This window comes from Vigna unguiculata, chromosome 3 (genome assembly GCF_037176805.1).
Source record: "Vigna unguiculata cultivar grain cowpea cultivar isolate G323 ecotype 2 chromosome 3, ASM3717680v1, whole genome shotgun sequence".
NCBI classification, from domain to species: domain Eukaryota; kingdom Viridiplantae; phylum Streptophyta; class Magnoliopsida; order Fabales; family Fabaceae; genus Vigna; species Vigna unguiculata.
In genome coordinates this window covers 47,915,255-47,987,343 of record NC_140794.1, presented here as the reverse complement: position 1 = coordinate 47,987,343, position 72,089 = coordinate 47,915,255, and the positions used below count along the sequence as shown (strand labels likewise).

At 30.0% G+C, this 72,089-nt stretch overlaps 6 protein-coding genes and 1 non-coding gene across 9 annotated transcripts; 5 read left to right on the top strand and 2 right to left on the bottom strand.

Moving 5' to 3' along the window:
- Positions 1-2,617: 2,617 nt before the first annotated feature.
- Positions 2,618-4,846, bottom strand: LOC114175473 (putative FCP1 homology domain-containing protein C1271.03c). Its single transcript, XM_028060225.2, has 6 exons — positions 4,648-4,846; positions 4,474-4,555; positions 3,855-3,921; positions 3,560-3,730; positions 3,428-3,488; positions 2,618-2,929 (listed from the first exon to the last, which is right to left on the bottom strand). Exons 1-6 carry the CDS (start codon positions 4,838-4,840, stop codon positions 2,763-2,765), a joined length of 741 nt encoding a protein of 246 aa, XP_027916026.2. The 5' UTR covers positions 4,841-4,846; the 3' UTR covers positions 2,618-2,762.
- Positions 4,847-10,705: 5,859 nt separating this feature from the next.
- On the bottom strand, positions 10,706-10,777 carry TRNAE-UUC (transfer RNA glutamic acid (anticodon UUC)). The gene has a single exon. It is a non-coding gene; the product is annotated as a tRNA-Glu (tRNA).
- Positions 10,778-27,624: 16,847 nt separating this feature from the next.
- LOC114178064 (uncharacterized) lies at positions 27,625-34,046 on the top strand. Its single transcript, XM_028063753.2, has 8 exons — positions 27,625-28,193; positions 28,764-32,208; positions 32,290-32,365; positions 32,471-32,565; positions 32,650-32,715; positions 32,804-32,893; positions 33,101-33,277; positions 33,703-34,046. Exons 1-8 carry the CDS (start codon positions 27,784-27,786, stop codon positions 33,736-33,738), a joined length of 4,395 nt encoding a protein of 1,464 aa, XP_027919554.2. The 5' UTR covers positions 27,625-27,783; the 3' UTR covers positions 33,739-34,046.
- A 3,633-nt stretch (positions 34,047-37,679) lies between these two features.
- LOC114179284 (uncharacterized) lies at positions 37,680-38,322 on the top strand. Its single transcript, XM_028065559.2, has one exon. The coding sequence runs from the start codon at positions 37,793-37,795 to the stop codon at positions 38,153-38,155; it is 363 nt and encodes a 120-aa protein (XP_027921360.1). The 5' UTR covers positions 37,680-37,792; the 3' UTR covers positions 38,156-38,322.
- Positions 38,323-45,849: 7,527 nt separating this feature from the next.
- On the top strand, positions 45,850-46,393 carry LOC114177290 (uncharacterized). The gene has a single exon (XM_028062569.2). The coding sequence runs from the start codon at positions 45,881-45,883 to the stop codon at positions 46,241-46,243; it is 363 nt and encodes a 120-aa protein (XP_027918370.1). The 5' UTR covers positions 45,850-45,880; the 3' UTR covers positions 46,244-46,393.
- A 4,118-nt stretch (positions 46,394-50,511) lies between these two features.
- LOC114178464 (bacteriophage N4 adsorption B protein) lies at positions 50,512-54,304 on the top strand. 2 transcript variants are annotated; one of them, XM_028064383.2, is made up of 5 exons: positions 50,537-50,772; positions 50,891-50,934; positions 51,323-52,012; positions 52,391-52,819; positions 53,686-54,304. In XM_028064383.2, exons 3-5 carry the CDS (start codon positions 51,325-51,327, stop codon positions 53,862-53,864), a joined length of 1,296 nt encoding a protein of 431 aa, XP_027920184.1. In that variant the 5' UTR covers positions 50,537-50,772; positions 50,891-50,934; positions 51,323-51,324; the 3' UTR covers positions 53,865-54,304. The 2 variants fall into 2 exon arrangements, with proteins under 2 accessions (XP_027920186.1, XP_027920184.1); XM_028064385.2 differs by lacking the exon at positions 50,891-50,934 and having other exon boundaries at positions 50,512-50,772.
- Positions 54,305-56,948: 2,644 nt separating this feature from the next.
- Positions 56,949-61,658, top strand: LOC114175895 (GTP-binding protein Era-like protein). 2 transcript variants are annotated; one of them, XM_028060744.2, is made up of 10 exons: positions 56,949-57,361; positions 57,680-57,825; positions 58,816-58,956; positions 59,032-59,145; positions 59,257-59,382; positions 60,427-60,525; positions 60,627-60,728; positions 61,109-61,189; positions 61,353-61,487; positions 61,571-61,658. In XM_028060744.2, the coding sequence occupies exons 1-9, from the start codon at positions 56,986-56,988 to the stop codon at positions 61,437-61,439; spliced, it is 1,272 nt and encodes a 423-aa protein (XP_027916545.1). In that variant the 5' UTR covers positions 56,949-56,985; the 3' UTR covers positions 61,440-61,487; positions 61,571-61,658. The 2 variants fall into 2 exon arrangements, with proteins under 2 accessions (XP_027916545.1, XP_027916544.1); XM_028060743.2 differs by having other exon boundaries at positions 61,353-61,658.
- The last annotated feature ends 10,431 nt before the right edge of the window (positions 61,659-72,089 follow it).

The window sequence follows — 72,089 nt, the reverse complement described above, 5'->3', positions numbered from 1 at the left end:
CATATTTCATGCTTTAAAAGAGTAAACAAATCAATTATGGGAGCATACAAGCATTTAACAATTGTCAATCTCGCTCAAGCTAAGGAGCTCTCGCTCAGGCAACAAGGTCTCTCACTCAAGCGAAAAAACTTTCGCTTAAGCGAGATTGAAAACAGAGAGTACTTCGAGTTCTCGCTCAAGCTAGCTCATCTCGCTCAAGCGAGAGGCCTTCGCTCAGGCGAGCACTCGAAAATAAAAGGGTGAGAGTTACTGTCATTCTCGCTTAGGCAAGAGCTCCTCGCTTAGGCGAGAGCTTCCCGTTTGGGCGAGAAACAACTCGCTTAGGCGAGCATAACAGATCTCACCTGCTCTCACGCATGCAAAGCCAAAAATCCATCCAGAAACAATACACCGATTATTTTCACACCATCAAAAGCACATCAAATTATCAAGAGCACCCAACAGAAACAAAAAGACACATTATTTATAAAAGCATGAAAAATCCTAGCTTCCCTCACCTGGATAGATGCTAGTGGAAAGCACAGGCACCTACGACAACGAACCCAACAACTTTAGGAGCATACTCAAGAGGTGGAGCAGAGAATGAGGTTGAGCTTACTTGAATCTGAATGAGCTTCGAGCCCTAGCAGAGCACTGTTTGAGGGGAAAAGAGGAGTAAGATGACTGATTTTTGCAAAATGGGCAGAACATGAGAGGGTTAGGCTGGTTTAGGGGTTTTGGGATGCCTTATGGGCCAGCCTTAGGCCCAACTGACTAAGAGAGGCCCTTAAATTTTAGGACAAAATTAAAGTGGGTCTTACATAAGAGATACTTTTATAGTGATTTTTTTTTTGTTTGAATGACTTAAGATTTTCACTGTTATATTGAAGGGTTTTTTATGTTAAAAATATTTTTTTTTGTTTGTGTCCCAACCATACCCAAAGTACACGGCCTCGGCCTCTAAGTCTACGCGTCGTTTCTCTCCTTAAGACTGGGAGGCTGATGTCCCAACCATACCCAAAGTACACGGCCTCGGCACCTCTAAGCATACAACCCCAACAAACCCAACCACCACACACCCTGCGCCGGCTACCTCCTCTTCAGCATGCAGCCCTCAACAAACATTTGGGCCGCACACCCCCCGCTAGACCTCCCCTATAGTACACAGCCACCAAACGCACCCCGGGCCGCAAACCTTGTACTGAGGAATGCCCCTCCCTCCCCAGGCGGCCACCAACGATCCTTTGAGGTCGCGTCCTTTTCCAGACGTCTCCAATCACAAACAAATAGGTTTGCGGCAATAATTCCCTAAGCCGACTATCCCGCATTACGAGTATCCCTCCCCAAAACAATCTAGATCCTCATGACTGAGTACCGAATACTGCCTACCCCTAAAGGATCTCTTGGTAATTTCCCCTCTCAACACTGGATCCAAGAATAGCCAAAAAGGGAATGTTGGGCCAAAAGCCCATCCCAGGTAGGACCCACAGATAAAAAAGGTATAAATAGCACACTATTCCATGCATTGATTACGCATTAAATATTCTCTGTAACCACTGACATCACTGAGCACTGACTTTGGCATCGAAGTATCTTTTGCAGGCACACCTGCGCCGTGACCACAGCCCCTCGAAGCCAGAAGATTTACTCGGCATCCCAGCATCGAGACAGTTTGCGAGACTTGTGAAGTACAACTTGGTCCCATAAGAACAGTTTGGTTTTTAGAGCTTTTGTCTTTTTCGAATTTTTGTTTTTACAACTTCACGAATAAAGTAGAAGAATTATAAGGAACATGATGAGAGAAAATATTCTTGCTCATAAAGATACATTTTATATTTTATTTCTTAAACTTGTAATCCTTGTAAATCTGAGAATTTATCTCTCTTTCTCAGTGGTTCACAAAAGTTAGATTTCATGTCTAATGAAAAATGAAATTTGAACAACAATGAGGAGCACCCAAGATGAAGTGTTAATATTATCCTTCTCTTTCTTCTTTAGAAAAAGAATGCATCTTTGACATAAATAATATTGTCTTTATAGGTTTTGTAGTGAAGTCTAGAAAGGTGAAGTTGATAAACAAAGCTATACGAAACTGGCCAACCCAACAAGTGTAAGTTAGGTAACATCTTTCCATGGGTTAAGAACTTTCTATACAATATTTTGAGAGACTTCAACACTATAACCTCACATTTGAATGAAATAATCGAGAAAAATGTTATTTTTCGTTGGGGTGAAACTTAAGAGGTTGTTTTTAAAAAAATGAAAGGAATATTTTATCAATGCACCTATCTTTGCTCTTCCAATTTCTCAATTTTATTTTTGAAATAGAGTGAGGTATACTTTGGACATGTTGAAGTTGAAAATATATTTATTACTTGAATGATGTTTAAATAATGATCATCATTGTATAGATAAACCATTGTCACTCAATAACCCACTAATTGATCCAAAAATGATGAATCAATCCTCTTTCCTTTAGATATTGTAAGGATAAAAATATTTGTTTACAAATATTGAAACCCTAAATATATAAATGTTCCATTTTTTATGAAATACATCCACACATACAACCAAAGACAGTAACAGTAGATAGAAAAAAATAATTTAGTACTAAACTACAACAACACATATAAGCTTTTTGTAAATACTGAAAACAACATCAATGTTCTTTGAAATCAATCAAAAGAAAAGTAAACCACTGTTTAGTGCATGCTATCATATTTTATAAATATTTAAGCAGTTCAATAACTTGAATCCAGAAGAGAAAGGTTAAACATTGTTGTTCAGTTTTCCTTCTTGTGAAGATTTTCTCTCAGTTGGGAGTAAAAAGTCCAATGAGGATGAGAGGAAGTGATTGCAGGTTGACCAAATGGATGATCCTTCACATATGACTCAACATCACTCCCCTCAGCAACACCTTCCAAGTACAAACAAAGCTCACCATTTGGATCTACACAAATAAAAACTTTCAACACCTTAAGAAAAAAATTTAAAATTAACAGTATTGGGGAAGAATCATACATCCACCTTTAAAACACAAGAAATTAAACTGAAAAGTTTTAAAGATAATAAATTAAAGATAAAAAAACTGTTAGGAATAGTCTAACTGTGAATCAAAAGTTTCACATTGAATAAAATAAATAAAGTTAAACACTATATAAGAATAAAGACTCATAACACTATTATCTTAAGATTTTTGGATAAAAGTAGTGTCAAATGTCTTATATGTGTAAGACTAATGTCATATAAATAGAACTATAACTCATATGAAAAAAAATATATATATATTCTAACACTGTATAAGAATAAAGACGTATAAAACCAATGTCATTTAAATAGAATCACAATCTCGATGACTACAACCCTCATATAATCAAATATATAACCCAACAAAAATAAGTTTTACACAATCAGAAAATGAAACAAGCAATAAAAACATAGAACTAACCCAAAGTGTTGTCAGCTTCATCCTCAGGCTTATATGGCTCTGGGAATATTGATGTATTATCCTGCAATTTAGACTAATGAAGTAAATTCGAAGTAAAATCTTAAAAAGAATAAAGAGATGTATTTTAATTACAGGGTTGAGAAGGGCCTTGTATGGCTTGTCATCAATGAGCAAAGTATTTGAAGCAGAATATGGGCCTCCTATCTTCACATTATCCCATACTTTTATCATTTCCTTGAAAAAAAGAGGTTTGTATTTGTTCTCCAAGGACCTAAACCCAGAATTAGTACATTGATCCTGACCCTGAACAAATTTATGAGCCATCAATAAAAAAAAAAAAAAAGCAAGAACAAAATAACAAAATACCATACTTAGCACATGAACCATCTATCTATTTATTCAAAAGCAAGCTGATTGATAAATGTACCCAAACAAATAGCAGTTTGTTCTTCAATGTCCCAATTGCACAATTTAAGGCTGCATGGATGTTATGCCTGTTTCAGTGATAAAATAATTGTGTTAAATATAAAATACACTCAATTCACTTGCTTGAACAAAATTATCTTAAATTAAAAAGTTAATTATGTTTTTAGCTTTTAAACTTTCAACTGAAATTACATTTTTGTTTCTGTGATCATTAAATTTGTACCAATTTGATCTTCATATTTTATAAATAAATGTGTGATATACTCGACAATCAATTCAATGACGTTAAACACTATGTGACAAACAATGTTGTATAATGGATTATGTTCTGTTATGCTCAATAAATCTCACATTGTTCAAGAGTTAAGGTCAAATGTAATTTAAATATTTTTTATTCTTTTCATTTTCATTTTCCGAGATATCTTTTAAAAACAACACTATGACGAAACTCTACGATTTCAGATAGATTATGTTCGATTAAGTTCACTTTTATAAAATAATAATTATATTTTGAAAAATATTAAAATACTGTTTAACAACCCTACTTTAAATCACGAAACACCCGATAAAATCATTAATCTAAAAGAATGATATAATGAGAATGGTTGGTGGTAACTAACTCCTTTGTGGAAGACCATATCCCCACTTCAAATCTTTCCATGCAGAATTTCATAAATTCTTCACAAAAGGGCCTCTTGAACCCTGCACAACACCAATAACAAAACCAAAAATAGTTTTCAAAAAATGCATTAAAATATATGATGTTTCCAATTAGCACTGTGTGTGTAACATACCAAGATAATTTCTACTTTTCCAATCAGCAGGTCGAGAAGTTATAATTTGTTCCTTGCTACCACGATTAGTTCTGTGAAGTAGTAACCCATTAAGATTCATCACCACCAACTTTTTTCTAGCTCCAAGATTCAGCTTCTCCAAACCAACATCAAATTCTTCCTCATTCTCTTCACCCTTCTTCTTCTCTGCCATTCCTCTTTCTCAAGTACAATTTTAAGTGATGCTTCTTAATGTTCTTAATTTATGTGCAAGGTTGAAAACATGGCTACTTTTTATATATTTCAAGATCAATCAAACCCTTATTCACATTAGAGACCTTTTTTTTTTGTTAGAGATGGAAATAGTTTAATGAACCTATTAAATTTGTACAACTTTTGAAACCATCATGCAATCAATTCAAAGTTGACCTAATTTTTATACTTCATATGACCCCTATATAGAACTAGGGGGTCTCAACCCTTAAGATTAGTTAATTCATTAAATATTTATCTTACTCTCTTGTTATCCTCAAAAGCTTGCATTAGAGTTCAACAAGCACTTGTAGATTGCTTTTCTCTAAATCATAAGGACCACCTTCACTCATGTAGTTATTCAATAATCTTCAAGTTAAATAACTTCAAATAGTTAAACCGAGTAATTTTGTTTAGGTAAACAATTAAATTGAAAAATCTCTTATAATCTCTTCCTACTATTTCTGTTTTCTGAATATGATATACTAAATATTGATTATCTATGTTTCTAAAACATTGAATTTATTCATTTTTATTCATAAATTATCTTCTAAGAGAATATGATATTTTGAGTAAATTACTACCATCCCATAAGTGATGCGAACAGGACATTATTCTCTGCTTTGTGTTAAAATAAATTATTCATATTGATTATCAGTTCTATTTAATGTGTGTGTATATGCATTATTGAAGAAATATTTATTTAAAATTATTATTTTTCATAAATTATATATATATATATATATATATATATATATATATATATATATATATATATATATAATTGATTATTTTAAATATAGTTTATGAAAATGATAATTTAAAATTAATATTCCTTGAAATAATAAGTTTTATCATAATTTGTGTTAATTTATTTGAAATAACTATTAACATTATATGTTAAGAGATAGTTTTTTAGTGCGTATGTTATTATAATCATAGAGTAAGATATAATGTGTTTGTATTGCTTGAGATTAACGTATGATTAAAATAATAGATGTCGTGTACAATTGTTAAAAACAAAATGTTTAGATGTTGGAATGTACATTCTAATAACATTTTAAAATAAAAACTAAATAAAATATAAAATATAGTTAAACTTGGCCCAATTGGATTGAGCCGAATAAAATCATTGTATAAATTAGTTAAGCAAGAAAAGAAATAAAATGTGTACCTATACATGAAAAGTTTTTTTTTTTTTTGTTCACATCTTGTTTTCCAATTTTGTACTTTGAATAATTTTTTTTTAAATTAAAATAATTATTTTATCAACATTTGATCTTTTAAGTATTTCTTTTTTTAAAATTTAACCAATTTGTTCGATTTGATACTTTTTAATTATTTTATTATTTTTTATTGTCATAAACATCCATATCATAACAGACGTGTTTTCTTCGTTAGTAATATCTAAAAAACTTATTTAACAAAATATATCTAAAAAATTGTGTATCAAGAATACATATAATAACAATAGTTTATCTCATGATATCTTATTTATATTAATTATTTAATAATTTTATCTATTTTGAACTTTACTATCTATTTAAATAATTTTTTAGTGAGTGAAGAATAACCTGCTAAATTAAAATTATTTGGTATTTGGTATATATATATTAACAATATTTTTTTAACTGTGTTATTGAATAAATAAACTAAACTATGCATTAAATTTTAGAGGTGTAAAATAATGCAAATATATTTGTATCGTTTATCTTCAAGATGATGTTAGTCATTATTTTGTACCCACGGGCATAGTTAACACTTCAGCATGACTAATATTATACAATTAATTACTTAATAAGGTATTAAGTATTGAGGTTATTGGACTGAATTAATCAAGCTAAAAAAAATATTAAATTTGTTATAAATATGTTGAGATTTATTAGGTGTGTCCTCTTTATTTGTTGAACACTTGTTACATTATCAATATGTTTTGTTGATTTAAGCATCCAATTGTCTTTGAAATGACTTCATCTCTCGATCAAAAAAGCATGCAGAAGACATTAGGATGTATTTGACGAACCTACAAGTACAAAGGAGCAAGTTAAAGAGATGTATTAATTTTATTGTTACAAGAAAATATTTAAATAACAATCAATTTTAAAGACAAAAAATAAGTAGTCACTCTAGTAACTAGGGATGATAAATAAAACCTATCCCTGTTTTGACTAGGAATTCTCGTATCGACTGAGTATGAGTTGGATATCAGAAATACTCGACTTTTTCAATTGGATATGACGATAAGATGAAGATGTACATATTTGTCTCGTCCTTATACTCACAATAATACCCGTCTTCGCCATATCCTCATCCTCATTTCAATTATTAAAACACTCATAGTCTATTAAGTAATCTTTTATATATATATATATATATATATATATATATATATATATATATATATATATATATATATATATATATATATATATATATATATATATATATATATACACACACACACACACACACACACACATACATACTAAAAACATTACACACATTCTATTTTTTATTTCTTTTAATTGTTTGGCTTGCCATGAAATTTATATACATCTCTAAAGTTGATATTTGAAAAGTTTTAAGACACATGTTTGATAATTTTTTTAATAATTTTATTTGTTATTTATTTTTATCATGTAAAATATTATTTTGATATTTTTATATAATTATTTTTATTTTCTAACTTATTATCATATGTGTAAATTTATCACTATAATTGTATAAATAAATTTTATCGACTATAATATAATAAATTAATGAAATTGTCATGAATTTTTTTTATCATCATCCAACATGTATTGAAGTTCAAAAGATGAAATATCTATGTTAAAGTTCTATTATTATTAGAATCTTTGTTATTTGTGTGATTTTGATCAAGTGATGTATTATAACTTCTATTAGTGTAAAAAAAAATTTATTAGAATTTGAAAAATTTACGTAAACAAACATTTAAATATTTTTTAATTTGAATATTTGTTTTCTTTTTATATTTTTTTAAATATGTTTAAATTTTATCAACTAGGTTTCATTAATGGTGCAAAATTTATAAATATTTTGCCTCTCATGAAATTTTATTTGATATTCTAATTTGGAATGTATACAATTATAATTTATTTCTAAATATTTCAAAATGAAGAAACAACTCTCATTTTAATATCGAATATTTGATAATATTATATTTTATTTACCGTAATTTAGTATTTCTTTATAAAAAATAATTAATATTAAAATAGTAAGAAAACGGATATAGGTATGAATACAAGTATATGCCCGTTACCGGTGAGGATGAGGATGAGACAAAAATTTGATACTGATCATTAGGTTTAGGAATGGGTATGGGGATGAATGTTTTCTTTGGGATGGTGAAATTCGTTCCCGCCCTGTCTCGTTGTTATCCCTAATAGTGACTAATTTAGATACTAATTTATAAACTAAAAAGTATTACTCTCTTAAATAATCACTATTATGGATCAAAATTTATAATTAATAACCAATTATACTTAAATTGGTCACTAACATGTCAGGTGGGTCACCAATTTATTGGGTCCACACTGATTTAATTAAAAAAATAAAAGGAGGTATTTTTTATGGGCTCCCGGCTCCCATTATGCAATTTAAATATGGAATCCTTGCATCAGGTTTGAAATGAGAGAAAAATAGAGTGAGACAGAGAGAATGAAGTTGTGAGTACCTCTAGTGAGAAGCCATTAGAAAGAGAGTGAAGAAGAAGAAGAAAAGAGCAACCAGTGTATCCTGTGCAAGTCTGTGCAGAGAAGCTACCTTGGAGAAAATGTTTTATTCCCTTTCTCATATATTGAGGTTCACTCTATTGTTTATTTAAAGTACTTATTAGGGTTTGTTATCCACCTTGTTGGTGAAGAGAATAGTGTTTTATTGATTCTTGGAATCTCCAAAAGAACTTGTGGTGTACCCATCAATTTTTATTAGTGAAAGTTTTTACAGGACAAGGAACCATGAATTTTTCTTCCATATTGAGGTTTTCCCACATTAAATGTTTGTTGGTTCCTCCCTTTTCTATTTTATGCATTTTATTATTTTATGCATTTTACATGTTTATCGATAGATTATTTTAACACCTTGGTAACAAGGTCCAATAATTGGCTTGTGACCATTCATCCACATTATTTGATGTTAATTGTTGCGATCAAACTCAAATAGCATAAAAGAGAATTGTTGTAGTCATTTATATAGCATTTCAGTAAAGTGAATCTAAACATATGAAATTTGAATCTTGAGGTAGCTTTACACCACTTGATCACTGCTCTAAGACTTGGTCCCTTCACTGATAGTCATGCAAGAAGTCCACAATTGACTTAAATGAATTGAGATGCAGGACAAGTTTTTCTAGTTGGAAAGAACTCAAAGACTTTCTATAATAAGGTTTGAGCCAAGACAACCTCATAAAAAGAGGTAGTATGCAAAGGAATGTCCCTAATGACAACACATTGTATGAATCAAGGAACCAAAAGCATCAAATTTTGTACACTACACTCTCTTGAATGCTAAAAGGGGGTGCACATATGAGAAAAGACAATCAACATTGACCTCATACTAACATTGAGGAAGGTATTAACACCCGAAACGTCGATACCACAAGTTGATATTATTGAAAATACAAACACTCATCATATGAGTGTTTTATAGTAAAAGACAAGATTGAGTGATACATGCAATTCATCTCATATGCAAATATTTGTTCAAAGGAATAAAAGTTATCAATTAAAAGACTTTGCATCGAGAAGATAACACAATTATCAATGACCTCCAAGAATAGTACCATTGAAAATACCATGCTCAGTGGTGAGAAATTATCCTAGTGAAAGAACATAAGGTTTTAAAGACTCTATTATTATGAACCATAAATATCATTGGTGGCAGTTTAGATAAAGATATGTCCCCTAACATTAATAATGATCAAACAACCGTATGGCGTAGAAGTGGATTAATGCAATTTCATTCACTCTAAAAACAAAAATATTTTAATAACATTCACTCATACATGATTTAAATCCATAAATCCGCTACAAAAATAATTATGTACCATCACATCTTAGTGTAGAAAGCTTATTCCTAATGAAAACATCATTGCATCTTAAAAACTTTATAAACATAATCTAACAAGAACAAAATTCAAAAAACTGAAATTATCTATGAGAAACCATACAACTTTTTTTAATTAAAAAAGTATAAATAAAAGAAATGATAGATAATTTAATAAAAAAGGGCACGATAATGTGGTTTTATAACATTCACTTATACATTATTTAAATCCATAAATCTGCTACAAAAATAATTATATAGCATCACATTTTAGTGTAGAAAGCTTATTCCTAATGAAAACATCATTGCATCTTAAAAACTTTATAAACATAATCTAACAAGAACAAAGTTCAAAAAACTGAAATTATCTATGAGAAACCATACAACTTTTTTTAATTAAAAAAAGTATAAATAAAAGAAATGATAGATAATTTAATAAAAAAGGGCAAGATAATGTGGTTTTATAATTTTAATATATATATATATATATATATATATATATATATATATATATATAAACTCTAGATATATTTGAAATTTATTTTTAAGAAAATCTTACAAAATTAAATCTTTTCGGAAAATTTAGAATCAAGATTTTAGATTTATGTTAATTTGAGTTTACTCATCAGTTATCTTGGATGTGTATTTCATTCATCAGTTGTTTTGGATGTGTATTTCATTGTTGTGTTTTGGCCCACAATAAACTATCATTGTTACAATAGAAAATATAAGAGTATAAAGAAAACTTAAAAAAAATAAAATTTTCCATTGCCAGGAATCGAACCCGGGTCTCCTGGGTGAAAGCCAGATATCCTAACCGCTGGACGACAATGGAAATTTTGTTAAAACTTTGATCCGTAAACTATTAATATAAATACTGAAATACTGCAAATAATTATAAAATGTCTTACTTGTTTGGAGACTGAGAGAAAGTGCTACCCCACTAGAGCACCACCATAGTTGACCACGGGGTTTCATTATTCATGCTATAATATAGATTTTAATTTTAAATGTCCCCGATATTTAATCATTTTATTTATACATGCTATATTATTGGAAAGAAGCTATTTTGAAGTCATAATGGTGTGTCTCTGTTAATGATGTCTTCAAAGTGTGGCAAACAGAGTTGTCGTTGTTTCTGTTTCATCAAAGTTAATAAATAAATATTTCTTACACATATTACACCATTTGGTTCCCATAGTAGCAAAATTTTGAGGCCAAGATCTTAATTAAATTGTTGAAATGATATTCTTAAAATAGAATTGAGTTGATATGTGTATGAAACAAAGAAATTGAGTAGTGTGAGGTGGAAGCATAATGAGTGTAAAGTAAAAGACACAATGACCCACGAAGCCACTAACCCTTCTTCTTTTTTCTTTGGATTTGGGTAATTGGTCTCATCCTTGAAGTGGACCCTATATTATGTTCTATCATTTCTTCAATTCAAATCTTCTTAAACAGTGATACTACTGCAAAAGAGAATAATCATTTGACTTAAATGACGGAACAAACCACAAGGACACAAACCCCCATGGAATGTGATTGCTCAACGATGCAAAAGCAATCAAAAGGTTTCATTACATTTGAATCTCACTTTTCTTTTATTTATTTCCCTTTTCTTTTTCTAACACAAACTCAACAATCTCTTTACTCACTACAAACATCAACTATTTCAATCTTAAAGCGCAACAAACAATTAAGAATACGTGCTTAAAGTTGCTTATTTAATATATTTAAGAACTTTATAGTTATTATATTTGCTGTTAGTAGAAGTTTCCTAGACAAGTCGCTGATAAGTACCATTGATTATGTTAAAAGAAAAACATGTACGATTTTGAATGGAGCAATTTGTATAATATATTGCCTATGAATGTTCGAAAGTGAGTGTTTTATTATGTGCTGCTTGATTTGATGCCTTGACCGGTTATTAGGAGGCAATCAACAAAGTGACGATAAGATAGAAAAGAAAAAACCTCGATTCGAAACAAAAAAAGTAATTAACTAAATTATACTCAGAAATTCAGATTCCCAAGACTGGGTTCGTTTCATTGTCTATTCCAAGCAAATGTAAACACTAAAATTGAAAAACATATTGTGCAACACAATATTGTAGGTACTTGTACTTAATTATATGTTGAAAAAGTCTTGAGCAACCGACAACGTTTGACTGTTCCATGATAAAAACTTAGTATGATTGATAATCGAAATATAATATGTATAATGTTAGGCAGAAGGCAGGAAGGAAAAGGGCATCATGGTTGGTCTCAGAATTATTAAATATTCCTCTGAGCAAGAAACCATGGCAATGTAAATGTTTTTGTTTTGAACTCATGCATTGAAGTAATGATGGAGATTTTGTAAGCAAATTTTAAATTAGGATAAGCAAGCATGATGGGAAATGAAAGTGGTTAATTCAATTTGAGAATTTAAGTGAGTTTAAGTCTTACATTAAATAAAAATGGGAAAATTGAATATCATATAAAGATAAAGACTCATAAACTTATAGTCTTAAGATTTTGAATTAAGAATGATATAAATTTCTTATGTGTGGTCAAGTAATATGTTAATATGTTTTTGAAAGGTATCACACTATTTAAAATAGATCGAAAATTAAATATTAGTAATTATATAATAAATTTTAAATTTATGATATTTTTTTCCCATTTAAAGTAATTCTAAATTTATATTTGTTTTTTTTAATTTTTAATTTTTATATTTTTGTAATAAAATATCCTGAGATTTAAGTTAAATTATATTTTAAAAGAGTATAAATGTACTTAAAGTTAAAAGACATAAAAAAAATATGTTATACAAATTTTTATATAATATTATTCACTAATTAATTTTAGACCAGCACCGTAATTTTTTTCCGATTTTTTAATTCCACATTATATATATTTGTAATCTATGTGTTACCTCATTCATCCGAAAGTCCATAGTTGAAATGAACGTTGATATGAAAGGTAGTGGGGTCCTGATTCTCATAGAACCTGGCAATGGCTGCAATTTCGACATGTAGCGAATGCAATTTGCATTGATGTTTTAATGGTGGAATCAGCTATCACTGTCAGAAGCTTCTCAAGATGATGTACCCAGACATAATATGGATAATATATATATATATATAAAGAATATCACCGGTCCTATTAAATTGATATAGAAGTGATGGACTAACTTGTATACGAGATAGGCAAACACATCCATTATTTTATTAAATATATGAATAAAAAATTCTTTTACCATTTTAATATTATATATTTATCCCATCTAATATATTGTCCTTATTTTATTAAAATTATTACTAAATATATAAACAAAAAATTATTTTATCCTCTTAATTTTATATATTTATCCTTCTTAGCATATTGTTTTCACTGGGTTTGGGTTTTAAATCCGACACGAAGTAGGTTAAAGTTATTTTTTCTATTAACTATTAATTAATTGAAGTTTTATCAGCTAAATTATTTAATTGTTTACGGACTATTTCTATATAGATATTTTAATTCATGGTAATAAAACTAATTTTACCCTTAGATAAGCTTTTAGTGTGTGTTCGATTGGAGATAGATTTGGAGGAGAGTGTGAAAATGGATTTGAGTGGATGAATTTGTATGTTTTTTGGAGTGAATTTAGAGAGTAAAGTGAGTTGATTTGGAGATAAGTTTTATCAAAGTTAATGAGATATTTGATTGATGTGATAGATAAAATAAATTGTAAAAATAGATAGAATTAGAAAGTTATCAAAATACCTTTGATGCAAAAAGAGAATAATTTTGTAATTTGATGTTATAAAAATAATTACAAATAATTAATACGAATTAAAAAATATTAAAATTATATGAAATTTTAAAATAAAAAAATTTAAATTTTTATGAATGTAATAAAAGTTATACAATTAAAATTAAAAAAATTGTACAATTAAATTTTAAACAAATTTATACAAAAAATTAAAAAAAAATAACACACACGATCAGTGTCACTCTCTCTTTTGCACAGACATCGATTACATAATCGATGTCACACACACACAATGCACCGCACTGGTGCGCATCCCCTTCAATCAGCCCCCTCCACCACCATGTTCCTCCATCACATCTATGATCTTCCTCCCCCACCATAGCCCACCACGTCTACCATCTTCCTCCTCCACCACTCACCACAGCCATGTGTCTGCACTCATAAGCTCACACTACACACCAACACCGGTGCATTCAATTCACACACACACAACTTTAGTTCTTACAGTGAACTAACATCACCACTCTCCTTCAAACAAATGACAGAAAGGAACTTGGGAAAGGAGCAATTGCTTCACTGTTTCATGTGTTTATAATAAGGGTAATTTTGTAATGTTACACAAAAATACATTGAAATTACCTCACTTTTGAGTGGATGGAATAAATCCTTCATCCTACAAATCTGCACTCGCAATTCACTACATATCCCATGAAAAAACATAGATGAAAGACAAAATTCGTCCTTGCAATTCGCACCCACAATTCGCTACATATCACTTAATTAATATTATTAGTACCATGTATATCCAATGTTGATTGAAACTATTTGATCAATATTTTTTTGATATTTTTTTCAATTAAAGTTTATATTAATTATTTTTCATCTGGGATTTTTTTTAATAAATATATCTATTTATTTAGTCGTAACTAAAACATTATACTAAATAAAAAATATTAATATTTTACAAATTTGAGTTATTTTACCTAAACAAATTTAACAAATTCAAATAATTCAAATTAAACAGCGAACTGACCTGACTTACCCATTTTTATAACTTCTTATAAATCTGTCTCTTTTGGTAATTTGAAAAAGAAAATTGCACCAATTTAAATCCATTTACAATATCTTTAAAAAAAGTACTTGAGAACTATTCATCCACATATTACCAAAATTCAAGTGGTAACGCAAATGATTCAATTGATAATTCAATAATTTAGTATCTTTCTCAAATGAATCATTAATTTGTTTTTTAAAATACTACACTCAAAAATTGGAACGTATTTATTTCTTTAATTAATGACACAAAGATGAACAGTAAAACATAATAATCATAGAAAAAATATTTGTTACGGTATTTGTAAATCCAAGTTACTACTCCTTGTATAGAAAAATTAATAAAAAAACACACAATTACATTATAAAAAACAAATGAATATAAAAGCAATGGTCAATAATGTATCTTGATTGCAAATGGGATCATTTGTAACCTTTAAAAGGTAATAATGAAGAAAAAAATGGGTAAAAATAAATTAAATTTAAATAGTTTATATAGTAAAAAGAGAAAAAAAATGTAATTGTGTTCAAAATAATACTATAGAATAGGAAAATTGAGTATTTATTTAAAATAAAAAAATATCATCTTCACTCTGGATAAAAGAAGAGTACACATAATATTTAATATAAAAAAGGTTAAATATATTTTTGTCTCTTTATTTTTAATGAAAATTAAAATTAGTTTCTTTTCAAAACTTTAGTCTAATTTAGTCTTCCAATTTTAGAGATATGTAAATTTAATCATTTTAACATAATTTTATTAAGTTTATTTAATGTTTTAATCGTCTCTCATGATAACATCTGAGTTTGTTTATACTGGTTGACACATTTTTAATTCAATATTAGTTAAGAAATTCTCTTGAAACGCATTTAAAACGTCAAATAAACTTAATAAAATTTGGTTAAGAGAATTAAATACACATATATCTACAAGACTACGTTGAGTAAGAGTTTTGAAGATAAAATATTTCAATTTTAAATGAAATTTAAAAGAATTAAAAAATATATTTAATCCTAAAAAAAATAACAATGAAATGTTGTTATTTTCAAAGATTTTTGGAATTTTATTAAATTATAGACGATATTAAAACTTATATTTTAATATTATTGTTGGGAATATTAAAATTTCTGGGTATTGAAATTGAATTAAACACTATTAGATTATGATCATATTGAATAAATTTGGTATCTTTTGTGCTCTATCACTAATTGTGCATAGTTGAAATCTGAAATTGAGAGTAGCAAGGAAATGATCATAATCATTATCTTTTTAGAGGATGTAATAAACACAATCTTTGTTCTACGATGATGGCGCAAGGCGGTTGTGGATATTAGATGTACATAGAACATTTTGCATAATTATTAAACTTGTTTCTCAAGTATTCATTGAATATACTTCTATTCTAGACTTTTTAGGATACTTCTTCTCGCTCACATTTTCATGTTTTATATTGTTGGGCGTGACTTGGGGAAGATTATTAACTACAATTTTATTTTTTAAATTGCCATTTTGGATAATGATTGGCAGAAAATGTGGGTTTATGATTATATCTGTATGCACTTGGGTTTATTATGTGGATGATAACGGTTTTAACGAGAGTGTGAATTAAAAGCTTTATTGAATATGATTAGTGTCATTTCAGTAACTACTTTTCCTCTTCTAAACTTGCTGAAAACAAGATGATGAACATTCTTAGATCCATTTGATGTGTGCTGATGTCATTGTCATTACAAATATAAATACATATATTTAAAAATCATCCAATAAAAAAATAATACGGAAATATACTCATAAATAAGAAAAACAATTAATGAAAAATTGTGTGTGTGTGTGTGTGATTTATTCAAATAATGTTTTTAAAACGAAAAAAGATACAAACATTATTTTATTAAAAATTCAGTAAAAGATTAATGTCACTCAACATAAATCAAATGGAAGAAGATGAAATTTTTATAACATTTGAGACGAATAATAATTTTTTTAAGAAAATTTGCTCCGTATTTTAACCCTAACTTGATAAAGAAATCGTTAAAATAAGATATTTTAAATATATAAAAAATTAATTGAAATCAATGTTCGAGTTAAGTGTGTATTTATGTGTATTTATTAAAAGTTAAGATAAATTTTATATATAATTAGGAATAAAAACAAAATATATCATGTATGTTCAAATAAATAGAATTAAAAAATCAGATCAAACAAAACAAAATTAAATATTTTGAAATATCTATTTGTGACAAAGATAAACTAATGATGTTTAAATACTTTTTGGCTTAGTTGATTCCAGAAAGTGTATACAAAGTGATTATAGGTTCTGTAATGAGTTCAATTCCATTGAATATAAAATTTTGTTTTCTAATTTTTTTATACAATCAAATTGAATTCCTTTTATATGACAACTCAACTTATTCTCTCCTACTATTCGTAAGCTAATGACTAGTAGGTTAAAATAGATCAGACTAAATCATGTTCCTCCTCCTATATTTTCCTGGTATCTAGTTATAATAATAATAATGAAAATTTATATATATAAAATGATAATAACAACTTAGAGAATGTTTTTATCATGTTTAGTGACTTTGATCAAAAATTTTAAAAAATCAAAATAATATATTTAATCGTTATCATTGATGCAACAAAAGTATATATAATTTAATATTGAAATCTTCTTGTATGTTTTTTTTTTTTGGAAAAATGATAGTTTTGAAGTTGTATTTAATATGAAATCCATTTTATATAAGTTTTTCTAATTTCATCTCTTCCACTTTTAGGTACTCCCATACTTGAAAACGTTTCCTTAGAATAAGTTATAAATAATTAATATGAAACTTCCCTATGTACCTCTTTGAGTATTAAGAAAGGGTTCCTCTAATTGAACAATTGTATCTTCATTATCATGTTTCTGAAAAATATGTGAAGAGGTAGATTTGTATTGTTTTCATTTTCATGAGTATCTTTCCTCTTATCACTTAAAAGAAATTAATATATTATTTTAGTCTTCATCAATATGGCTATTTAAAAACAATTAAGACTAAAAATTAATTTATCAAAATCTAATCGAGAATTGAGAGAGTAATTACTAAAAATAATTATGATAATCAAGTGATCACAAATTAAAGAATGATTATTAAAAAACATATAATACATAATTTTACCTTCTACATTCATAACAAAATAAATATACAAAAAACTCATGAGATGAAAAAAATACTAAATATCAGAGGCGGACCTCTTTGGGGGCAGGGAGGGGCCCTGGCCCCCCTAAGATTTTGATTTTTTTTGAGTTATATATATATATATATATATATATATATATATAGTTATATATATATATATATAATTTATTAAATTTTTTAAATTGTAGGCAATATATATTAAAAATTAATAAAAATTATATTTCTTATTTCTTATTTTTTTTATTTAAACATAATATTTATTGTAAATACATAATAAAACATAAAATTAAATATAATAAAAAATAAAAATATTCAGGTTTAATTTTTCTTTTGGTTCCTGTTTTTATTTAAAAATTGACATTGGGATTAGGTTAATTACATCAACAAAGTAAATCATTCATATTAAGAGTCTCAATTTTAATGAAAAGATCATTGATCTGTTTCAAGAAATTTAACGAAATTGATAGTAAAAGATTGAATTACATTAGTTTTTCAAAAATCAAGACCAAATTGAGATTAAAAAAAATATTGGAGGACCAAATTAAAATTTTTAAAGGAAAGCATGAATCAAAAAAGTAATTAAACTAAATATTTATTAACATAATTTTTATTTTCCTTTTCATTGTCTTTTTAGTTTTTCACAAATTGTAATAATCTCTCACTCTCATATGTCTTCTTTTTATTTTTAAAGAAAAAAAAAAGTTAGACATAAACTCATTATATTTCTCATTTATCTTCTTCCTTTCCTGTCTCTTGTCTTGGTTGATAATGAAAACATTATTTTTTTTTTATCTCATGAGCTTTTTGTATATTCTCTTTTTTATGAATATAGAAAAAAAATAATAATGTATTATGTATTAATAATAATGAATATATTTTTTTTAATAATACATGTCTTAATTTTTTATTAGATTATGATCAATTATTTTTTAGTATTATTTACAAAAAAGGTATATTGATAAAGAATGGAAGAATAAATTAATCGTTTAAGAGTGATGAAAAGGAAATTATTGACTAAAACAAGATAAATTCTACCTCTTCACATATTTTGAAACATTATACTAATGATAAAAAATGTTCAGTTAGAGAAGTTAGTTTTTAAAGCATTATACTAATGATGGAATCTAATTATATCAAAATTATATTACTTTGGCATCTCCGACATTTTTGGTCAAGATCCGCCACTGCTAAATATTAAACTAATATTTTACTATCAAAATTTAAGAGAGTATTACTTCTTTATCTTAAAATATGGAAGATAATTGATGAGAATTGAGAGCAGAAATATTAAATTTATGCCTAACTTTTTAATTTTTTTTTCAAAAATAAATAAGATATACAATAGTGGAAGATGAAGTGAGAAACATAAAAGACAATAAGAGAGACCAAAGAAAATATCTCAATAATTTTTTTCATTATATTTTCTTTTATATTTTATTATTTATTAAGATTAAATATTATATTTCATACAAAAATTAAAAATTTATCTACTTTAATTTTCATTAATATAATATATACTATATTTAAAAATAAATAAAAAATTCAGTGAGGCCATGGTCCCCTACAACATTACTAACATCCATCACTAACCACACTCAATAATCTCATATCGCTTATGAGTGGAGGTTTAGGACGATTTAAATACTCATTCCACCTTTGGAGGTATCTTTTAAGGACAAAACTGTGACGAAGCACAAGCTCCATAGCAGACAATATCTTAGATGCATGGTGATTGACACTAACGATGACACTCCACTGACTTGAGATCGGAACATAAATGATATTCAACTTATATGCACCAATAAATTGAACTATTTTAGAGAATTGTACTACCCAAAACCATTTCAAGCGGATATGAATGTCTGGTTGCACATCCTCTAAGTTTGTAATGACTGATCATATGGACAACATCACAATATGATAGCAAGGATCAATGATTAGTAGAGGTTAAGAGTTAAAAAACATATTAGCTAGATCATTAAGCAAATTAATTAAGATAATTATCTATGAAGTTCAAGCATATATGAATTTCATACCTAACCAGGTAAAAGCTCATAAACTTAGTATAAATAGCATTATAAATGGTTTTGTTCACGAAGTAATCATGTTACAAGTTCATTATTACAACATTTATTACCATCCAACGATGTTCACTTATGACTTGAGTGTCAAAGTGTCTTTTGGAGGCACATCCACTCTCCAACTAAGACGTTAACTACTGAACTTGAGAGCATATCATATTATAGACTAAAGAGTGAAAATAAGAGTGACTATTCAATGTATATGTTTAAAAAACACATTAATAGTAATATTAAGCATTGTTAAATAATTGAATCAGTTACATGTGAGCTGATGTAAAAGAAGTGGTTGCAAAATCAATTAATTTTTAATAAAAAACTAGTCATAGATCAATTAGTAGATTTTTTTTACCAATACTATAATTATGAAAAAAATATTCATGTAACATGAAATATTCATCAACGTTGTATGTGAAAGTTCAATTATATTGAGTAAGACCAACTCAAAAATGTTTTAACATTCTAAGACTTATTAAGAAAATTATTAAATATGTTTTTAGTCTATAAATTTTGATAAAAATTGAAATTTGTAGTTGTTTGAAACTTTGATATGTTTTTGTCCAATACTAAAGGGCTTAAGGGACTTATGGTTCGGTATAAAACCTTGTTATCGGTTCCACAGTAGGCTTTAATGTTTCGATTTTAAGTCTGATGATAGAATCATTGTCAATCACCATGCATTCGAGGTATTGTACATTTTAGAGTGTGTGCTCTACCACAGTTTTGTTTTTAAAAGACACATCAAAGAGTGAAAGAAGAAAAATATTTAAACTGTTTTAAGTCTCGACTCTTAAGTGATTTGAAACTATTTAACATGGTAGGAACATTTCTATAATTAAATTAAAAGTAATGTGTATCATTATACTAAAACAAAAAAATATGCAATTTAGAAAAATTAACTCGACAAATCAATCCTCTAATTTTAATAAAATTGAAGAGATAGGTTAATTAATCTCAACTTACCACCCCCACTTAATCTTATTTTAACTTCTGAGGTCTTGAGAGGACAAAAACATGCTAACGTATCATTTTACACTCTATTTTTAATTCTTTTAGTCAATCCAACAATTTACCTTTGAATCAGAAGAGTTATGTATTTTCAAAACATTTGTATTGACGGAAGAAATGGCCCATACTATTTTACTCTCCTCACATCTTTGTAAAATGTTCATTCAAACAAAAGAAAACATTAATATATATATATATATATATATATATATATATTTTGCTATTGATTCAAAATATTTTTTTTTATAATGTTAATTCTCTAATTAATTTTGTGAGTCAATGTATTTTGATGCATGAACTTTTGAGGCGGAAAACCTCATCTTATTGTCCCTCTATTTTTTTTTTCAGAGACCATTATTATTACTACTAGAAAAAGTTACCTTTTAATTATATTGTTTATTTAACTGGTAGATGTCACTGAGTTTTCCAATAAACAAAAGTTATATTCACAAGGCTAATCAATGTGCTACAGGGAAGAAAAAGAAAAGAAAAAGAGAACATGTTAAGATTGTTTTACATAAAATGTAATTTCAAATAAAAATAAATTTATAGTATGATAGAAAATTTAAATAAACTATAATGTGAACAATAACAACAACAGAGATACAAGATCATGTTATCCCTACTTTAATATTAATTCTTTATATTAGTTGTTTACATGAATTAGTGAATTCATGGAAATGTTATCAATGTAAAAGAAAAATCATGAAGGCTTTAATATTAGTTAATAATCAATGTAAAAATTAGGTGACATTTTCTACTTTGGTTCTAGGTTGTGATATAAAGTCTGAAAGAAATAAAGAAGAATAAGACACAAGGTGGTGTCCAATAAGACATTTTTCATCAATTATATTTATAATTAATTAATTAATTAGTTAACACATACGATAATTATTTAAATAAATATAAATAATTTTTAAAATTTTATTATAAATAATTATTTTAATTTAAAGAAATTTAAATTTATAAAAAATGGTTAAATAAAAAATATCAATTTTATACAATGGTTACTTAAAGAATAAAATTTGTAAAATAATTATTTTAATTTAAAAAAAAAATTATTTAAAAGATAGAAATAAAAAATAAATATGTACACCAAAATGACCCCTTGTATAATATAATATATAGTATAGATGTAACATCTCAATTTCAGCAGCTTAAAACTAATAAAAGGGAGTTTCATCATAGTTCCAAAACAGATAATCCAGTGTACACAATATATTAATACGGTCTACCAAAAGGTATAACTATAAAAATAAAAAATATATCACTTATACACTTAAACTAAACTAATAAACTTTGTACTATTGATCACTGCTAAAGCTCCCACTAGAAACCTCCTCTTCAACACTAACACGATGGCTCTTTATCCTCCAAAAGTGCCTTTGACACTGCAACTACATCTGCTCCCACCGAATAGGTGATCATCGCAAAAGGAAACATACAACACAAGACAGGAATACAAAAAGCAAGGGTAAGCTAATCTGATTAAGGAATCATGCAGTTCAATTATAAACAGAAACCATGTAATCTTTCTCATTATCACCATAATCATATAGACCACCACAACACATATACACGACTCTAGACTCAATATCTGGATTATGTAAGCGACATCAGATCTCTTGGTGGCTTGCACCTGTAACGGTTCTCAAACTCTGCAGAGTCTGGACACATGGAGTATTCACCCGACCGTTCCCAAGGTAAGTCCCCTCCACGTCTAGACTGGATCAAGTCCAATGACGATGACCTCCTGCTACTCCTCACGACATAATTCATTCTGCTCTATTTGAGCTTGAATGATTATTGGAGTTTCAGGATACCAACCATTATAGATTCCTTACATCCTTACACACACTACAATTTCACTTGGATTTCCCTTGAAATTCCATTTCAACCTCATCTTCTCATAATTTGTATTCATCCAATTTAATCATACAATACATCAATGGTAGCATTCCAACCATACAGGGCCTAAGTTGCACAAGGATACATTAAAACATACATTTCAACAAAAGAAAACAGAATTAGAGCACTACTACTGCAGTAGCTCTCGCTCAGACTAAAAAGTCTAGTCTAGGCGAGAGGTCATCTCGCTCAGGCGAGCCAGTCTCGCCTAGGCGAGACACTAATAGTGGCAAAAAGAGAAAACTTGGGCGAACTCTCGCTCAGTCTAGGCTGGTTTGCCTAGGCGAGATCGTCTCTCGCTCAGGCGACCCCAGCTCGCCTAGGCGAGACTTCGTGCAGGAACAGAGGTGCATCTCCTAGTGTTTTCGCTCAGGCGAGCGTCATTCGCCTAGGCGAAAATATCAGGTCACAAACTTGTTCCCACATGTAGTGGATCAGTTTGCCTCAAGCACAAATCAATTATTCACCAAATCCTGCAATTCAAACACTAATTCATCTATCAAACACGTAATTCAAGCTCATCTACGGATTTTCTATTCAAATTAAGAAGAGTGGTTAGCTTCCCTTACATGTTATGCTGTTTAGACAGCTTTATAAACGTCAACGCCTTAAAAATGTCAACACCTTTAACTCCACAGGATGCTCTATCTACACATAGAAACATCACAAGAACGATCAGGACATACCGTTATGATCATTGATCAACAGAGACTCATACTGATGATTAAAACGTCGCATGCAAGCGGAAGAGGGCTTGCATGCAACAGAAAACAGAAAAAGACTAAAAAGAGAGCGGAAACTCAGCTTACGCGAACGGAGAAACTGATCGGTCCAATTTGAAGAGCTTGCCGAGAGGATCAATCCTACGGTCTCAGTTCTTCAATTAGACGACCAGAGAAGTCAGAGAACTCTAGAAAAGTGATTTCTAGAGAGATAGTGTGTTTTAAAATAATGAAACTCGTTTATAACAATTCTATTTATACTAAAAGCTTTTAATATTAAAATTATCGAGTCTCACTATTTTTAAACCACTATCACTTTTAAAACGCCATTTTCTAGGATCTTACGGTAAATACAAAGAGTAGATATTGCATCAATTATATTTAAAAACCCAATTACAATATTTAAAAAATTATCATTTAACATTGAATTTTGTAAATAAGTTGTATTATCTACATGAATAAGTAGTCCCTAGATCTGGACATACGGAAGTAGGTGTAATATTATCCTTTATGTTATTTATTAATGCAGGACAATAAAAGTAATTTTAATATTAAACTATTAAGAATATAAAATTTGAGAATAGTTGTGTGTATGTTACGAAATTATTTAATTCTATTTTAAAATTGTTAATTAATAAGACAGCGGATGGAAAAGATGTATAGAACGACTAGGATCAAATTAAATCTTTGCAATATTTTTCCTCATAAAAGATTATTAGAAACTTTTTAAATTAATAAAATTATTCCAATAATGAGTAATATAAGAAATAAATAAGTATTAGAAAGGCAATTTAATTACCTTTGACTTTTAGTCCTATAGAATTTGCCTCTTTCAAGAATTTTTGAATCACATAAGTTCCTTTATGTTTAAAAAAGAGTAAAATTGGCTCCTATTTCAACTTCCCTTCTCATTTAAACTTGTAGCATTCTTTTATTCATCCAACTATTTGAGTTTTAACTAATTTAGGATAATAAATATTTTAAAAGCTTGAAAGTCACAAATTAGTATAAATTTGTAAGAAATGAACCATCTTATATTATGATCTTTAATTTGATTTTGTGTATGCATAATCACACAATTTTAAAGAAATCTGTGCTAACTATATTATCTAGTAAAATCTCTAATTATTTAAAGAGAGAGAAAAAAAAGTTAGGTATATCTACATATTTGGACATGGAGGTAGTTGTGACATAATACCCCTTGAATGGAAGTTGGGGTGTGGCATTGTGTATGAGAGAGTGAATATCACTAATTTATGATTTTGGTTCATTGTAGGACTTCATTTTTGGTGTATTAGTGCTGTATATTAATGTATTTTTATGTGTATTAATTTGCATTTAGTGTGTATTGGTGCTGCACATGTTCTCAATTTGTTTCAAATTTGGACTATTTTGGTACTTGTTTTATAGATTTTGTACCTATTAGTGTTACTATTTCGGACTACATTTTGGTGTAACTGTTGTTGCTTTACATTTGGGTGCAATTTGGAACTTCATTTGGTGGTGGTCCTATCTTATATACATTTTTGTACTAATGTATGATGCATTTGGGCATTTCTGAAATGTACTTTTGTGCATATTTGAGGCAAAATATGTTTGTATTACATTTTGGGAATTAATTAATTATGGTGTTGCACATGTAAAACATACACACTGGTATTTTGGGTTACATAGGTTTTTATATTTTCCTTTGCTGAAAATTTAGGTATTGACGAAGTTTGAAGTTCATTGCAAAATATTTGAATCGAAGGCTCTGAAACATTTTGGTTAACAGAAGTTTTTTTTTTTATTTGAAAGTTTTTTTTTTTAATGTATATCTCACATGAAAACAAAATGGAATCTCAATTTATGTAAATATCACATCCTTAATTTCACCTTTGGCTTTGCTTTAGGGTTATTATTATTATATACTTAATCTGATAAAAAAATATTAGATATATAATATTCTTTTTACCACGTCAAACTATTTTTTATTATTGTTTACATGCTTGGAGTTTTGAGTTTTTTTTTTTTACCAATCTAGGTTAACTTTTTTTTTTAATTATATTTTTAGGTCGATTTAAAAAGAAAAGGTTTAGAACTAAGTTGTGTCTTATTGACACCACTTTAATATGAAGAAGTGGTTTCCACCTTTGACCATTTGTGACTTGTGCAGTTGAAGTTGTTGGAATACGAGACAACTTCTATTTAATTGTTCAAGTTGTGAAAAAAAAAATGACTTTCATTAAAATTAAATGTAATTAATCATGTACTGAATAAAGTTGTGGAAAGATAGGATAATTTTTACTTAAAATAAATTCTTGTCTGAGTTAGACTTTTACTTAATTATATATATAATCATTCTTTAATTTCCAAATCAAATATAAAATAGATTTACGAATTCAATTACTTTTATTAATTGAGTTATATTTGTTAAGATTGTAATTTACTTTTTAATTTTTAACTATATATAGTAAAATGTAAAAGACATTTGTCTATTTGGTTTGTATACTTCATATTTTATTCGTTATCAATTGTATTTTAAAATAAAAATGGAAATAAATTTACGTATTGTAATAATATAATATAATACAAATAACTTACTATCTGTGTCCTTTTTCACTAGGTTTGATAATTACTTTTCTTATTTGTATATAAGAGATATTGGATAAATTTTTTCTTGTATTAAATCAATCTTCAGAAAAATTCAACTGAAAATGCAACATTTTTTTACAATGAAAAATAAATACGACAGTAAAGTGAATTTTTAAAAATTATCCCTGAAAATTTTTGTTTAAAAATATATGGATTTTAATTTAAAAATAAAATAATCATCTTATTGTTAAATTCTAGGACACTGAATTGGTAATAATAATAAAAAATTGAAATTCGTGCAATGTACGAACTTTGAAGTCAGTTTAGTTTTAGACATAACAAATCTCACTCCAACGTTGTATGAATGCGTCACTTTTGTCTCTATGTTTTAAAATAAAATGGTACGGTGTAGGTTTTGTTTGGTAGCAAAGACAAAAGGTCCCCTGTATTCCTACCAAAATGTACACCATTCATCTATCAGATAATTTTAATCATAATAAAAATTGAAAATTTTATTAATGGTAACAATTAATATACAAGATAAAAAATATTATCTCAAAATTTTATTCAAAATACTTTCTTAAATACTAGTTAATAACCACATGTGCAATGAGTTTTATCAAGGTTTTTAATGATTTTTATCGCACACTGGTAAACAAAGTGAACGCAATAACGCCTGAAAAGCAAACGAAAATAAAAAATAAAAAATAAAATTAGAATAACTTTATTCTTTTTTACAATTAAATAGAAAACAGTATATTTGTGTACGATGTTAGAAGATCTTTTACGCGTTAAAGTAGCAGGCATGTCTCCATCATGCTATCGTTAAGCTTAACAACTCTTCTTCTTTCCCGCGTGATTACTCGTAACCACTTTTATTTACCTATTTTAATTATTTCATTCCTTTAATTAATTAATCAATCAATTACTCTGTTAATTTATTTTGTTCAAAAGAAAAAAAAAAGAAGAAAATATATCGAAGAAGTTGCAACATCACATCACTCTTATTTTAAAGTCATTCTGGTTTCTGTTTTGGTCCCTAGATATTTTTATCATTTAATTAATCTAAAGTATAATTTAAAAACTATCATTATTATTAAAATAATATAGTTTATTATACACAATAATTTATCATTATGTAATGTAATAGTATAAACAATATGTACTATTAATTGGAAAGAAAAACGATAAATGTATTTGTTTTTCAACAATTTTATTATATATCATTATTTAAAATATGTAATTATATAGTCTTTATCTTTATTTAAAATATCTACGTAAATTCTTTATAGAATTATTGGTTATTTTGAAATAGTAATAGAAATCAGAGACTAGACCAAAGTTGTAAAAAAAAAAAAGGGCTGTTTGGTCATTTGGCGTGACCACCTTTTCCCATTCGTTTTCAATTTCATCACTCATTTTTTGTTTTTTCTGGTTTCGTCGTCCTCCTCTGACTCCGAGCAGTGTCTGCACTCAGTTAGCAGAAGGAGCAAGAGAGAGAAAGTGAAAGTGAAGAAACAAAGTAGAAAAGAGCGAGCGTGTTGAGAGAAAAAACTGTAAGAAGAAACAACCCTAACGTTCTCATGGAAAGCTTGGCGCATTCTCGCCAACCAAACAAGTTTCCCGTCACAGTTTCCAAGAAAATTACCGGCGCCGCAGGAGGCGCAGGTTTTCCGGCTGAAACTCTATACGACCACGTATACGGCGGCGCGACGAGGTTCGCCGGCGGCCACTCCCTCTCGCCACGCTTCGAGGACTACGGCGAGATTTTCTCCAGCTTCCACGCGCCGCGCGCCTCCGCCATTCCGGTGCTGGATCTTCCGTCGCTCGATGACGGCGAGGTCTTCTTCGACTTCCGAAACGTCGCGTGCGACTACTCCGAAATTTTCCGAGGCTTCGACGGCCTCGATTTTCGGCTCTCGTACGAGGACTTGTTTCACGACAGTGTCTCCGAAGAAGACGACGGTGATGATGCTGAAGAAGAAGAAGCATGGTATGTATAAATGCCATCGCGGTTGTTGTGTTTACAGTTTGGTTTTGATTGTTCGTTGAAATGCATGATTGGATTTGGTTTTGTTTTAATGCGCAGTGGAAACTCAAGGCAATGAGTTTGTGCATTTTAGTATCAGTTTGTGATTTTAGTTTCGTCGTTGAGGATTTTGGGGTAATGGTAGTGAAAATGGGCTTTTTATATGAAGCAACGGGAACTACGGTTTTTGCTTCTGGTTATTGCATAGGATAGGAAGACGCTGGGTTTGTTTTTTTTCGTAATCCTACTCCACCCCCGTTTTTCTAAAGCAAGGGTGATAAGTATTCTTTTGTCGATTAAATGGTGAATTCTTTGGATTTACAGATATATTGTATATGGTGTTACTGTTGTCAAATGCTTCTGTCCGCTTTTCAGTATTTCTTTGTGTTTTTAGAAGTTTTTTGTTGCAAGATTTTGTTTTCTTTATATCTATTTTTTGTGCTTTACTCTCTCTCTACTCTCACTATATTTTAATTTACTGAGATTGGAATTTGATATTGCAACGATATAACCGTGTTCTTTCTTCATTGGTAGGACGCCGGTGGAAACTGATTCATTTTCCGGAGACTTGGACCATTTTGGATTTCACGAAGGCATGCCAAATGATGATCATTTCCGGTCTTCTGATGGAATTACAGAGTTCAACGTTTTGTATCATAAGGTAAATGGTACAGGCAATGAAGATATGTCAAAGGGAAAAAGTACTATTAGTCAGTTGCGTGCTGCTCCTGAATTCGGTCAAATATTTGATGAAACCACGCACTTTCATAGGACGGATCCTTCCTTACAGGTTGTTGATGATGTTGACCTCGATATGGAATTTAATGCAAGCCAGGCAAGGAGAAACCATAGAGAAATGGTGTCACTTCCGGTTAATTTTACATCTGGTGAACAGGTTTTTGGTAGTGATCTTGATCTGCGCAGTGGATGCTGCAAAAATGATTCTCATTCCAGTGAAACATTCATAACTGTGTCTCACATTAGCCTCAGAACCCTACCCTCTCAAGTGCCGCCCCCTTCTCGGCCACCACCTGTATTGGATGCAAAACAGGAATACACTGGTGGTTTTCTTTCAAAGAAAGAGGGGATTGACATTGAAGAGACCCTTGGTGATACTTCGCCACCTTTCCTTGATGTGGAGGTTGATACAAATTCATCTGCTGCTTCTATCAAAGAAGTCATGCATAGATCTGAAGCAAAACATAGGAGTGCCAAGGAATTGAAAGAGAGAAAGAAGAGGCTTTCCGAAAGCAATGCAGATTCAAGATATGATGTAAAGGTTAATGAAGCAAAGACAAGTGTGAATATAACTAAATTTGATAGTTTGAATGATAAAGGTGTGCAGAGAATCGGCAAAAAGAAAATTTCTTTCACAGATGAAAGGCAGAAAACTGGGAAGGCTGCCCCAGAAACTCTGGAATTGTTAGAAGGGGAAAGACTTCTAAACGTGTTTGATGAAACGCATATCAAGGAGTCCAGGTCATCTCAAGAATCAGATAGAAGTACTGGAATTGGGATGTGGAAAGAAGCAACTGAATTTTTTGAATTGGTGGGAACAGAAGAGCCTGGAAAGGTAATTACGCCCACAAAACATAGCCATACTAAGAAACTGGTTCAAGATATCAGAGCGCATGAGTGTGGCAAGGAAGAAAGGGAAGCGTTCAACGTTAAAGCAGAATACAAAAAGGTTGGAGAAGTTGAAGGTCCTCAGCAAGAGGAATGCAAGGAGAAATACAAAGTAGGAAATGGGGCTCATGAACAGAGAAAAACCATTAAAAAATCTAAGTTATCTGATGAGGAGTTCAGGCAGAGAGAGCATGTGAAGAACGAGGAAATGGCCGAAATATTTGGGCTAGAAAAGAGTGAGAAGGCAAGAGTGGTCAGTCTACATGGAAAAACTGATCAGAAAGTACCTAAAACTGATCAACCAGGATGCTTAAAAGACATGTTCGAGACACAACGCAAGGAGCACAAACAAGTTGAGATTGAGAAATCAGAAGAGGTTGATAGAGAAAGGCTCAGTGAAGTACAGTGCAGAATGAAGCATATGGAAAGTGAGAAAAAACAAAAAGAGGATGAACAACTACTACTGAGTATGAAAAGGCATAAACAGTCTCAGAGAATGAAAGAAAACGGAAAAATTCAAAGAGAAGCTTCTGCTCTTGGAGGTGTAGAGAGTGAGCAACGGGTGAAAGATTCTGTTAAGCTAGAAAAGTTCGAAAGATCAAATGAAGCCTGTACTCTGGATAGCCACAAGGAAAATATGACTTACAAAATAGAAGATGAAATTATCCTTGAAGCTACACAGATTCACAAGAAGAAGCAATTGAAGGAGACATGTCAAAATGAAGTTGGGAAAAGCCGCAAAGGTTCTTGTACAATGGAAGAAAATCATGAATGCTTAAAGGATGCTCTTGAGCAGGTAAAGAATGAAAAGGGACTTAAACGGGACTTTGAACTAGAAATGAACGAGAAAAGATCTGGAGTGACTTTTGAGCTAGGGGAAAATGAGCCTTGCGAAAAAGATCAAGGTAAAGAGAAACTTAATGAAATTTGTGATGGGTATAGAAAAGGAGATAGACTAAAAGATATGGGTGAAGGCATATGGCTTCAGAATGTTCTGAAACAAGCTCCAGAACTACAAATGAATATTGGAAATGAGACTCAGAGAAAGAAAGAAATCGATTGCCCATCAGACCTAGCATGTGACAGCGAAGGAACTGTGGATAAATCACGTGAATACAGTGTGGATAAAGCTTTGGAACAAACAGAAGGTGATGGGAAAGGGATTCACTTGAATTTTGCAAAAGAAACCAGTGAGGAACGGAATACAGAGAGTGATGACAATCTTGTGTCTGCTCACTCATCGTCCATTCATGAAGAAAATATTTGCATAAAGGAGCTATGTCAAGACCCTATAGCTGACCAAGAAATTGGAAAGAGTGTCACTGCCTGCAAGATTGATGAAAAGAAATTGGAAGAGGTATGTTCGGAAAATCTGAAGGATACTGGGAAAAAAGGGGCTTTTGAAATGTCCCAAGGAGAACTAGAGCATTCAGGAAAGATGACTTGCACTAGTACAAATGTCAATGTCAACGAGCATAGTTTTAACAGTGAACAGGCATGCACAAAGGAAACTAAGCCAGCCCCTCAAATGGAATTTGATGCACGGAATGGAGTGAGGACAATTGATGGATGGGGTGAGAGAGTAAAGACTAAACAACATGTGAATGTTTCACTAAACACTGAAGAGAGCCGGGACCGAATGTCATTAAGCCATGCTAACGTGTGTGTTGATTATGGAAGGAACACAGTAGCTGATGAACCTGCTACAGTACAAGAAGCGGTAAATATCAAGAAGTCTTCTGAAAGAGGTCATGCATCAAATTCCACCAAAAGCAAAGATAAAAGTCTTGATGAAACTTCTGCTTCAATAGAGAAAGATGCTGAGAGGATAAGAAGAGAAAGAGAGTTGGAAGAAGATCGTTTGAGAAAGATAGAAGAGGAGATGGAGAGAGAAAGGGAAAGACAGAAAGACAGAATGGCTGTTGACAGAGCAGTGCTGGAGGCTGAAAGGGAAAGGGAAAGAGGAAAGGATCGGATGGCAGTTGATAAAGCAACTTTGGAGGCTCGTGATAGAACATATACTGAAGCTCGGGAGAGAGCAGAAAGGGCTGCCTTTGAGAGAGCAACTGCGGAAGCTCGACAGAGAGTACTGGCTGAAGCCAGAGAAAGACTTGAAAAGGCATGCGCTGAGGCTAGGGACAAAACATATGCTGATAAGGTTGCTGCAGAAGCCAGATTGAAAGCACAGCGAACTGCCGTAGAAAGAGCAACTGTTGAGGCTCGAGAGCGTGCAATGGAAAAAGTAAAGGTTGAGAGAGCGGCATTTGAGTCCAGAGAACGATTAGGGAGGTCTGTCTCTGACAAATTTAGCGTTCCTTCCAGAAACAGCGGAAGACAGGGCTCTTCATCCTCAGTAAGTATTCACAGACCCACTTAAATATGCAAGTGATAAATTTCATTATTGCCTGCTGACTTTATAATATTTACATGGCAGGATATGCTGGATCCATTTTGTCAGAACTCTAGTTCCTCCACTCATTCCAGATATCCGTACTCCTCAGTTTATGGTGGTATGTGATGCATCAAACCCATGACTTACTTTTGTATAAACTTTCAAACAACACTTTAGTGCTTCCACTAGATAATCCTGACCAGGTATTGTCCTTTGCTTGAAGCTTCCTCTTTTACTGAAAGATCAGAACGAGAAGGTGAATCAGCTCAGAGGTGTAGGGCTAGACTGGAGAGGTATCGCCGAACAGCTGAACGTGCAGTAAGTTCTCTAACCTTGTTCATCATGCATTAATTGTACTTATAAAATAAATGAGATTGACGATGACTTTCGGGAAAATGCAAGGCAAAAGCTTTGGAAGAAAAGAACATGCGCGACCTTGTAGCTCAGAAGGAGCAAGCTGAGAGAAATGTGAGCTTATGTCCAAACTGTTGCTTTTTATAGGTTCAGATTTGTTGTTTCAACATTTTGTTGATTACTAGTCTGATCCTCTTTGCAGAGATTAGCAGAAACCCTGGATATTGAAGTCAGGAGGTGGTCAAGTGGAAAAGAAGGAAATTTGCGTGCATTGCTTTCAACCTTGCAATATGTAGGTTTTTCATATTCTCAAATAACCCTTATCACTCCTTTCTCCTCTCTTATTCTGAACTACTTTTTACTGAAGACAGTAAGGAGGTGATTTGAAGGTCCACTAGAACTAGTCTCAAACAGATGAGACTAAATTGGTTTCTTAATCTTTTCTAATTGTTGATAGTTCGTTATATGTGGTTCTTATCTAGTTTTTTCACATTGTCAGATTCTTGGGCCTGATAGTGGGTGGCAGCCAATCCCACTGACGGACGTTATAACTTCTGCTGCTGTCAAGAAAGCTTACAGAAAGGCCACCCTTTGTGTCCATCCCGACAAATTACAGCAACGTGGAGCAAGTATTCAACACAAATACATATGTGAAAAAGTCTTTGATCTCCTAAAGGTATTTCATGCGTGCCATCTTCCAGTTGATTTATTTATGTGAATCATGTGTAAGTTCTGCCAGAGCGAACCATAATGCTGTTGCAGAGCTTCTATTATATCAAGTGCACATGCACATCATATACACATTTGCATGTGAAATTATGCAAACACGCAAGCATGCCAATAATGCTAATGCGCGTGGTGAGGTTGATATCTGACCTTTTACAAACCTCCTTCCCCAAGCTAGAATGTCATGAGCGTTCGCGTTCTGCATTTTGTTTCTTACTTCATATACATGGCAAGTTGGTTATTCCAACACCCCTCATTCTGATGAAAAAACATTAAGTTGGATAAAGTATCTTGAACTTCATTTATTAATTATCATGTTCGACCTCTCATTTTTGCTTTCTTTCTTTTCCTTTTCTGTCCTGTTTCAATATCCAGGAAGCTTGGAACAAATTCAACTCAGAAGAGCGATAGCACACCTTATGTTTTTTTACATGTCCCTTTACAAGAGAGCAGTTCCCTTCACATGTAATGTGGGCTACTGGGGACGAATACCACGTTCTTTTATCATTTTCAACGTTCTGTAATATTTATTATTCCCTAAATATTTATATGTAAGAAATACTCATCCTACCAATGCAAAAGTTAAAGGGTAAATACATACAAAAAGGCATATAGAGGCTTGTATTTATACCATCAGACAAACTTTGGAATCCCAGTTCTAAATCTTGAATTTATTACAAGGATATAAAACATCATGAATCTGCACGAAATTTACTGAATGTTTCTGTCTGTCAGTTTAGTTAAGCAAAGATGAAAAATTATTATCGATCGCACTTTTAACCTTCCATTGGTAGTGCTACTTCTGCTAGCGGTTTTGTTGTACGACTGACCAGAAAATAAGATTGATTGGTATTTTAAGTTTTTTGGTGAGAAAATAGATTAAAACAGGCAAAATTCACGAGGGAATACAGGATGAGATAAATCTGCCAGTCATGCCAACAGAATAAAATCAGGATGGAACTCAGATAACTCAGATTCTAAAAGAAACATGAACTCAACTCGTGTATTTCTATAGCCACGTTCCAAATGAACATAAAATGTCCATGATGATCCCGCATTGCTACGACTTTTTTCCAAGCCTTATCTTGATAATGAAATTGAAGTCGCTTGTGGTGTCTTAATAATGAGGCATTTATTCTCTGCAGCCAGCATGACATAAGCAGAAAACTTCGAAAGAGTGTTGATAGATTCACTAAATAAGACACTAGACTCACTAAACTGCTTATTGATTGTATTAAAAAGAACACTCATTTCGTTAGAGTCTGTTCCTTATATTTTCCTTAGCCAGAATGTTGTTAGGAGCTGAGTGTCTGCACGTGGAAAATAATTCATTTTGAGCTTATCATTATTGTGAACCCAAAAATAAGATTCTATTTCTGATGCTCTAATCTAAGATTAGTGACAGATATTTAAAAATTATTTTGGAACCAAAATAATGTTTAAATTAAATGTAATTTTAATGCCTGATTTCCGTGCAAAGTTATGGGAGTCTATTTTGTTATACTTATCAAGATAGTACAACCAACTAGATCAATAATTTTAGAAGAACTAAAATAAACACATTTAAAATTTATATATTTAATTATTATTAATAATAAAATTAAAATAAATAATTGGACCATTAACATCATGCTTCAAAAGACGGAAGAAATTGGATTTATGTTGTTTTCATTTACATACAACTTCTTTTTATCACTTTTAAAAATAAATATATTCTTTTATTTTTAATAGATAATTTATTTTAAAAAATTAAGATTAAAAAGTAAACTATCAAAATCTAATTAAATATTAAGGGACATAATTATTAAAAAGAAAATATATAAAAATCAAACCAAACAAAAAACTTGAGATAAAAAAAATGTGAAACTAAAAAGTATTAAATGACGCAAAAAAGTTATTTTCTTTTTCTTCAAAATGACAAAAAACATGTAAGAAATGATAATAAAAATAATAAATTTTTATTTAATTTCTTTATTCATCCATTCATTTTTGAAATTTGAAAATTAAAATATATTAAAATTTAAAACAGACGAATTTCAATTTTATATGAAATTTAAAAGTTAAAAACATACTTAACAAATAAAATTATAAGTAACTCTTTTAGTTTTTAATTAATTAAAAATTAGTAGTAGATTATGATAATTAAATCACTGTTCGGTACAACCCATTACTAGAACCATGATGCTTGCGTTTGGACTTGATTTACTTGCGAAGCTTAGAAAATAAGACAGCTATGTCGACAAAGAAATGACGCAATTTTATTTTTAGTTTTTTACATTATGAAAGAAAAAAAAAATAGTTCCTACAATTTGATTCTTAGATAAGTTAATCGAAGTTAGTATATGGCGTTGTTAGCATCTACCATATATGCACTTTCAAATTTCATATCATCAATTTCATTAATGTGGTTGACATCTATAAAGTTAAAAAAATGCATTTTTTTTGGAATTACAGAAACTATTTTTTTAATTGCATAATTAACTGTTATTTTTAATTTGTGAAACAAAAACAAATTTGACTCAAATTTAGACTAAAAACATAGTTAAATTTATTTTACTATAATATCAAATAAAATATGTTGTCATTTATTATAAAATATAAAAAATAATGCTTAATAATAAAACAAGTAGAGTGCATCAATTATAAGAATAAACACGTCTAAAAAAATTAAATCAAATTAATGTATGTGAAATATAATTAACCCCCATTAACTACACATGTAATAACAATTATTTATTTATTTATATGAATTGAATACACATATAAAAAATTTATAATGATTGGTGCATTACTCAAAGCAAAAGCCCTTTATATTAATAAGTTTTATCATTTGTATAGTATAGTTGTTTCAATTATGAAAATACATAAATTTGGCCAACATGCAAGCCAGTACGTTAAAGCCTATTCTTGCTCGAGGCAATAAAAAATTGTGTTGATAATCAATGCCAAGTCAAAATAAATTTAGATTTGAAATTTCATACATTCCTGATAATTATTATTATTATACAAGTTTCTTAAACTAATTCTTTATTTGTGGTTTCTGTAATATTTTTGTTGTTGTAATTCCTACCATATTTTATTTTTTTAAAGAAAATCATATACAATTGTCTTAATGTTAAGAAAGTTTAATAATCTCATTTTTAAATGTTTTATTTTTCATTTAATTACGATTGAAATAAATTCTATTTGATAGTCTGTTTAGTTCCATTTGAGGATATATATATATATATATATATATATATATATATATATATATATATATATATATATATATATATATATATATATATATATATATATATATATATATATATATATATATATATATATATATATATATATATGCCAAAAAAAGACCAGTGATGTAGAGAGTTAACTACTCTCAAGTCTTTGAAAAATAATTTGACGGAAAAAATTTACGGTGATGGCGATGTCGTTGTGGTTTAAAGGAGAAGAATAAATAAGAGAAATTTTAATGTAAATGAGATTTTTTTTTAAGAAAATTATATAAGTGAAAATATACGCTCTTTGAGGAAGAAGACAATAGAGAGAAGGAAAAAGAAATTATTATTATACATTTAGAGTGGTCAAAGTTTTTGAAATTAAGAATGAATTAGAGTAAAAGTTTTCTTTCCAGCTTCCAAAATTTTGAAGCAAACAAGAAAAAAATTCATTTTTATGAAAAAACGTAAAATTTAAACTTACACTTAGACATCACAATTTACAAAATTAAAGTTGAAGTAGTTCATAACAAAGTTTTTAGGTAAAAAGATAGAATAATACATAGCTGGGATGTAGTAGCACATTGCTTCCACAAATAAACCTACCCTTTCCATGAACTCATATAAAATAAAGATGGATTTATTATTTTTATTGGTTCGATCTTTTAACGTTCATGATTACCGAATTAAACACTCTAGTTGAACAAGTGTTAGTTGTTTAGAAGTTACAGAAAGTTGATGTTTCAATGTTTGAAGTAAGACCAATTCCTTTTAACATTTTTTATATACTGTTTGCCTCATTCAAACATATATATACCTTGTCTAAGTGAGTATTTGTTTTTTCAATATATCATTTTGCAGGCACCACGAATTTAAAAGGTGGATACTACTAACTATTTGACTGAGAAAATCAAGATTGGGATACAAATACTTAATAACTTGATAGAATTTTACAATTGTGGGAACGGCGAAGCAGAAATAGTCAACATAAGTTGCATAAACTGAAGTTTTCTAATCAAAGGGGTGAGTAATAACCATTCAAAACCATGATATATTCTATTAATCAATAAAAAATATATCAAACTTAACCAAACTTGACCTCAAATATGCATATATATAAAGCCTCCCACTATGTTCTGCAACACCATTCATCTGCAATTCCCACCAACCCTTTTGCCCTCACACTTTCCACTGAGACAACATCATTATTCAAAACCTCGTCTTTCACAAAACAAGATCCAACCATGTTTCGATCCATGAGTACTCGAAGAGGTCCAGGGAGGTACGAGAGATTAGGTAAAGAATCGGTTACCACTGCACTCTTGAACGAGGGTTTCAAGAGGAGCACGAGTTTGCCTTCTTGGGGACCCAACCCTTCAAGAAAAATGGCTTTGGGTTCCACCTTTGGGGCCTTCAATCTTCAGAGAAACCCCACAAAGAAGGGAAATAACAGTGAAAAGAAAAGTCACCCTCTTCTCAGTTTCTTGGCTCTTCGTAGGAAGAAGAAAACAACAGCAAGGCCTGAATTTGCGAGGTATCTTGAATATCTCAAGGAAGGAGGCATGTGGGATTTGAAGTCCAATAAACCTGTCATGCATTACGTTTGATTCTTGTTTCAATGCACAATATTAGTGTATTTCATGTAAGAATTCATTCGTGTAGAGTATATGGTTACTTTTGGTATAAGTCATACATTTGAATCAATTGGGAACATTCAAAGTTCATCATCCTGTTTTCAATAGGTTCTTCTAATATAAAGATGTTATTTTTTCTATGATGGATTGGAGATTACATTTTTTTTACTGAGTCGGTGTTGATAATGATTTTGTTTATGAAGACATTTCTTTATTCTATTTTGGTAAACTACCAAATTACTTATGTAATAAGGGGTTGGTTCTAAATTATTCATTTGAAGTTTCAGATCGAGTAATATAAAAAATAAGAAGAGAGTATTAGAAAAATATTATAAAAATAAAATTTTTGAATAATCACTCAAATTCAATATATTTATTTGGATGTATGGATACGAGAATTTGGATAGTTTTGTGTTAATTAGAAGATTTACAATATAAAAGATTTGCAGTTTTTATAGTTGTGTGTGGATGAGAAAATTTGCGAAATAAAGAATTTGTAGTTTTTGTCTATAAAAAATTATGCAAAGATTTATATTTTTTATTCGTGAAATGTTGAATCACGTTAATTTCCATATTTTTGAAATGTTTGATTATTTTGTTGTATGTAAATTTTGGTTCTATGATATTGTTATGTTCAACTACTCGGCTAACGATCAAACTGGAATTGAAACTTTCTATAATTTATGATTCGTGGCCACCGAATCCAAAATCCGATCTCATTAATAATAACTACAATTCTAAAAAACATTAAACGACAAATCATTATTAATTTCCTGAACTTAAGATAGTCATGGGCTATTACAGTACCTATCTCTAAAAACTAATCAACAAAACATTATTAATTAAACAATGACTTATAGAAATCCCATTTTTATACGTATTCTGATGGAGGCGAGTTTGTTAAAAGTAGAGGTGCCCTTTTTAAAAGATTAAAACTTAGGCCTATAAGTACAATCTGACTTTTGGACAATTTTTTGGCATATTTTATTAGTACTGATAACTCCTTTTTTGGAAAAATCTTGAATTATTTTTATTTACTTTTCTTCATTCTCATACTTCAATAAGTTGTTAGATGGTTGTTCCGAGAACTAACCGAAAAATTGAGTTCGACACAAGAGATATCTATTTTATAGATCGAGAAGTTGATCATGAACTTAAATATATGCACTTAGAATATTGAGTTCAGATTTTTTTAGTAGATAATTTGGTGTTGTTCGAGCATTAAAAATACATAATATTTTAGTATTTTAAAAATACTTTTAATATATTTTAAAATTTCAAAATTAATGATCATAACAATATTTTTGAAAGCAAGACAAAAATATAATATATAAAAACCAGCACAAAATTTAAATTCTTTTAATGCTCATTCCTGGTCATTCAAATATATATTATATTATTTTGGTTAACTGAACTTATTTTTTTAGGAATTAAGAAAGTTTTTAACATTAGATATCACTAATATTGAGAATTATGTAAATTAAATGGCTATTATTAGGGATGGCAACAAGCTGGAGGGAGACGAGTTTCGCTATGTCATACTCATTTTTTGTAGAAATTTTTATCTCTCTCCTCATACTTAAATCTAACGGGTATCAAACTTTTGCCTCATCTTTATTTGAATCGGGTAACAGGTATAATCTTGTACTCATATCCGTACCCGTTTTCTTACTACTTCAACATTAATTTTAATTAATTTTTATCAAATAATAAAAAATTACGGTAAAGGAAACATAATATTATCAAATATTCAATATTAGGAGGATGATTGTTTCTTTTATGTCAAAGTACTTTGAAATAAATAATAATTGTTTACATTTTAGATTAAAATACCAAATAAAATTTCATGCTAAATAAAATTTCATGAGAACAAAAAATATTTATTAAATTTGCAAACATTAATCAAACCTAATTCATAAAATTTTAAAATATTTTTAAAGAAATATAAAAGGAAAACAAATATTCAAATTAAAATATATTTTAAATGTTTGTTTACTTCAATCTTTTAAATTCTAATGAATCTCTTTTTTATACACTAATAAAAGTTATAATACACCACTTGATCAAAATGATGCAAAAAATAAATAATAAACATAATAATAAAATTTTAACATAGATCTTATATTTTTTGAACTCCAATCTATGTTGGATGGTGATAAAAAAATATTCATAACAATAACATTAAATTTTTATATTGTAGTAAATAAAATTTATTTATACAATTATAATGAAAAAATTGTAGTATGATTGATAATAAGTTAGAAAATAAAAATTAATTAGATAAAATATATCGAAATAGTATTTTACATGATGAAAATAAACAACAAATAAAAATATTAAAAAATTAACAAATGTTTAGAAACAATTTGAGAGACTATCGAAAGAAATGGCATAAAGGGAAATAAATGTATAATTAAGAGTATGATAAGATGAAAAATACCTTAGAGATCTAAGAAATTTTTTCAAATATCACATATATACTCAATGGCTAAGAAATAACTTGTTTTAGCCAAACAAAAAAGTTCTTAAAATGAAACAAAAATTAATAATAATAAGTAAAGAATTTTTTTTATATTACCTAGTAAATGAAAGGTTTGTGCTATTAAACATTTAAATTGAGAGTATTAAACATTCTTTTGTGAAAAGAAAATATACAATAAATAAAAATATTAAAAAATAATAGAAATATTCAAATGTGAAACATGAAAAAAATTTAATTGACATACATAATTTTAACATAATTACATAAAGATTATAATAAGATGAAAAATATAGTGGAGATGCGAATGAGTTTTATGATAAACCAAATAATAAAAAGAAATAAAAAATAAAAAGTATATATATATATATATATATATACTTAATTAATTGTGAATATTTTTATAATTTAAATGGAGACGAGTATTATGATGGGGATATATGTACATCTTCATACCCAATTGAACCAGTCGGAGATTTCCCATACTCATATCCAGTCAATGCATCAATGCAAAGATTCAAATAATACTCACGAGAACGAATTTATTTGTCATCTCTAGTTATTATTAAATATGAGGACACGTCTATAATAAGTTAACTTATTTCAGTAATGCCAAAAGAATTATATATATATATATATATATATATATATATATATATATATATATATATATATATATATGATAAAATTGTAGTGATATGTAGGTTTTTAAATGCTCTTTCTTGCACATTTTTTTGTGTTGCCTTTTCTTTACCTAATTGTTGCCCTTTCGTGCTCTTATTTTGTGCGTGTGTTGTCATCTTTTATATTGTTATCTTTTCTTTTCTAAATAGTTTTATTATATTTAATTATAAAATATTGAATATTGTTATATATATATATATATATATATATAAACAAATTTTAACAATAGAAAAAAAAATTCTTAAAAAAGGTTGACAAGCCAACTTGTCAATCTAAGACAGGTCAAAATTTTCAATTCTTTTATTGTGACGGACCAATCAGTCCTCTTTCATTTTTAACAGGTTGATCTGTGTGCTTAACTCTATTTTGAGGATGAGAAGAGTAGATATTAATAATTTTTTTACAATTTATTAGTATGCATATTTTAATCAACATTTCACATTTATTTTATAAAATTTTCACTTTATTAAATTTTATATTGATATTTTGTGTGCATATTTGATTTGATTGAAGTTGATTTTATGTCATTATTTTCGTTTCATGTCGCATGAAAATCAATGCAGAATATTATCAAAATTGTGTGAAATAAATGTTATATTAATTAAAGAAAAGGTGAATTCTTAATTGAGATAATATTGTCACACCTTTAATTATAAACAAAAAACTGAGATTTATATATATGATGGTAAAATTGAATATTCATGTCATACGCAGAAAATGTAAATGTGAATTAAGGTTGGATTGATACAACATGTATAACTAATGAGTATAAAAGAAAAAAAAGGAAAGAATTTCTAATTTGTGCAACATAGCAATGTTAATATTAATAATGGAGAAAATTTTGTGTATCTTTAAGTGAAAGAGGTTTAATATTCAAGAAATTATGGAACATCTTGTATATAATGATTTTTTTTTTTAAATTATACAATATGAATATAACATAGTAAATTGTTAAATTTGCCCAACACGTTCCAAACTAAGAACTATTAAAATTATAGCAAAATAATACTCAATTTTTTTCAATAATTATATTTATAACTTGAACCTAAAAATGAAATCACCAACATAAAAATAATTTAATCAAATCAATTTACACAATTAGAATCTAAATTAATTTCAACATTAATTATAAAAAAAATTAGTGTTTCTAAGTTAAAATTAGAAATCAATTTCACTCAGATAATAGATACATGGTGATGATAATAAATATGAATCACGATGACTCAACAAAGCATAATTATGTAAAAATCCTTAATGCTTTCCACTTTTTTTTATTAAGAAAAAAAAATAAAAAAAATTACACAAGTGGAACATGACCTACAACAAAAGTAAACAAATATGTGTATTTCACAACATATCATGTCTAAAAAGAAGAAATAACATTTGTAATATATATATATATATATATATATATATATATATCTACACTTTTGGTTATAATAGGCATTAATTGTTTTAATTATAAAAGTAATTTAAAGGCTAACATCTTCAAAGTTTCCACTGTTATAAAGGAATTCAGTAGCGTAAACTATAACATTGTATATATACTATAAATTTAATTTTAACATAATTATTAGTTTATACAATTAAAAAAAAAGTGATAAGGTTGCACATGGTAAGTGCAGTCCTTATCTATTCTGATGAGCATTAATGTAATGTAAAAGAAAAAATATCATAACCAAATGTTAAAAGCCAGCCTAAGAGAATAGTGTTTACAAAATATAATTAAAATTAAACTACATGTAATGATTACATTAATACATATAAATAGGGGTGAGAGATGAATGGGTTAAAGTGTAAAAGTGGTAGAATGTGACAAAGGAAGAAAAAAAAACAAAGAGAGTTTGTGAGGTGAATCAAGTTCATTCAGAAATAGGTGGTGTGAGTACAACAAAGAAAAAAAATATATCATTAAAGTCTCAGTACAACCTTGGTATAATTTCAACAATAACTAAGATAAGGGAGAGACATCTATCATTTTATTTTTACTTTGATTATTTTATCTATTCATAATTATTTTTATCTCTATAAGTGAGGTGTCCCTAATCTCATTTTAATTGATATTTAGTTCTCGTTCCTATCATTTTAATTTATATTTAGTTTTCATTCCTATTTATTTATTTATAGTCATATCTAGTTATGCACTAGTCATATTTCCTCAATTTATATTTACTCTCATTTACTTATTTATATTTATCTACAATTATGTACTGGTCCTTTTTATTTATTTATATTTTATTTTAATTATTCATTGATCATCTCTATTTATTTATTTATATAATTATATGGTTTAATATTGAAATAAAGTTTATGATAAATAAAGATTTGATTATTGCAGTTGGAAGTATGACCTTGGAAATTTAAACGAGTTAGTATTACTCAAGATGAGATCTTCTTAAGTTACTTTATTGGCCATGAGCTCATTTATCCTGATTAGTCAGTACAAAATTAATCAATATCTTTATAAAGTATAATAAAATCCAGTTTTATGGACTTGGAAGAATTTTCATTTCATTTTATCTTATTATGATATGCTGTATTTTTTTATGTGATATTTGTCCCACTTCCCTATTTTATGATTGTGTGTGAAAAACAAAATTTTATAACATTATCATAGATGACTGCTCCTAACATGTCTGATCCCTTCTTTGCCGACATTGTGGCTGTTTTTTCGGGGAATGCATGGCAAACCAATGCTGTGAATAGTTCTGTAACATTTCAGGGAACGAGAAACTCTACTATTACTTTTCTCTCTGCTCCAAACGCACCGATTGTTATCGAAAGACAAATCGGAGTTACCTTCTACTTATCCCTAACAGTCCAAGTGAACCCTATCCATAACCTTTTCCCTCCACCTGTTTGAAAACCAGTATATGTGAGGGAAACTGTAAATAAATAACACTTCTTCCTCTTCTAGCATAGGAAATATAAGATGTACTAAACGGTATGGATATAAGATGTATACAGTATTGTAAATACACACACACACACATATATATATATATATATATATATATATATATATATATGAATATTTTAAATATAATTAGATATCATTGTATAATTTTGCCTCTAAATTTTATAACTATATTGTAGAAAATAAAAAAAAAATGATTTTTTTTTTCATCACAACATTGAATTGAATGAGAAAACCGAATAGAAAAAAAAGGATTGTCATTCCCAAGTTCGTTCGGCATCGTTTAGGAACAACGGCCACATTCTCAAAGTATTGTCTGCTTTGGAGCATTTCAACTCACGGTTTTGTCCTTAAAAGACACCTCAAATGGTGGAAGGAGGTTGGAGTATTTAAACTTCCCTTGATCTCGACTTCTAAACGATGTGGAACTTATTGAGTATATATATATATATATATATATATATATATATATATATATATATATATATATATATATATATATATATATATATATATATAACAATTGTCTTGTAACAACATTCGAATAGAAATCATAGAACGACATAGTCAATAATGCTTTGGTATATACATGTAAATCAATGCAATGCCACCTTTATGTTATCAATGCGTCGATACTTTCGCAAAACATAGTCGATGTACTTTATTAAAACTTTCAACGATACCTTTTTCAAGGGAAAAGTAAATCAATATACTAAATAATAATTTCCAAATGATTTTCAAAACTAAAAATAACACTATCCACATCAAACATAAAATAATGTAATTCTTGAAATGATTATAATTTTTTTTTTCAAAATTAAATTAGGATTCATATACTAAAAACAATAGAAATATTATATAAATCTATAGGAGAAAAAAACAAAAAGAAACTATAAATATAATACTATATAAAAGTACTGTTGTTGGTAATGTTTGTAATTGTATTGAAAAAAGTGATTTTTATTAAACCATTTATAACCAAAAATGCCTTCTGAGAAGCATATATTTCCCTTTTCAAATGTATAGCACATAAAAATTAATTAAAATAATAAATAAACTAAATAAGAAGAAGAAAAAATAGAAGAACTAATGTTAGTAAAATATTTAAAAATATATTATCATTAAATACAATTTTAGAAGTAATAATATATAAATTTATTACAAATTAATAATTAAGTTAACCATCACCTTTACTTCCTGTGAAGTACAAATTTTGAAACATTTAAAAGAGTACAACATCCTCGAAACTACAGGGTATAAGTTGATAACTGGAGTCAACTTATAATATGTACTTTCGTGGAAGTGGATACATATTTGAGAAAAGTTGAACCAAAAACAGAAAAAGTCAAGAAAAGTTGCACAACAACCTGAATATTTTCAAATCACATGGGCGTAGTAAACATCCAAAACGTGGTTTTTGTATTATTACTGAATATAAAATGACAATGTACCAAAGTACTAGCTATCCAAACTTGACTTATAGCTGCGTATATAAAGCCACCCACTCTGTTCTGCTTACTCCAACTTCTCTCATCTACTACCATTCCCACCAACCCTTTCTACTGAAACTACACCAATATTATTCAAAATCTCGTCTTTCACAAAACAAGATCCAACCATGTTTCGATCCATGAGTACTCGGAGAGGTCCTGGGAGGTACGAGAGATTGGGTAAAGAATCGGTTACCACTGCACTGTTGAACGAGAGCTTCAAGAGGAGCACGAGTTTGCCTTCATGGGGATCCAACCCTTCCAGAAAAATGGCTTTGGGTTCAACCTTTGGGGACTTCAATCTTCAGAGAAACCCCACAAAGAAGGGAAATAACAGTGAAAAGAAAAGTCACCCTCTTCTCAGTTTCTTGGCTCTTCGTAGGAAAAAGAAAACAACAGCAAGGCCTGAATTTGCGAGGTATCTTGAATATCTCAAGGAAGGAGGCATGTGGGATTTAAAGTCCAATAAACCTGTCATGCATTACGTTTGATCCTGGCTTCAATGCACAATATTAGTGTATTTCATGTAAGAATTAATTCATGTAGAGTATATGGTTACATTTGAATCGATTGGGAACATGTAAAGTTCATCGGCTTGTTTTCAACAGGTTCTGGTATAATATAAAGATCTTTTTTTTTTCTCTGTGGGTTGAAGATGTTAATTAATAGAACAAAATATTCTTTTATACTGAGTTGGTGCTAGATCATGTCTTTATAACGAGCTTTATGATGTTTTTTATTCTATTTTTGTTAAACTGCGGCACATATAGTTGAAGTCGCAAATTGCAACTGATTATAACTAGCGATTTCAGCAAAATCTGAAACCATATCCATGTCGTTTGAATGTTATACTATTGTTTCATTATTTTATTGTATTATAAATTGTTTTTGGAAGTTATTCCGTTAAACTTCTCATATTTGGAACAATGTTTTCTAATTTAAGATTCTTCGATTAACTTTCTTTGGCCACTTGAATCCAAAATTTGATCCTCCTACAACAGCTCCAATATTATATGAGATCAAAGACCAAATAATGAAAAAAGAAAAACCTACCGCTGCCCAATGTGCTGAATATATTTAATTTCTTAAACTCAAGAATGATGACATAGGTTATTTACAAAGTAATTAATAAATGTGATATATGAGATGTAGAGATAGTAAACTTTAGTATTTACAAAATTAATATATATATATATATATATATATATATATATCAAAATAATTTAAATAAATTTGTTCCATTCAGTAGTAAAAAAGATGATATTATATCAGTTTTTTGACCCTATTACATCGGTTTTTTCACCCATGTTGTATCAATAGATGTTGTAGCTCCAAGAACCGTTGTAATATCGTATACATGTAACCTTGATTAGGAACAAATCGCTTTAATATGAAAAGATTCAATAAACAGGGAAAGAGATATTACATCAATTAGTTAAGGTGTAAACCAATGTAATATTTGTTACTGTAAATGAAAACAAAGTCGCGCATATACCATTGTATTAGGACCTTTTTAAAAAAAAAATACAATATTTGTTTTTCAACCTGTGGAATAACTCGAAAACGACCCATACGTTTCACATTTAGACAATTCAACTTGATGTAATGACACTTAATATTAGTCAAAGGTACAATAAATTACCAAAGCATATCAAACATATTATGCTAAATGTTAAGACTAGAAAATAGTTAAACACTAAAAAAACATTATTAATGGCAACAAAAACTAATTTTTCGCTTCAAAAAATATATTGCGTATTCCATGTGAATGTTTTCAAATTTTTCTTTTATTAATGATTTGACACTCTAGGATATATATTAATTATGTTATATATGTGACACAAGTCTGCAACATATTATCCTCTAGAAACATTTAATGTAATAATTCAAATAAATGAGCGAAATTTTAATCGGTCTACCAATCTCTTTCCTTGATGTATGCGTTTAAAATTTTCTTCTCCAATATCATTAATCATATCCTCCTATCCTCCATGTGATATTCACAATATACATTTGACTCTTGAGATTGAATGTATGGTTGAGAGTTAGAACTTCACCATCTTAGGTCTACATTTTATAATTCTTTAAGAAATCGTTACAAACAAGATGTTCTCATATCAACTTAGTTGGTATTAATCTCCCATTCAAACAATTAACACTGGGATAATAATATTTTCCATCCATATGTATTGCATTTCGCTGAGTGAATTGAAGAAATTCTTCAACGTTATTCTCATACACATCAATGATTCAACTAGCATGCACCCATCTTCCATCAATTACTACACAACATAAAAACTTCATTTATACTTGCACTCAATATTCCCCTACTGTCCAATTTTATTATAACTAAATCAATTACATCATTTACAAACTTTTATAACCTTTCTTTTTATTTTTTTTAATTTCTCACTCTCTTTTCTTTAATCCAAACAATCTCGCCTTATCTCTATTTTGTCTTAAATCTCCTAATTTCCACTTTCTCACATCTATCATATAATATAATCCCGAGTGTTATTGTTGATTTGATAAGAGTGTTGATTCTTTCTCAATTTTTTGTTCTCCTTATTACAAATCTATTACTTAAACTTAATTTATTGGTCTTTATTAAAGTTTTCATAAGTGAGAAATTAATCTTTCATTTAAAGGATTTATATCTATAATTAAGTGGAGATTTGGATTTTACTTATTTTTTTATTACAAATCTATTATTTAAATTGTATTAATTAATCTTTATTAAAGTTTTCTCTTCCTGTGAAATTAATTTTTTATTTGATATATATATATATATATATATATATATATATATATATATATATATATATATATATTAGTGGGGGTTTGAATTTTCCATAAAAAAAATATGAAAGAATGTATGTGTGTAATTTCATTTATTATAAATTATAATTTAAACAATCAATTTGATGATTAAAACTCAGATACCATGAATATTAATATTCTACTCATCTTTGACAACTTGAGTTAATATAACATTTTTTGGAATTTTCTCCTATGACATCCCTGTTAAAAAGTGGACTTGGTCTGTCTTGCTTAGTTCAAAGTGTACAAAATATTATTTCACGTGTCTTTTTTAGAAGAAAAAACAAAGAGAAATAAAATTATATAAACCTATAAAATGAGATTTGATGCAACTTAATAATCCCATATATAAGTTATGCATTAAATCATTAGTTAGTTTTACTTTCATATAAGTTTAAATATATTTTTCATTTATATAAGTATGATTTTATTTACTTTTTTTCTCCTTAAATATTGATTAATTTTAAATTTTCAACATTTTAATAGTCTTTTTCTAGTTTTGTAATTTATTATAGTTAATTTAATGCTAACAATATTAATATGATTAAAATAATAAAAAATATTTGAAGTTAAGAAAATTAGATTTTTTTAGATACATAATTTAGTATAAAAATTGTTTATTATTAAATACAAGTAAGATAATTTTATAGGTTGTTTTTACATTTTCATTCAACGATTTAGTATTTTTTTTATCAAGAATAATTATATTTTACTTAGAGTTTATAATTTATTTTCTATATACTAAGTTCTCTATTATTATATTGAACAATTATAAAATTATTTTCTTAAAAAACTATAAACAAGAATTATATCTTTAATAATGAACTTTTTTTAGAACTATTAATTTAATATGTTATAAAAATATTACTTTTTTTCTTATACAATTTAAAATTATGAAAATCCTGTCCTTTCTTATTTTAGTTTCAATAAAAAATTATTACTTTCAAATCTGACACTCTTTTTTTAATTTTCCTTTATTATTATCTATACTTAATTTAATACCAAAAATATAAATATTATCTAAAAAATTTAGATTATTTTTAAGTGAATTATTTAGTTAAGTAATATATTTTTGTTTTATAATTACATTTATGATTTTATACATAAATAATTATCATTGACTAAATATATTAAAATATTATAAATATTATTATTTCATATTAGTAATTAAGTTAGATTAGGTTAAATATATAGTGCTATTATGCTATAGCTCAATAAATGTCTGTTAAATTAAACTTTGTGCATGACGAAGTTGTGCACACCTAAATTCAAATTCCACTTTATTGACCTTATAGACAGTGATATTAAAACTGCAAAGTGTTGTGTTGTTGGAACAATTGAACAGAAATCCAATGAAGACTTGTCTTAAAGAATGAAGAAGAAACGTGACACTGTGTCACCTTCTCCCACTCTTCCCTATCATTGTTCTTTCTATTGCAAGCAATCTTTTGAACGTTTCTTTTCCTTTCTCACAGAGCCAAACAAAAAACCATTCAAACATCTTCGTGTCCATTAAAAGTCAATGTTTGTTGCAGAATATTATATTACCTCACCTGATGCATGCAGTGACAATGGCCCGGGCCCATCACAAGAGATGCGTGTTCGTGGCACACCCACTTACCACCAACAAAAAATAAAAATAACAGCCATATGTAATGAATCACATGTATTCTTCACCAAATTTTCATACACCATCTTTCTTCATCCACACAGTTGTATTAAATGTTGATATTTTAAATATTCAGAGGTAAACTTTGTTGTATGTAATAATCTCACACTTATTTTGAAAGGTACCTATTTAAAGTCATAAATACATATTTTTTTAAGATTAATAATAAATGATTTGTAATATCTGAACAATAAAATAAATAAATTTAAGCGATAATAAAGAAGAATACGAGAGAGGTTATTGGCACCAAAAAATTAGGTAAAAAAAGTTTAGAAATAAAAAATGGGAAATGAATTAGGGCAAGGAAAGGAAAGGTAGGGATGTTGAAGGTTGAAATTGATTCCAGAGGTGTGGGAAGTGTGTTCTTCTAACAACAAAAATATTAAAATATATCCAAAATATGTGCAGCTTCTCTCTCACGCCTCCCATTTCAGGGGCTGCCTCCTTCTCCTCCTCCCTTCTAACCACTTAGTTCTTTTCACTTCACCCTTTTCCTCCTCTTCCTTCTTCCTTCTTCTTCGCTCTCTCAAGGTTTGTTTCTTCTTCTATTCACCTTTCTGATTTTCTTCTCAATTTTTGTGGGAAAAGGAAAAACAAGAAACAGAGACAAAAACTGTTGTACCGATTTCGATTTTTATTTCTTATACAGTTCGCCCGACAAACAATAACAGAGAAATAGCAATTCGGATACCGGTAATTGAATTCCATTTTTTAGGTCTCAAGCTACATAGATTCCTTTGAGTTCTTTTCCCTCTATAATTATTATTGTTTAGGATTCCTTATACTTTCTCTTTCATTGATTTCCCTTTTTCTTTTGCAATAAGAAAATTACTTTTAGGTTAGAATTGTGGGAGCATTTCTTTCTCTGTTTTTTGTGTATTTTAAGGAGAGGGTAGGGCATTATGATAGGTTAGGGATTTTGCCTTTGTTTGATCTTTTTGCTGCTTGGATTTTTATTTCTTTGCGTATGGTGTTGTCGATTAGATTAAATTATGCATATTTGAAAATTGTGTTAGGTTATGATTATTATTCCTGTTCTAACGTCTGTTTCTGTGTGTCGTTTTGATATGATTTTGTACAGCCATGCCGACCTTTACTGCCATAGCATTCGATAGGTTGATAGAGCCTGGAGCCTCGAAACCTTCTTATAAATCTGCTCCGGTGCCGATGCCTGGCCCAAAGAAGCTCGAGAGGCGGAGTAGTGAACCGGCAGTGGCAAAGAAGCCCGCTCCTCGTCCTCAATTAAAGCCAGCACTCTATGCCACACCTGAGGTGACGCCGCTTCCAGATGCACCCTCTTCATTCCCTCCTTCTCCATACATTGTGAATCACAAACGCCGAGGCCCACGCCTCTTGAAATGTTCTTCTGAGGCCAATGTACAGGCAAAGCAGAAGGATCTTGATGATGGAAATTCTAATGGTAAGAGCAATGATTCTGTTGTTGCCTGTTCTGACGGTGAACTCCAAGTCACTTCTGCAAACGCCGAACCTGTTACTGCTAAAGAGGTGCAGGTGAATGGTGTACATGATACTGGCCTTAGTAGCAACAATAGTGGTGACCTTGGGCACAGACAAAGGGAAACTGAAAGTGGTGTCGTTCTTAATGGATTACGTATGGATAAAGTGGTGGCGTTAAATTTGGAAAGAGCTGGTGAGTGTGAAGACTTTTTTGATCCACATGATTCAATGAGTATAAAAAGTTGCACAGATGGTGAGGACGTTGGCATGGAACAAGCAATGAAACGGGCAGAATTTTTTGATGCTTGGGAAGGTAAGTTGAGCTAGTTTTACTGACAGTTATTTCTTTGAAATTGATTCTAGCATGTAGACAAATACGACCATAGAGGGGTGTGTGTCTTATGGAGTTTGAAATCGGGTGTAATGTATTGGGTCATTTTTCTTTTCATTTTATTATTGTTATTATTATTATTATTATTATTATTATTATAACTTTTTTATTTCCATATTTTCTTCATTTTACCATGTGCGGCTGGTCGTTGCTGCAGTGACAAAATGAATCCTAGTTTGCCCATCGAGTTATCTGTTTTAGTGCATACTTGGAATGATGATTAGATGTGAGGAAGAGCATCAGTATATGTCTTGAAAATATTTAATGATATAAATTATCTTGGCTCTTTTCTTCCTGTAGAACTCTCGTCTGACAGTGGGACTCAAAATTTTCATCGTGATATTGAAGCTGATTTGCGTGAAATAAGGATGAGTCTATTGATGGAGATAGAGAAGAGGAAACAAGTTGAAGAATCCCTTAACAGCATGCAAAGCCAGTGGGAGAAACTTAGACAAGGGTTATCGCAGGTGGGAATTGTTTTGCCTGCTGACCCTACTGCTGAGGGTGGGCAGCTGAGTTCTGATCCTATGGAAGATATATTTCAGCAACTTTACATTACTAGGTTCATATCAAACAGCATTGGGAGAGGAATTGCCAGGGCAGAAGTGGAGATGGAGATGGAAGCTCAATTAGAGTTGAAGAATTTTGAGATTGCTCGACTATTGGAACGTCTCCACTGTTATGAGACCATGAATAGGGAGATGTCTCAGAGGAACCAGGAAGCAGTAGGTGAGAATTATGTCATATTTTTGTTTCCAAGTGTATTAATATCACGCGTATACTTCTATCTTAAACTGAATACAACTATTTTGCCTTTAATGTTCGATAAATGTACATTTTGCTTAAAGCTATAATTGATTTGATTTGTCATTTTATTTTTTTCTCCAAACAAGTCCCTCGCTTTCCTTTTCAAACGACACAAATATTGGTTTAGAGATGGTTGAATAAAAATCAGGTTTTGGGCATAGTATCTGCTTTATATGGTCATTGAATGCGAATGCGGTTCATAGTTTTATTGATAGAGTAACAGAGTCATATGTCCATAGCTGGGCCTTATAGTTTTATTGATAGAGTAATAGAGTAAGATGGTAGGCTGTTTGGTGGCTTAATACTGTTGATTATGGGCTACATACACACAAAACCTCCAAGACGAGAGAATTACTGGGAGAAAAGGAAAGATAACAGAAAGGTCTAGTGAAGGTCAATTGAACAGTTATGAATTGTGATGACATTGTATGTGCTCATATCTTATGCTCTGATCAGTGTGGCTGCAATATACAAGTGTTTTGTACTTGCAATATACATACTGGTCATGGCTACCAATTTTAAGTTATCGCTGATCATGGTCCAAAGCTATTTTTATTTAGTGGTCAACTGTCCCGCAATGGTAGAATTTCCTTAATGGGTATGCAATGCGATGAGCTTTTTTGCTTGATGCTTGCACAAGCACGCATTCATAGTGTCTTAATTCATGCAACTGGGGAAATGCCTGCTTTTCGTTGGGTACCGTGTTTATCCTAAAATATATGCAGTAGTTTGGTATGGTTGTGCCATCTGTTATTCTGTTTCATTTATGTTATTTCTGTGTTGTTCAGAGATGGCGCGGCGTGAGAGGCAAAGGAGGAGTAGGAGGCTGAGATGGATTTGGGGGTCCATCACTACCACGCTTGTACTTGGTACTGCAGCAATAGCATGGTCCTATCTCCCGGTGGGTAGAGGATCAACTTCTGCAGCTCATGATCCGGTTCCTGAACATGATGACGCAGCCAACTAATATACCATGTATACCATCATACTAACTTCATTGCCGAGTTATGGTAGAGGAGGAGAATAAAAGTTATACGTGCTACTGTGTTGCTAACATATCTCTTGATCATTACAATTTTGCGGCGTCCGGAGTATGTGCATAACTACTTAACATGTCCCTATTACTGGAATGTCTAGCTAGTAGATTAGTAAAAGGTTTCAGTCTGAGCTCATGAAAATAATAATACACCATAATTTCCTATGGATATTCTGGGGTGCAAAGTATTCTTTTCACCCGGTACGTTATCGCAGAGCATATTTTTAATTAATTCTTTATGCTTGCTGCTCCAAGCATTTTAATGCCACTGAAGAAATTTGATGCATGATACGAGCATGCTAAGGGTGGTTGAGGAGGGTTATTTTCCGGTTAGCGCTTGAAATAAAATATTGCTTATTGTAATTTTTTCATTACCGATATTGACTTTGTTTATGTAGCAGATTGCATTATACTGAATGTGGGTGCTGCTTATATATTTATGTGTATGTTTGTTACTTGTTGGATATATTTTTACTTGGGAGAAAAGTCTTTCTTAATTTTGGTAAGATTAAAAATAAGAGTGGCTGTCGTTAGTCTGAAGTTAAATTTGTGAGGAAAAACCTAAACCCCGAGAAATGTTGCATTTTGTAAAACGGTGTTCTTAAGTATTCTCTTAAATAAATTCAGGTTTTACTTGTTTAATAAATTGTATTGCTTATTTTTGTTATAAATGATTTTTAATTAATAATAGAAAATGTACTAGAAAGTTGTTGCTACCTCTTCTCTTTATTCATTCGCTTTATCTAAAATAACTACTTCAAAATGCAATTCAAATATTTATTATTTGCTTATGAAAAGTGTAATTAAATCTTTATTTTTTCATTAAAAGTGAGTCCAAGTTTGCTCGTTACATCAACATACTTGATATGTGTTTTGTTAGATAATTTTATTTTGATTACTTCAATTTTTAGAAAAAATACTTGTTCTCCTTTGTTTTTGTTTATTTAAGGAGATTTTGAGTAGGTGTATTTTATATCTTATTTCTAAGAAGTTTATCTTTCTGATTGTTGGTCCAAGGATGAAATTTCTTTCTCATATCTATGTTGATGATATTTTTCTTTTTGTAGAGGAGATACTATTAGAATGTGCAATATTGGACATTTTTCTTACATACTTATTCTACAAGTCAATTTTACATTGTTGATGCTTCTTATTCATTTGTTAGATGTCTTAAGAGGTTTCTCTTTTATAGTTAAGGATCTCTTCCTTTTATTTATTTGTGTATTCCATTTTTTCGGAGCTCCTAAGACATTGTGTTTCAGCCTTTGGTTAATAAACTTGCTTATTGGAAAGAAAAGTTTATTAGTACGATGAATAAAATTTGGTTTGGTGATTGTTGGCATGTGTTTTTATAGCTTATAGGTTTATAAATGACCCATCAAGCTCCTTATTGAGGTGATACAATCAATTCAAAATTTTATTTGGACTCTAGATAAACATAAACAATGACTAGGTTTATCTTACGTGGTTATAAGGGGAATAGTGGTTTGTATGTTACTAATATTTAACTGAAAAATAAAGTTTATCTACTATGTTTAGCTTAAGAGTTTGCTTGTGAAAACATGACTTAGGTTGAACTCATGTGTCCAATTTCTTAAGTCTAAGTATAAAATATATGTTCTTTAATTAGTTGTCTATTTGGCATGATATAAAAAATGTATATGATATTGTTCTTGAAAATATCTTTTGGACACTCACTAAGAGTAACTATATTAATTTTTGGAATTGGTCGTTGGTATTGGAGTTGGTGGTGGTGTTTAGGGATGGCAAAACAAGTCAGTCTGACCCGTTTTGATCCGTCCTGTGCCTTGGCCTATAAAGTGCGGGTCGAGCTGACCCGCCCCGCAATTAAAAAATAGGTTTACTTTTCTATCCCGACCCGTGAATTGGCTCACATTTGTGATAAGCAAAATAAATAACTTTTTCTAATGAGTAAAATAATTTTTTTTTCATAATAATTGATATTCATTTTCTATTGAAATAATTCAAATTAGTCTAAATAATCAAAGACAAGAAACAATAACAATGAGGTACACATTTGTTAACATAAAAATGCATAAAAAAATATTCCATATTCGAAAACTAAAATCATTATCTTATATACAATGATTATACATAATAATAATAATAATAATAAAACATGAACTTACAAATTTAACGTGATGAATGAGGTGTGAGAATTGAAAAAGGAGATTATTTAATTTTGTAAATGAGCTAACGAGTTAGTCCATTCTGCGTTTTTTTATGCGAACGACCATCCCGAATTGCCATCTCTTGTAGTGTGAGAAAGGAAGAGGAAGGAGATGGAGAGGTGGTACAAGAGAAGATCAAGAGTAAGGAAATACATGGGTGGTGTGAAGGAGAAGGATGAAAGAGATGAAGAGATGAACAAAATAACAAAATAAATAAATAAATAAAATTAAATTTAAGATTCCGAACATTAAAAAAAAAAGACATTAATGTCAATTTAATAAAAATACCAACATTACATTATTTTAAACAAAATTAGTACTCAATTATATAAAAAGTATTGAATATTTATCTTAAATATATTACTAATGTACTAATTAAGTCTAAAAGTTACGTGGTCATCAAATGGAGGAGGGTGAGAGTGATGAATGAGTGTGATGAAGAAGTGGAAGTTGAAGGTAACTATTTTGGTACACCCAATAAGTCCAATATCATTTAGGAGTTGAGATAAATCGAAGTTTAAATATTCCTATCTCCCTCCACCTTTCGAGACGCTTTTTAAAGATAAAATTGTAACGAAACTCCAACACTAACTAAAACATTGATAAGACATATTATTTTTTATAACACCAACAAAACCGTGACGGAACCCCACAACTGGGGACTTGTTCGGTACCTCCTATAATATACTATTTTTTACAAGACATAGTAAAACACTATTTTGATATTTAAAAAATTCTACATATTTGGTAATATAATATAACACCAACGAAAACGACGTCGTCGAAAAAAATGGTTAATAGTTAATTTATCCTCTAAGTTGGATAAAAAGAAGTTGCGGAGCGGAGCAGAGGCATTGGCAATGGAGAAGCTGGCTTCTTCAACTGCAACTGTTCCCACGCAACACTTCCTCTTTCAACTTCAACACTCTCTCTTTCCCGTTTGCGCCTTCGCTACCTTCCACCGGAGCCGCACCGAATCCCTCTCCCACCTCTCTTCCAGAACCAGACACCGTCGCTTCCAAGCATTCCACGCCAAACAAGACCAGCTCTGGGTCGGCGAAGAAGAGTTGCAACTACAATTAAAGGAAGCAGCAGAAGAAGAACAAGATTCGTATTTGGACGATGAAGACTCGTCTTTCTTGTCCCTCAGCGACAAGCCCGACCGGAACATGGCCTTGCTCGACGATTACGAGACCGAGGAGCTCGACTTCGATACCGGCCCTGACCACCGGAGCGGTTAGTGTTTCGCCTTAGTTTTTTTTTTAATTTATTTTATTTCGTTCAGAGAGGGGTTTCATCAAGAATCTCTCTGATACACTCTTAACATAGGATATTCGGTTAAAATTAAGTGAAATTTACTAAGTTAGGAGAGACTGGTTGAGTGATAACCTGGACTTATTGAAATTGATATAGCTTCCAATAAGTTTCAACCGTGATAGAGAGTGCGTCAAAAGAAGTATGTTTGGACGGGGTTCAGAAACATGTTTGAAAATCTAAAATTCCGGATATGTGGCGTTAGAGTTGGTTCATGCTTTTACATTTCTTCAAATGCAGGATATGTGGCGTTACTTGGGAAGCCAAATGTCGGGAAGAGTACACTGGCGAACCAAATGCTTGGTCAAAAGTTGTCAATAGTTACTGATAAACCTCAAACAACCCGGCATCGAATTCTGTGTATTTGTTCTGGCACGGATTACCAGGTTTTAATCTTATTGTTGATTCTTAATTCGTCTGTTTGGTTTTGTCAGCTTGTCTTGTTGGTTTCTTGTTCCTCATGTGGTGCGTGGGCGGTAAAAGTTGTTATCCCTGTTTTTGTTATTTCTTAAATGTGGTAATACTTGTTTGGGGGTTCAGGGTGGACAATTCAAAACCACATTTAAATACTGGTTAACTGATTCTAGTTCCAAAATTGATTTTGAAATGAAGCAACATTAGCTATTGCGTTTAGATTGAATTCAATAACACATCATGTCATGTGTGAAGCAACCTTGTGTTTACCAGAATTGGCGTTGAAATAAGTACATATGCACGTCCTTTAATGGAATCCAACACTCTATCAGCTTTTGTGTTGAATAAAGACATGGAATCCAACATTCTATATTGTATTTTACTATTAACTTGCTTTTAGAATTAAAACGCCCACACACACCACTTCGTTCCAAAATCAGTTTTGCAAACGGTCACCCAAACACACAATTTGGAGCATATTTTTTAGTTGACGATTTATTTCATTCCAAAATCAGAGTGCACTTCACTTCATATATCATGCTCAATGCTGTCCATATTTCAAAGAGTGTCATTGGCTTCTTATTGTGGGAACTTCAATTCTTAGTTAAATCATAAACTAGAAAAGAGACATTCAATTACAAATGCTAGTTTTTGTGGATATTTGTCATCCTAGCTTTAGATTAAGTAACGAGCAACAACATTCTAATCCTAGTGCCTTTTTTAGAGTTAAATGATCTCTCATATTGGCATTTCAACTGTTAAACTGAAATTAAATGAGGTGGGGTTAATTGAAATTAATAAACTGTTCTCTTTTAACATTATACTAAAGCACAAGTTCAACATTGTGTACAAGGTAAGGATATGTTATTTTTCTGAGTCATGTTAATACTGAATTTCCAAACTTAGTGGATGTACTCCTGAATTTATATTTTGCATTTTTCTGACCTTAGAATCTGTTGCAGATGATACTTTATGACACACCTGGTGTTCTACAGAAGGAAATGCACATGTTAGACTCAATGATGATGAAAAATGTTCGCAGTGCAGCAGTTAATGCTGACTGTGTATTGGTTCTTGTGGACGCACGTAAAGCTCCTGAAAAAGTAGGGATCTTCCTTTACAAGAATGTTTTAGTTTTATTTTCTTTCCTGTTTTTCCAAATTGTTTCCTATCTCTAGATTGATGGATTGTTGGAAGAAGGAGTAGGAGACCTCAAAGATAAACCACCCACTCTATTGATTATAAACAAGAAGGATCTTGTTAAACCTGGCGAACTTGCAAAGAAACTTGAGGTTGGAACAAAATAGTTAGTATTTATATTCACATGTATTAGTTAATTCACTGGTTTTGGCATGTTTATTTTTCTAAAAGTTTATGTCCTAATTATTTCAAATTCCTTGCAGTGGTATGAGAAATTTACGGATGTTGATGAGGTTATACCTGTTAGTGCAAAATATGGTCAGGGAGTTGAAGATGTAAAGGACTGGATACTGTCAAAGATTCCCAATGGACCAGCTTATTATCCAAAGGCATGTCAAAAGTCAGAATTTTGTTTTCCTCATTCAAATTTCATGTTTTCTATCTCACTGTTTCATTTCACAGTTTGAGATAAAAAAGTGTAGCCCATTAAACTAAACCACAAAATAATAATTTCTTCTGCTACTCCACACCTGACTACAGAAAGATTAAATGTATTTGATAATAGAGTTTTCATTTTCTGTTTAAACTGAAATAAAAAGCAGTAGTTGCCTAAGGTTTATGTTTAAGGTCATTGAAGTGAACTAGGCTGTATATAAATATCCACTACAGTCGCAGATACACATTATTTTACTTGATTTATAACAGCTCCCGTTAATTTTAATTTTTATATAATGACAGTCAAACAAACAAGTAGCTGAGCCTTTTCCCAGTGATGTGGGGTCAGCTATACAGATCCTATGATGCTACAATGTTGTCATGAATCATGTTAATTTTTCTTGTTGTATAAAGATGTGTTATAGAGAAAATAAAGTGATTCCTCCATGACAGGTCAAACATTATATTGATCCTACTTGAGAACTCATAGTATCAATTTGAAGCTTAGCACATGCATCCTAATTAATTTTGTGACCTTCGATCCAGCAATCCCATTGTGATTATCCTGTCAATATGGTATGGACAAGGTTGTTAGTACTTTCTCCCAACTAATGTGTAACTAATTACACATTATCTCTGAATGATTTCAGTATCCTAAGAACTGGAAAATAAGGCATTTAGATGATATATGTCATATACAAGTGTCATCAACCTCCTGTGTGAACAATCTAAGCTGTAATGCACCACGAAATCGCGAATCGTGTAGATACCACCCCATCAATATTGTTCAAGTATTACAAATAGTGTATGATATTTCCTCCTGCTCTGTACAGATTTCATGCACTGGTATATTGTAATGCAGATCTCATCTGCTATCACTATAGCATGCTATTAGAAACTTTGGATACAATAATAACCCGAATATACCCCTTTGCCATTTCTTCTGCCTACTTGTTTCTTTCATGTTCTATGCTGCCTTAACGTGCCTGAATTTACAGGATATAGTCAGTGAGCATCCAGAAAGATTTTTTGTGGCTGAAATTGTTAGAGAAAAGATTTTTATACAGTACCGAAATGAAATTCCATACGCATGTCAGGTAACCATCTTCATTTTTATTTGATATAGCCCACCTTCCGCTCTCAAATTGAAAGAATAACTAAATATTTGCAAATATTTTCTTATATCCAATTCTTTCAGGTAAATGTTGTAAACTACAAAGCTCGGCCAAATGCAAAAGATTACATACAAGTAGAGATTTTGGTTGAGAAAAACTCGCAGAAGATTATCATTATTGGAAAAGTATGTCACTTGTACCAGAATTCAGTGGATTATTTGTGAAACTATGGAATTTGTTTGTACAGTCATAGAGTCACAGCAACATGCCAATGTTATTACTGCTTCTCTGGCTTTTGTGTACTCCCTAACACTGAATTTGATAACTTTGTTGCTAAAAGAATTTTCATCTGTCTTGATGGTGACCCTGGACATGCATTGCAACTGAAAGTAATCTTAGAGTCCTGATATTTTTTGTTCATCTCTAATCTTAGAAATTGTCTTTATTTTGGCAAAAATAAAAAATACTGCTAAAGATGCCTCTTCCCCCCTTTTAATGAGAAGTTAGCTGATGAATATCGTAAACTGAGCAGTAACCACTTCTATGTTTTGCTCAAATACATCAGGAAGGAAAGGCTTTGAAACTGCTTGCAATGGCTGCTCGCCTTGATGTTGAAGATTTTTTACAGAAGAAAGTTTATCTTGAGGTGTGTGCCAATTTTTTTATTCTCTATCTATGCTACTCATTTTGAATCTGGACATGCATATTTTCCTACTTAACCTTGCTTTCAAGTGGTAGTGTGGCATACATTTTCCCTCTAGACTGGAATATTTACTCTGTATATATACTGGTGTCTGAACTCTGAACAGATTGAAGTAAAGGTTAGAGAAAATTGGCGACAAGATGAAGGGCTTCTAAAGCACTATGGTTATGGGGGTCAGATACGTGTTATATAACGTGAAGATGGCAAAACAAAAAAGTTCATCAGACATCGTGTATAATATGTAAGTTTAGATCCCACGGTTGCCATAAAAACTTGAACTGTATATGATTTTGGCTGACACTAACCCTCTTCCGTTACTTGTAGGCCTGTCAAATGATCCCTATTTGGTAAAAATGTGAATTAAAAATATTTTGAATGGAAAATTTAAGATATGGAAGCAATTTTCACATTAGCTTCTCTTTCCTTTCACCTATCACATTTACATTTTTTTTTTTGTTTTCCGCTGAATTGTAGAAATGGGAGTAGCAGCAGTGTTACTTATACATATTACTATCTATTTCAATCATGCTAATATTTTTAAGGAAAAGCTATTGTTATGGTTCGTCTATTTTGGAAAATACGAACTCTAGCTGTTCAAGTATGAACATAGTTTATGTAAACTGCGTTACACAGTTGAAATTGTTATGAAAGTTGAAGAGATGTCTAATGATAGTCTTAGTATCCAAAACTTTCTTAAACAGATAAAAAAATTTACTTCTATTCTATTCTATGCTGACGTGAGGTTTTTATACATTTTCTGAGAAATTTATGATATTAAAAGGTGAATTTAAATTTAATTTATTTTTACAAAAATCAATTTATAAAATGAGATTTGCTTTGACTTATATACTCTAATTTAGTTTCACCTTTAATTGATGTAAGGTTTCAATGCGTGCTAAGAGAGTTGTCTAACTTTATTGTAGATAATTTTTGTGATTGCTTCTAAATTATTCGAATGATGAAATCAAAATCGAAAGGTTGATGTAATTAATTGTTTACAAAATCAGTGGTTGTATCGTTTCTGCCATATTTTTGTTGTGCTAGAAGATGAATTTGTAACACGCGCATCTTATTTTCATAATTATAAAAAGAAAAAGAAAAAAACAGGAGAAAATTAAGGTATGAGTTGAACAAAATATTCTTCACTAAAGTAATAACTTAATGAAGCATATGGATTTTATGTTTTATCTTAAAATAAAATATAATTATATATTATAAATAATTAACTATTTAGTTTTCTCATATTTTAGATATTATATATAAATGGTTATTATACTTTAGTTTTGACATGTTCGTAGATTTTAATGGAATCGTTAAATATGAAATAAATTTCACTTCTGATCTATGTAATGCTTAGTCTTCCATGTAAACCCATATAGTAAAAAAAAAAAACGGTGCTAATTAAAGCGGAAAACGCATTAATAGTTTCATTCTAACTCTATCTCTGTCTTTCATACTGTCAAAATGTTTTCAAATGAATAAGAAAGGTTCTTTCTCGGCCCATCAAGAACTCGGCATCGAAGACTCATTGCTCTAGGGTACCTGATGGAATAATTTTGAAATTTTGCAAGGGACTTCTATTTGGATATTTGTGCTACAGTTCTCAAAGTTATTCTGCTTCTTCATTAAATACCAAACATAGAAGAACAGCAAATAATAGTATAGAAGTGGAAATATCAGCAGTCCTGAATGAATCCCTCTTTTTTCTTCATTAAATTATTTTACTTTTTTGTTTTTGTTTTTTTCTTTGTGTAACAAATCTTTCTTGAACTTTAGATTGAATAAATTAATAATGTTTACCTCCTCCAGATTTACGAAGTATGAGTACATTACAAAGGTATATGACATTAGTTCTACTCAATCATATTTCCCTATAAAAGAAAAGTTTCTATAAATGCAAGAGGAATAGAGAAACTCAAATAAATTTTACAAAATCTAAAAATAGCAGGTATTATGTAGTTAAAACTAACTACTGAAGCACTAGTTATACTTAAAGTAAAATTGGGCTTTAATCTATAATTTTGTTGTAAGCAGGATTTAACTGAAGTAGGAATATATAGGGAACAAGCCAACTCTTTTGAACTTTAAGGCTACACTTGCTCATATTCACGGGCTCAACTTCAAAGTCTGTACCTATGGGCTATGGGCTATGGGCTATGGACTACATAGCTCAATCGTTTTCTTTAAAGTTTGTGGTGATAAGTAGTGTGGCTGTGAAACCGAGAAACATGTTTGGTTTGTCCGTGAAATAAGCGGAGAGAGAATGGTGTCCCATAGGGAACAACACGATAATAAGTTTAGTTTAAACAACAAAAGCAGCAAACAGAATATGCCATCGAAACAAATCACCATTTTTGGTCACAAAATGGTCAATGTCATCCTTTTGCAGAAGCCATTTAAACCGCAGGATCGATTATTCGAATTCAGAAGGATTTGGAAAATGAAATATGTATGTAACTATCAATGTAGTGTACTTTAGATGAAATGTTTAATTAACTCTGCATAGTATCTTCTAAAAACATTTACAAATATTCCTCTTTCCCTCTTTTGCACTTTCCAGGCCAGAAAGTCGCATCTGTTTCTCAAAATAAGCTTCTGTTTTTCAACACAAAATCGCTTTTGAAGATCGTTGTCTAAAGTTGAACGTAATTTTGTCATGGTTTTTCCCTTCTCTGTCTTAAGATTCCGGTTAAGCTATTTTCCACCATCAATGGAGCTGCATGCCGTTTCACTTTTCATCTTCCTCTTATCCTTATCTCTTTAGCATATCATAATATATATAGTTTAGATAAAACAATCTCTCTATTGTGGTTGCATGCTTTTTTTTTTTTTGAACATTTATTCTGTTTTATCATTACTTCAACATAGATTAAAGTAAATATCATAGAGTTTAATTCACAAACACAATTATAAATAAATGGTATGTACCATTCCAATTTTAGTATCTTAAAACTAATAAAATAGGATATTTCACTTTAGTGTTTAAAACAGATAAATCAGTGTATAAAGTATAATAATACAGTCTTCATAAGATAGGACTATATAAATATATCAATTATACAAACCAACTAAAAACTAATGACTTCAACTCTAAACACATATTAACCACTTACAACAGCTTCTCACTAAGGCATTCCACTAACCTAATAGATGGCTCTTCATCATCCAAAGGTGTCTTTGAAACTGCAACCATCATCGAATAGGTGATCATTGCAAAAATAAGACAAACAACACAAGACAGAAAGATAAAAAAGGGTAAGGTAATGTGCAAAAGAGATATTAATACATATACATTTAAATCATGCTAAATACTTACAAACATGTTATGAAACATGACTCTTATCTATAGACTTAATTATCCATATCATGCGCTTGATATAGAATTCTAAGGAAGTCTACACCAGTGATGGTTTCTAAACTCTGCAGGGTTTTAGACAAAAGGAGTAATCACCCAACCAATCACAAGGTTAATGCCATTATGCCTTAAGCCCAATACGTCTCAAGATTAGGATCTCCTGCCATTCTCACCACATAATTCATTCTACTCTATATGAGTGTGAACAATTATCAGAGTTCATGATACTTTCCTATCTAGATATCTCTTATATCAAGACATACACTAAAAATATCATCACCAAGAATTCCCTTGAAACTCTTTAAACATCACCACCTCATGTGCTCACACATTAATCCATATCATATACCAATTGTTCGCAAAAGATTTCAAAACTTTCAAATTTAAAGTAACCAATATTCAATTTCGGTATTGATCCATTCACTCAGCGAACATGTCATCTCGTTGGGCTAAAAGTACATTCTCGCCCAACGACAGACTACTCACCCAGCAAGTTTATCACTAGAGCTTTAGGGAAAATTTTTCAAATAAGTTTGCCCAACGAGTGTTTCCTCACCCAACAAATTCAAAGTCAGTAAACCCCTGACTTGGAATGTCGCCCAACGAGTAAATGCTCGTTCAGTGAGTCTACATAGTTTTGTAGAATCTAATTTTTGCATAATTCTAGAGTCCCAAGGGCATTTCTAAACTTTCTTTGGACCTTCACAAATGCCAAACAAGCATAGATCAAACTCAAGTCTATCAAAAACATCCATATCAATTTATCTTAATTACAATACAAACATCAACAATTCTAGATAAACAGAACTCAACCACATATCATAATTTCATATATCTCATATCATACGACAACTTAAGATAAAACCACAACTTCTCATTACAATCATACAATATTTCATAATTTTATCATACAACTCAATCATGCCATCAAATCATAGTACAACAATGTAACGAGTAATTTCAAACATGTATGTAACTTAAAACAATGCAATTAACTTCCCTTACCTATTATCATGCTTAAACAGCTCTATACACGTCAAATGCCTCTAACTCCATAGGATATTCTATCTGCACATAGAAACATCACATGAACAATCAAGACACGTCGCATGCAAGTGGAAGAGAGCTTACATGCAACAGAAAATAGAAATAGACCAAAAAGATGACGGAAACTCAACTTACGCAAAAGAAGAAATTGATTGATCCAACTTGAAGAGCTCGTCGAGAGGATCAATCTCACGGTCTCGGTGCTTCAATCAGACAACCAGCAGAGAGACATAACTCCTAGAGAGAAGCCAGGGAATTATAAAAAAGTGGTTTCTAGATGGATAATGTGTTTTAAAATAACGAAACTTGTCTATAACAATTCTATTTATAAAAAAAATTAATATTAAAATAATCGAGTCTCACTATCTTTAAATCACTATCATTTCTAAAACGTCATTTTTTAGAATCTTACTCACAACATTTTTTTTAATCAATATCTATTTACTTAGAAACATAATTAATGTCCAAAAACATGTTGAATCAATATATAATTATCTAAAAGTGTAATCATGTCCAAAATCTATACTACCTTATATCAACTACTAAACTGTAATAAACATTAACAAAATACTTGATTCATGCGTACTTGTCCTCTACTTCTAAGTCTAGTGATTTTCTTTCATTACAAAACTGCAACATATTTCGAACAACATGATGTTAATCAATAAACAATAAATTTTTAATGCATTAATGGTGCATTGGTTAATTATAATGAATTGCTTGATCCCAACTTTTACCCATTTTAGCCTATAAATATTTTCATGAGTACATTAATTAAGAGAGGTAAAATATCTCGTTGCATTTTGATGTTAACCTTTTTATCTTCAACAGTTGTTTCATGTTAACCTTTTTATCTTGCATTTTTATTCGATATTTGTCCAATATAACTTTGGTGAACCAAATCAACATAACGTGGATTTTGAATCAGGACTAACAAACTACTGTTTTTCAATTTAAATTAGAATGTGTTAATTTTTAATATTTCACAATTAAGACAAGATTTATATGCAAACCACTTTATTGGAGATTAATTTTACAAAGATATTTAACTCACCGAACTCTCTTTTAATATGAATTTCAGTAGAAAAATCATGCATTTCTTTCCAATAATCATATTTTCATTTTGTATTTTCATATTTAGGTGGAATGACGTATGGAGATTAAATGGTAGCAAAGAAAAATGGAGAAGAAAGATGGATTGAAGTGGTCAAATTAGAAATGTAAATTACTAAGAATGTGTGGTGACCCAGGATTTGCCATTTGTCCTATTCACACGACATTCTCATATTATTTAAATTGTAACCACAATTCTCACCCAATATTTACATTTGTATAATCTACTTATATTTCTCATTTTTTACGACAGTTAAACCATGTTATGTCTGATATGCCTACCGAGCTCATGTTTTTTTAGGAATTCAAATGCGAGTCTAAGTCTCACATTAAATAGAAATGAGACAGTTGAGCATCATATATGGATGAAGACCTATAAATTTATTGTCGTAAGGTTTTTTATTAGAAGTGGTGTCAATCCCTTATGTAGGTTAGACACAAGCGTCATATATGTTGTTTGTCTCCTTAGTGAACACCTTCTCTAAAGACCCATAAGTGGTATTAGACCCAATGGTTAATCTTGGTGACTGGCTCATATGAGTACAATATGGTCCTTTTATTGAAAGTCTTCATAACGAAGGGTTCAGGTAAACATGTCTCGTTAAGATGAATGACAAAATGAAAGGGGTACTCATTATTAGGAATATTTTCGCTTGAGGGGGAGTGTACCAATGTGGAAAGGACTCACCCTTGAGGGAGAAATTGTTAGGAATTCAAGTGCGAGTCTAAAACCCACATTGGGTAGAAATGAGAAAGTTTAGTACCATATAAGGATTAAGGACCTTTAAACTCATTGCCTTAATCTTTTGGATCGGAAGTAGTATCAATCCTTTATGTGGGTTGGACTCAAGTCTCATATGTGTTGGTTGTCTCCCCAGGGAACCTCATCTCTAAAGACTCATCAATTTGACAGTAGTTATCACATGTTAACTACCCATTCGATCTTGTGATATCCATCTTTTCGATTTTGTCTAGCGAACCCCTTACTCGATGCACTTGTTAAATTCTCTATCATTCTATCTTCTCTTCACTTCAATTCCTATGTTGCCTTTTATTTTGATTTCACTAGTGCAGGGAAGAGATTATGTCGCGGTTATTTTGGCTTTTTGGCTTCGGTTTTACACTCGAGGCATATGCTAGCGAGGTAAAAAAGATATGTTTATGCCTCGGTTATGAACCGAGGCATATGCGAGGGTTACTGCCTCGGTTCTAGAGGGAACGAGGCCTAATATGCATCGTAAATTTAAAAAAAAAAGTATTTTCTGACCCAATAACAGCATCACACATAGCCATGATCCTTGTAAACACACATACACCAACCATAGTGTGCCACATCATCATCTTCAACCTTTTCCCAAATCAGAAACCCTAGCCACCATTCAAACCCTTAATGCCGCTAGTGTGTCGTCACCACCATCTTCGACCACCGCATCACGCCAGAACAACTTCATGACGCCTTCATTCATCTCGTCAGCAACGTAGAACAACCTCTCTTCACCACCATATCTGAATGGAAAACGTGAAACATCCCACGGCTAACCACCGTGAGCCAAATCACGACTTCGACACACACATCAATGTTCGAAACCCATAGGATAGTTTTACGATTTGAAAAAGGAGAAGCACATACCTACAAGCAAGATTGAATGATGACAATGGAGGCAGCTTCACAACCTCTACGACGACAACAATGGACGAGGCCTGCGCGATGAAGGAGGGTCGTGCAACGGCGGACGGTGGTGGTGAGACGAAACTGCAGCTACGTGGAAGAAGGAACCTTTGCGTTCTACAACAATGGCGTTCGCAAATGGAAGAAAAAAAGTTGTCGCTGCTCCACGCGAAGAAGATAAACAGTGGCGCGATTTCTTTTAAACCCTAAGAAGGCTTATTGCCTCGATTGATTTTAAACTGAGACATAAACATCTATCTGCCTCGGTTATATGTGACCCGAGACATATTCCACTCGAAAAGCAATCAAATATGCCTCAATTAAAATAGACCCGAGGCATAAACATCTATCTGCCTCGGTTAAATATGACCCGAGACATAAAAGTCTACCACCAGTTTAAAAATATCAATGCAGCGGGAAAAATAAAAAAATTTAGGGGGTTTATGTCTCAGTTCTAAGTACAACCGAGGCATCAAAGTTTGAAAAATTTACAAAAGTGCCACCGTGTCTTCATATGCCTCGTTTGCAGGTGAACCGAGACATATAGAGCGTTGTAAAAAACCCATTATGCATTAGTGTTTCCTTTTGTTCAATGTTTCACATCCTTCTCTTAATCTTGTTCTCAACATCCTTACCTTACATCATTATTTTTATGTTTACCTCAATATGTTTACCTCAATATTGTCCTTCAATGTCTTGATTTCAACACCCGAACAATGTTATATTTTGCAATAGACATTAAAAAAGTAAAAACATTGGCCATGGTAGAATTATGTGTGTGTGTGTCCTTGCCAATCTACTAGTTGTTTCAATTATGCAAGGAACTTCTTGTGCAATGAAAAAACCACACAACAATGTGATAATGTAATCAAGTGTGTAGGAGTCTCACATTAGGTAAAAATAGAAATATGAACAGTATATAAGAAGAAAGATTAAAAAAATCTATTATTTTAAGGTTGTAGTTGAGAGTGGTGTCATGTTATTTTATATAGTTGGTTCATGACTCATTTCTTATATATCTCTATTTGTTACTTCTCATGCAACAAATTAACAAGTATGATTGGATAATTCATTGTGAAAGATACTTTTGTGCTTTTGTTGGATGTGAAACATATATCAAGATGAAAGGATTCACACTTGAAATCAAACTTGTTGGAGTTTAGGGGAATGTAAAGTCTTATATTGAATAAAAATTAGTATAATGAACAATATAAAAAGAAGAACCCACACACATATTATTTTAAGATTTTGAATTAAAATTGATTTCATATATTCTTTCACGTAGTTGAGTCTTGACCCATTAACTCATGCATATTTTCTTGTCCATTGCCACCGCTCGTACATAAGAGAAGCAATTATATGAAAATTTTTCATTTAACTCATTGATTGCCGTTAATTAACTTTAACATTACTCCCAATTGTAAGTTGGTTAAATAAGGATGTATAAAAGTTGTTACATTATAAACATATCTTCATGCACATGGCAAAATATTACATCTGTTAATGACTCCATAATTGGAAATGGGAAAGTAACTTTTTCTCACTAAGTTGATAACTTACTTTTGCGTGATAAAATATTTTTACCTAAAGACCACTGCATCAAATGTAATGATAATTAGTTAATGTACGGTTGACACGTGGATAACTTGAAGATTTTATTTATTTGTAGTACATTTTTAATATTTTAACTTTTAATTTAAGAATTTTTTTTTCACCGCTTAAAACCTAATAAACCCTGAATACATGTAATTAGTGAGTTGATTAAATTGTTCAGCTGAGAATTTCTTTGGGTAAAATTATATGTTGAGAATCACTTTTTAAATAACTAGAAGACAATTATTTTTTAATAATAAAATATTATATCAAAATTACAATAACTAACATAAATAAAATTTCAAAATATACTGAATTATCTAAAACAATAGAGTTGTCAAAGTAATAATTTATTATGTAATTAAAGGTATCTAAAACTTGCATTTGTGGAAGTATTGAAATGATGTTTATATAAAAATATAGTTTGATTCTAGATAAGATAAAAATCTTAATCCGAAGTCTTTTCGGAGAAAGAAAAAGAGAAAAGAATCCAGCTATAAGGACTCGTGCATTTAAAGAATAAGTCTGAGAAACCAAGTTATGAAGATAAGAAGTCCATAAATTAAATAAGAAAACCAAATTTCTGAAAACGACTGAAGAATGATATGAGATCGTTAATTTCTTATCCCAATTGTTTAAATGAAAAGAAAAGTGTTTAAATAGAGAGTTAGAAGAAATGCAGAAAGATGATTGAAGTGAGTGAAGTGAAAATTTGCAGGGCAGGGCCAACATAGATGCATGTCGGTCGCTTGGGCTTCTTCGGCATTATTATGAGTGGTGACATTCAGAGTCACATCACTCATCTAACTCCAATACAACAAAACTATACCTACAAACTACCAACTCTATTCTACTCTAAATTATATTTTGGTTAGATTACTCTATTTTCATTCACTGCTATAAATTTAGTCTTAATATTTTATTTTATTTTCGGATCATATATAATTTTTGTTAATTTTATTTTATTTCATTTTTTTTCTTCTAGCATTATTTAAATAATTAATAATAATAAATATGACTTCCACATTTCACTTTGTATTTTTTTTATAATTGTTAAAAAATATTCACATGTCAATTCAGGAGTATGTTATTTGTCACGGTTATTATTCTATATTTAATTAGATCCTTATATTTTTTTTTAATTTAATCTCAATTTCTCTAAAATTAGAATAATTTCGTTCCTCTCTAGATTGAAACAAAATTTAATTTTTATATAAATGTTATAATTATATTAACCTCTTAAATTTTATATCAATAATATTAGTCATCATCCTTAAAATATTTGTTCTAATTTAAAATTAATTATAATCCTCAACCAAAAATATTTAATAAAAATTTGTTACTCATCCTTAAATTTTTTGTTCTAATTTTAAAATAATTGTATCCCTAAACAAAAAAATATTTAATAAAAAAATAAATTTTAATAAAAGCATCATTGTAACATTTATATAAAAATTAAATTTAGTCTCAGTTTGGAAGGAAACAAAAATTGTTCATTTAAAAAATATATAACTAAATTGAACAAAAATAATGAATATAGAGACCAAATTGAATATTAAATATTGATGGTAACACGTGACACGTTGTTGGATTGACACGTAAATATTTTTTAAAAAATTTAAAAAAATTTAAAAAATCTACAAAGAGTGACATGTGACAATCATATTCATTACCATTAATTATTTAAACGACGTTAGAAAAATGAATCAAATTGAATAAAATTAACGAAAATTAAAAAATTAGAAAATTAGAACGTAATTGGAAAAAAAAAATTCAAACTAAATTAACACACAGAAAGAGACCAAATATTTATTTTAACTTATTATCTATTAGGAAGGAGAAGGGTTACATCTTATTCGACCCTTAATATAATTCGAATTTAATTTTAAAGTTTATATTTGACTATTTAATATATTAAGTTAATCTAAATCTGTATTTTATCACTAAGTTACGAATTAGTTCCATAAGGCTTTTTGGATTGTAAATTTATATTAAATTAATTTTTTAATATTTTTTTATTTTGAATAAATTACATAAATATAATTAGCTTTAACTTAAAAATTATA

What these genes read in the sequence shown, in the direction of transcription:
- LOC114175473 (XM_028060225.2), bottom strand. Translation starts at nt 4,840, where the DNA reads ATGGCAGAGAAGAAGAAGGGTGAAGAGAATGAGGAAGAATTTGATGTT. An exon ending in ACAAACTGCTATTTGTTTGG is followed by an intron (nt 3,731 to 3,854) that starts GTACATTTATCA and finishes AAATTTGTTCAG; the next exon opens with GGTCAGGATCAATGTACTAA. An exon ending in TGAAGCTGACAACACTTTGG is followed by an intron (nt 2,930 to 3,427) that starts GTTAGTTCTATG and finishes TTATTTGTGTAG; the next exon opens with ATCCAAATGGTGAGCTTTGT.
- LOC114178064 (XM_028063753.2), top strand. Translation starts at nt 27,784, where the DNA reads ATGGAAAGCTTGGCGCATTCTCGCCAACCAAACAAGTTTCCCGTCACA. An exon ending in GACAGGGCTCTTCATCCTCA is followed by an intron (nt 32,209 to 32,289) that starts GTAAGTATTCAC and finishes TTTACATGGCAG; the next exon opens with GATATGCTGGATCCATTTTG. An exon ending in AAGTCTTTGATCTCCTAAAG is followed by an intron (nt 33,278 to 33,702) that starts GTATTTCATGCG and finishes TTCAATATCCAG; the next exon opens with GAAGCTTGGAACAAATTCAA.
- LOC114179284 (XM_028065559.2), top strand. Translation starts at nt 37,793, where the DNA reads ATGTTTCGATCCATGAGTACTCGAAGAGGTCCAGGGAGGTACGAGAGA.
- LOC114177290 (XM_028062569.2), top strand. Translation starts at nt 45,881, where the DNA reads ATGTTTCGATCCATGAGTACTCGGAGAGGTCCTGGGAGGTACGAGAGA.
- LOC114178464 (XM_028064385.2), top strand. Translation starts at nt 51,325, where the DNA reads ATGCCGACCTTTACTGCCATAGCATTCGATAGGTTGATAGAGCCTGGA. An exon ending in ATTTTTTGATGCTTGGGAAG is followed by an intron (nt 52,013 to 52,390) that starts GTAAGTTGAGCT and finishes TTCTTCCTGTAG; the next exon opens with AACTCTCGTCTGACAGTGGG. An exon ending in GAGGAACCAGGAAGCAGTAG is followed by an intron (nt 52,820 to 53,685) that starts GTGAGAATTATG and finishes TGTGTTGTTCAG; the next exon opens with AGATGGCGCGGCGTGAGAGG.
- LOC114175895 (XM_028060744.2), top strand. Translation starts at nt 56,986, where the DNA reads ATGGAGAAGCTGGCTTCTTCAACTGCAACTGTTCCCACGCAACACTTC. An exon ending in GACCAGCTTATTATCCAAAG is followed by an intron (nt 59,383 to 60,426) that starts GCATGTCAAAAG and finishes CTGAATTTACAG; the next exon opens with GATATAGTCAGTGAGCATCC. An exon ending in AGATTATCATTATTGGAAAA is followed by an intron (nt 60,729 to 61,108) that starts GTATGTCACTTG and finishes CAAATACATCAG; the next exon opens with GAAGGAAAGGCTTTGAAACT.